General features: G+C 35.4%; 2 protein-coding genes and 1 pseudogene across 3 annotated transcripts; all 3 read right to left on the reverse strand.

Annotated features, from left to right (window-relative positions):
* Positions 1-4,844: 4,844 nt before the first annotated feature.
* On the reverse strand, positions 4,845-7,308 carry LOC122313556 (annotated as a pseudogene).
* A 13,696-nt stretch (positions 7,309-21,004) lies between these two features.
* LOC122312428 (caffeic acid 3-O-methyltransferase-like) lies at positions 21,005-24,505 on the reverse strand. Of its 2 annotated transcripts, none has more exons than XM_043127034.1 (3): positions 24,160-24,505; positions 23,120-23,184; positions 21,005-21,361 (listed from the first exon to the last, which is right to left on the reverse strand). In XM_043127034.1, exons 1-3 carry the CDS (start codon positions 24,410-24,412, stop codon positions 21,065-21,067), a joined length of 615 nt encoding a protein of 204 aa, XP_042982968.1. In that variant the 5' UTR covers positions 24,413-24,505; the 3' UTR covers positions 21,005-21,064. The 2 variants fall into 2 exon arrangements, with proteins under 2 accessions (XP_042982968.1, XP_042982977.1); XM_043127043.1 differs by having other exon boundaries at positions 23,120-23,169; positions 24,160-24,361.
* Positions 24,506-26,164: 1,659 nt separating this feature from the next.
* LOC122312420 (caffeic acid 3-O-methyltransferase-like) lies at positions 26,165-30,766 on the reverse strand. The gene is made up of 4 exons (XM_043127022.1): positions 30,290-30,766; positions 28,332-28,642; positions 27,073-27,137; positions 26,165-26,697 (listed from the first exon to the last, which is right to left on the reverse strand). Exons 1-4 carry the CDS (start codon positions 30,715-30,717, stop codon positions 26,398-26,400), a joined length of 1,104 nt encoding a protein of 367 aa, XP_042982956.1. The 5' UTR covers positions 30,718-30,766; the 3' UTR covers positions 26,165-26,397.
* Between the last annotated feature and the right edge of the window lie 33,880 nt (positions 30,767-64,646).

Consider the following 64,646-nt stretch of genomic DNA (forward strand, 5'->3'; position numbering starts at 1 on the left):
ACAAAGTTGATTATTTATTTTAAAGTATTTGATTCGTTTTATAATCTTGATAATTGAGATCTAACCTATTTGTTCAAGGAAATTGGTAGACAATTTCGTGGTCCACAGGGGTACGTTGGGAATTTCAAATAATAATGTGATTGTGATAATGATCTCCTAAAATGTTAAAAGGCAATTTGGACTATTCCGTCCATTTTTTGATCTATGTAATCTAAATCATTTTTAGAGTTATTTTCTATTTGGGATAATGGAATAATATTTTCTAACTACCATTCATTAGGGAGAGTAATTTGATTCCAATTTATTGGTTTAGGAATTTGTATAGTAGAATTTGGTGTGCTCGATTGTAATAATAATGTGTAGTATTTTAGACTAGTAATAAAAGCTTGTGGCTCTAATATTATTTTCATTAGTTTATAATGAAATCTATATACTTCAGTTAAAGGATATGATCCTTTCATTATATGATAACCATTTGTTTTAATGTTTAATGTTAGAGTATGTAAAATATTAGTATCAAATAATAAAAGTGAATAATTAAGATAACAATTAAAATAAATTAGGCCTTGAAAAAGGCTAGAATCTACCATTCCAAGTAATGAATCATGGAAATTATAATGTGTTTCATCTCTCAGACAAAGTAAAACTGAGGCATTTAATCCGCTTCTAGTGAGTGGTTTTATAGCTACTTGTACTAATCCATTATGTATAAAAGAATATTTTTGCTCTTTATGATGTTTAATAGCTTCTTTTGCTAATAATTGTAATGATTCATAATCATTATTTAGACTAATAGTTTTTTCTACTGTTTTAATGGTATAATTAGTAAGAAATAATAATTTAGAAGAGAAAGTAGACTGTTTGTATATTTGATTCTTAGGAATATTAAAAATAGTCCAGTTTTGTAAATTTCTTTTTATATTTATTATACTGTAGTCTTTTTGGTTAATATTATTAGGTTCAGATTCTATAGTTATATTAGTAGTAGATTCTTCTGACTTAAATAAAAAATTCATCGAGACAAAAACAAGGATTTCTTATATTTAAAGAGAAATAAGTAGATCAAGATCTTGAGGGAATACCACTGAAACCACCCTTAAAGCCTTCTTGGCACTAATAGGCTGACCAATGGATTTTCATGGCTTACCAATAATACAAAATTCCCAATATACTTCATTTTGGGTTATCGTTGTTAAAAAATATGTATTAGTGAATTTATTTTTTATTTTTTTTATTTTTTATATATAAAGCTAGAATACTTGGATGATATCTTATACTTTTAATTTCTTTTCTTAAGAAGTCGTAATAATCTTCTAATCTTTCTATAGCAGCTTGTTATAGTATTATGTAATATACTACATATATATATATATATATATTATATAACATATATATAGATTATATTTAATAGTGTATATATATATATATATTACATAACATATATATATTATATTATATAATATAATATAATATAATATATAATATGTATAGTATAATATATATAACATATAAATATATAATTTAATATTTGTATAACTATACTAGTATATATAAACATTTATAATATTTCATATAATAATTATTAAATTATGTATATTTTAACATATACTAGTATATAATAATTATAACATATAATATACATATTATATATATAATAATATATATCAATAAGATTTAAGTCTCTACACATGTTCACGTTTGCATGTCACAACTTTTACGTTCGCACGTATGGTGTAAATGTCTGCACGTCAATCAACATACGTTCGAACATTAACAACGGTTTTTTTTAACATTTGAACGTTACTGATTTCAACGTTCGAACTTTACGTGTATATAAATAATATCCTGACGGTACATTTTCGTTTCTCACTTTTTTCTCTCAAACACATGCACACACTCTACTACTCACATCGCCGTTGCCACCATCCAACGCCACCATAACTATCTCAAATGGTAAACATTCCTCTATATTTAATATCCATGTGTTTTTAAAAAAAAAAAAAAAATTAAAAGTTTAGGGAGACAATTCGAAACCCATTGTGGCCGAATTTTCTCTTTGATTTTCTGGCCACCATGGGTTTCCAATTAATAAGTAGCCATCGCAAAAACCTTTCTTGAAGTGTATACTTCATTTCTGCGGTGGCTTTTGGCCCCAAAACATGTAGAATGAGATTTTGAGAATGGCTGAGTCAACTCAACCATTCCTATCTCGTAACGTTCGAATGTTTGTCCTAGGTTTGAAATAGTGTAACCATTGAAAAATGTGCGAACGTTACAATGTAAACGTTCGAATGTATATTTAACGTTCAAACGTATTTCTTATATGTTTGAATAGTACGTTGGATAAAACGTTCAAACTTAAACATTTTGTCTTCTTTTATTTGACTAAACATTCAAACGTACCTACATTGCATGTTCGAACATAAAATTGTTTTATTATTATTAAAATATCATAGTTCGAACGTCGCTTACTTGATGTTCGAATGTATGTATTTAACATTTTTCATTACAATATAGGTTTGGTTTTACATTTTCCATTAGAATTTTTCCATTACAATAATATAATTTTTTAATATTATTATTGTTTTGAAATTTGAAAAAGTGAAATTGTTTATTACACTTGATGTTGACATTATGTAAATTTTTAATGCTGAGATGACATGAGATAAAAATTTTGTATCTCACCTCACCATCCAAACTTGTCGTAATATGCATATATCTGTAATTCTAATAATTTTTTAAAATTTTTTATTTTTCTTTTAGGATATGGCTCACTATATGACAACTAGGAAATGAGGGAGGGAACGAGCCAATCTAGACACTGCTCGGCTAGGGGCGCAAACAGTGATGGGTGAGTGAGAAATACTGATTAATGAGTTTGACAAGCTCAACTGGGAGCGGAAGACGTTGAGAGACATCTTCATCACGAGAGGCTGGGGCTCAATATGCACATTGAGGGGAAAGGTTTACCCCGCAATGGTTCACGAGTTTTACATGGAGATGGCCACCGTGTCTCATGATGCATTCTCCCCTGTCATCACTATACGTAGTGTACAGTTTGAGTTCTCGACGGATGTCATCGCCGACTTACTCCAAATCCCACGTCACATACCTAAGGCGATAACTGCTCAAGCTGGTGATACAGTAGCTGCATCAGCTCCAGGCACTTCTGCCTCATCTATGGGCCCTGTTGACTTTATGGCCAGTCATGATGTCGATTGGTTCGAGGCCGGTGATGACGAGTGGGATCTAGATTTATACATCCTCACTGACAAAGACTGCAGAAGCTAGAGAGGCCGAACTCCTTTAGCCAGATCAGCTACTGCCTTTCTTCCGCATGTTGCAACTTTTTGCTGCTACAAATGTAGACCCTGTGGCACATAAGGTCACATTCAGTTGGGCTCGCGCACAGTTTCTAATTCACTTGGCACATGGAGATCCCATTGACTTGCCACTCGTTATATTTGACAGGATCCATTACAAGGCAACCATCGTCTCAACGAATAACCTTCTGTATGGAGTAATCATCAATTGGTTATTACTAGCCCGGGGAGTGCCACTCCAGCCAGAGGAGATGATGATAGAGCAGATGAGCCCCATCGACATGACCACACATGGTCGAAGCATTGGACAAGGGAGGGGGTATGCTCAGCATCAATCTGGTCCTGTATCAGATCTTGTTCCTCCCATCGGGTTTGGGGTCGGTGTTGCTCCCCCATATGTGAGTAGTAGTTAGTAGCCGTCGCAGTAGCCGGCAGGTGCATCTGTGAGGGATGTGTGACCTGCTTGGGTTGATACAATGATGATAGATATGAAGCCGCATATGGACTGATAGATCGATTGACAGATTGCACATATAGATTAGGTTGTCGCACAGCTTGACTATCATGTAGATGTCCTAAACAATAAGGTTGAGATATTGACTGAGGAGTTTTGATCATTTGTAAACCAACAGTTCTAAGTGTTCTTTGCAAAAATTAATCATATTTGGTTTTTATTTTCAATATTAATGGACAATATTAATTAACGCGTGTGATGTTTTTTAATTTCTATTCTCAATTTTTCTTTAATGTTAGCTTATACAACTTTAATGTTAAAAAGCGGAGCCCCCGCCATGCATCTAGCCCCTCTAACGGGGACGAGAGCCCCGCTTATATATATAAACAAATAAATATTATAGACAATTTCAAAAATATAAATTAACATTTAATGTTCGAACTTTAAAGTGCTAACATTCGAACGTTGGTGCTAATTTTTTTTATGTTTGCATGTAAGTAGACCAAACGTTTGAACGTTCATGTGATGTTCGAACAAAAAATTTGACATGTTCGAACGTAAAGAAAATCCTAACTAGTTTTTAGTGATGGTTTCCACAAACCGTCACAGAAAATGCATTTTTGTGACGGTTTAGACAATGTCACAAATTCTAAACCATCACTAAAAAACATTTTTATATTAGTGGCCCATGCCTTCGACCACCCCCCTTATGATCCAACATTATTATTCCATAACGTGTAGTAATATCTAAGACTATATATATTTGACATGCCTTGTGAATGTTATGCGGTCTGAACTAAAAAGAAAGGTTGTATGGTTTCGTGTTATCAAGTTTTTGTGTGTATTGTATTAGAGACAATTAATAAACTAATCAATTAGAAGTTGATCTGTAGAAGCATTTATTGACTCATTGTATAGTGCACTTAAGTTTTGCACAGAGGGTAACTTCTCAGTAGGTGATTCCCCACCATGACTGCTTGTGTTCTGTTTAGAGGGTGATTCTTGACTATGCTTAATACTTCACGGTTCCCTTTTACATGAAATTATTCAGTACATCATCACGTACATTATCTCTCATTAGCAGTATTTTCATAATTGTTTAACCTATTTATGGTACTTGTGTTTATCGGAACCATAGACCTTATTGTAGAGATAGATCCAGGAGAGGTACCCAATGAAGAATGACCAATCTCGACTGAGTAATAGAATCCAAGGCATGTATCCGTGTATAGAAATTTTGTTGTCCTTTTGATTTGTACTTTGACCAACTATATTCGGTTTGCCGTATTTGGATTTAGGAAACAACCAATTGGGTTTGTACATTATTTTGGGAGATGAAGTGACATATGGATAATTAGAGTGTTTATCGAATGAATTAATTTACGATTTAAATTCTGGTACAAATAGCACTTAACCCTATATTTATTCCACTGCAGTTTAACAATACGCCTAATTTCGATCTAAAATTATTCGTTGATGCCGACCGGTTGACACCTTTGGCACCACGAATCCTCGTGAGTTCCTCTACCGAGGAACGAGGCCCTACACTATATTTCTTAGTTACCATCATGTGTATTGAGTTTGTTATGAATCTACGTGTTGATGTTCATAATTTATATAATCTATGCTTCCAGTATATGAAATTGCGATGATTGGATTGAATGGAATCAATCATCTGAATTAATATAACTATTTATATTTGAGAACTCAAAGTAGAATGAAAGATGCCAATTTCAGGTCAATCGATTTATTAAACGAGTTGATCTGTTGGTGACATTATTGATAGTTTAATTTGACAAGTCAATTAGTTGAAGGATTCGACATATCTAGTTAAATAGATTAGGTTAGTATTAAACCATATAACCTCATAAATATCCATATCTCAACGTGGCATGAGCTCAATCCATGAACTTGAATTGTTACCTCTAATAATTTCAATCAAATCTTAAGTTGGTAAAATAATAAGATGCGTAATCAACATTTGGAAAAGTGGAGATTTATGTTTAATCATACCTGGGTATGGTGGAGCATGTTGTATAAAATGAGGCAAGTCGAAATTAATACCCCTAATATGAGGATACTTGGAAGTAATTAAGTTAAGAGTGATTCCTTTACAGGGATAGCATCCCGTATTCACGCCTTGAATCTCTCCATCAATCCCTCCCGTATTCTCTCTCAATTGTATTTATGTTAGTTTACGTTAGTGTCGATTACAGGTGTATATTCCTTAGCTGTTCATTGTTTCATTAATTTTATATTGTAATCTGTAAAGTTTATATATATGGCAATACACAAGCCTAGCAATCAGTGGGCATTTTACAGATTTTACAATTCCTACACCACCACCAACATCGACCAGTTGCTTGAGTTGCTCGAAGCCCTTGTAGCACATAAGGATGGTCTTCGTAACCTTTGTTGTGAGGTTAAACATGGCTGTGTTAAAAACATGATTAAACTTGGGGTCCAAGCTGGAGTATTCAAAGGCACTTGTGCCATGTACCCTATCAAATGGAATTCCTCCCTCAAGAATTGCATCTTTTAGTTCAAACCTGCATTGAATGAATTATGGTTACATACCAAATTCTCTAAATATAATTGTATCAGAGGCTAAAAAAGCAATTCACCAATCATTAATAATAGTTCTTGGAGATCAAAGTAGTGGGTAATGCCTTGAGGTTGACAATCGGTATAAAACATATAGCATAGCATAAAAAGGTAAGTTATTGCTAAACTTTTGGTGCGGCTCTATTGATGTATGATAACCTCACAATTTAAATAATGGTAAAAGGTTTTCATTTGCTTGAATGGCCATAAATGATCAGCTTAATATATTCATATGGTTTATATCATATGGTTAATTTATATGATCTTTTTATCACGTTTTAGAATTAAAACTCCAATTCAATTAATAATTGAAAGGAATCTCTATCACTCTTTATCTTTTTTCATATTCCTGCCGATATGCCAACTCGATTTGACCCAAATAACATTTCATCAAATCCAAATCGTCTCACAATTTACGACATCCTTGACGGATTTGCAAGCAGGATGAAGAAAAAGCTAAATTATGAATAAATAAAAAGAAGTATAAGAAATTAATAGAATAGGAAGGGAAAATAGGTATAGATCACCGGCTATCTAAGAAAACCTTGTCTTGAAGCAAGGCCATCGTAGGGCGGAACGAGAGTACCCCATCTTGGTCAGGGAGAAAAGGTTTAGACATAGGTGAAAGAGCGTAGAGCCTCTGAAAAGACCCAGCATCATTAGCACCCGCAGAGTAACTCAGCACAGAATGGCTGGCTAGCATCTTGAGGATGCGTTCCAGCATCTTGGGTGCCTTAGGATTTGTGATGGCCATCTTTTTTGAAATCTGTGAGGGGGAGAACTTGGCTCCAGGACATGCTTTGGCGAGGATTTCAAAATCTTTGAGCTCAATGGCCAGCATTCCACTTGTAGGGCCATGGGCAGCACAAATGAGTTTGCCAGATGCCCGGCATAGACAAAGCTCTCATCTTCTATTTTGGTTACCATCAAGATTGCACAGGTGGCATGCCGACAGAGATGCCATTATAGAAACTTGAACTGAACTTTGTTTTGCTCCCAAACCGTAAGTTTATTAAATCATTGGTAGATTTATAAGCGCCAAATTATTGAAGTATGTAAACTGTGGCCACAAAAGTCGGCGGCAAGGACACATATATGTGCATCTAAAAGCGAAAGCTGAAGATGAGCTAAATTTGGAGTAAAAAAGGCCAGGGGAAATAGACAACGGCTAGCAGCAACTTCCCCCCAGGCCGGCACCCCGCGGCGCATGCAACGAAGCCTCATATTGTTTTATGTGTGCAACAATGTAAAATGTATAATTAAAACAAAAATTTGAGAGAAAAAACTCCAGGAAAAAGGAAATACAAACAGTTAGAGGTTTAATGAATATATATATTTTTAATCGAATTAATTGATCTTTGTTTTAATTTGAAAACAAACCAAACTTTCCATGTGGTTGTTTGAGAGAGTACAATAACAAGGACAAGTAGTTGGCATAACATTAAAGAAACTTAAATATAAAGGAGAATTTTAACTTGATAGGTTTGGCCATATAAGATTCTCATCTTAAACTTAAAATTCTTGTCTCTTTACTATAATTTTTCTAAATCCTTATACAAAATATAATAAATAATTCAACTTTTTCATAACTTTTTCAAATTCTAAAATAATAATAATTTTAATTTTAATATTTTATCTTAAAACTCAAAATTCTCAAGTGGCTAAATCGAACCTTAAAAAATCTTGAACTGCCACTATGAAGTTATTACTCTTGATGTGCATATCACCAGCAGGTTATCTTTTGGGTGCACCAAGAAGCTTTTTATGTAAGTTTAAGTTTATTTAATTTCATTGTCTAAATATATTTTTGTTACATATACTAATTTTAATGTTTTTCTTTTTCCAGGACAAGATGATATCTCTTAAAGACACTGTTGCGGATCCATCTGATGAATCATCTGTCAATGATGCTCAAATCTTTTCTCAAGTTCTTGGATCATGTTCTGGATATTTGAGGGGCTTAGGACGTTGCGTGAAGCCATCCTCAACATCTTCATCATCTTCTAAAGCCAGATCGAATGACGACAAGACTAAAAAATTAGAGGAAGCTGCACTTGAGATAGAACGATTGAGATCGAAAGAAAAAAAGTTGCTGACCCAATTAAATCAAGCAGCAGATTTAGAAGCAAGATTAGAAGAGAGGCTACAATTAAATAACCAAAAAATGTTTGAACAATTTCAATTAATGATGTCCCAAAACCCTATACCACCACTACCACCACAATCATAATTCATTTGGTTTTTTTTTAATTGCCTTTAATATTTATGATGTTTGTAAACATTTGAACAATTGATGTATATAGATTACAATTTGTATTAGTATCAATTTCATTTTGTTTGATCAATGCCGTTCGAATGGTAAATTACCATTTATGCATACATTCGAACAAAAACATATCCATTCGAACTAAAAAATTCTCATTCGAACAAAAATATACCCATTCGAACTTACCGGGAAATACAATCCATGCGTTCGTTCGAACAATTAAATACTCATTCCAATAAATTCATTTCAAAAAGTTCGTTCGAGCAGAAGATTTCTGTAAATAGATTATTTGTTCGAACAGTTAATATTTTTCTTCGAACTAAAGTCACTTACGAACTTGTTTGTTCGAACGGACTTGGTCAGATATGGTTATTGGTTCGAATTAACATTTCATGTTGTTCGAACAAAAATATTTTCGTTCGAACTTGATTCTGAGACGACATTTTTTAGTTTCAGAAAAAATTTTCCATTCGAACGGTTTCGACCGGTTCTGCCCAATTTCGTCCCTAAAAATACTTTTCAGAGACGAAAATCAATTTTTGAGACAAAAATTTCGTCTCCAAAAACTTTCTGAGACAGCCTTTTTGAGACAAAATAGAGACGAAATTTTTTCATCTCCCAAAACTTTTAGGGACGAAATTTCCATTTTTTGAGACAAAATTTTTTCTCTCAAAAAATCATATCTCTTGTAGTGAAGACTGGCTCTTTTATTTTTATTTTTTATTTTGGAAGGGCTAAATTATAGGACAGTGTTGCGGGGTCTGATCCCAAATCCTTACTTTCCATTTGTTTTATTTTTTGGGAAAATTAAATTCTTTGGGCCAGAAAATATTTTTTCTATTTTCATCGCTACAACTATATGCCATGCTAGAGCGCTGCTTCTTTGAATGGAGTTGCTTCTACTGTTGCCACTTGGTAGTTGGCTAGTTGCCAGTTGGAACTCTTTCCAATGTGTTCATGGCTTCAACGAGAGGGCCGGAAAACATAAAAGATTTGCACTGGTTCTACCTTCATGTTATTATTCTTTTGTGTCCATGCAATATTACCTCCTAATTATTTTGGTTTGTAAGAAATTTGCAAGAAGAATCTAATTTCTCAACCCAATAGAATCTAATTTCTCAACTCAACTTATCACATTTAATCATTACAACTTTTTCAAATTTTCAAAATTTTTTCAAATCTCAAAATAAAAATAATATTAAAAAATATATTCTAACAATATTTTATTCAATTTCCAACTTTTATCTTAACCCATCTCATCTCATCTCATTTTATCTACAAAAACAAACAAGGCCTAACATGGTGAAGACGATTATTACCATAGGTATCGCCAATATCAAGTATCAAAGAGTGTTACAGAGTCCAAATAAAATTGGATTATTAATATTTTATGAGGAGCCTTGAAGGATTGACGCCCACCTTTGATATTTTTATGTGGTAGAATGTAAATTCAACCGAGTTTCTGATCCTTGCTAATATAACTCAAGATGTGTTAGTTATTCTTATCTACACTGTTGATTTTGAGTCAGCATTTAGTGTTAGGGGTCGTATGTTAGATTCATTTCATAGCTCAATGGCCCCTGTGAAGGCAAAAATTGGCTAGGATTAGATAATTATATGATAAGGCTTATCTTATCATTATATTTGAATTTGTTGGATGAATGTAAAATAATTATTGATTTATCTCTAAACAATGTTGAGTCTATCTAGAAGTCTTAGGTATTGTTTAGATAAGTCATTGAGTTTAAAATCGAGTCCTAGTAGATCTGTATATATCCAGAAGAAAGCTGAACAGAGATTAGTCAATACAGAAGAATGTTATCATGAAATGTTAGCAGTCCGTCAGAACACGTCTTTGCAACTATTGCTAACCGTCAGTAGAATCCTACTGTGACTGGAACTCTTTCCAGACTTTCTATTTAAAAGGATTCGATTGTGTATCTCAGTAAGGACTTTGAGCCACGAATTCCAGAGAGGATATTCTGAGCATTTGTGAGAGAAAATTCACTCGAGAATTTTTATGGAGTTTTTCATCTCTTCTTGAGTGTGATTGTGCTTTGAGTGTGAAGTAACATCGATTGGATTTCAGCCTCTGGAGTTCTAGAAGAGAAGTCAACATTTGAAGATCACCAGAGGTTCTGGCTGCTACTGCGGTAGAAGACAAACGAGTCATTTTTCTAGGCAAGTAAAAGACTCGAATTGTAAAGGTTTTGTAATTGATGATTGCTTGTAATTGTTCTTCAAATAATATGATTGACTTTCCTAGGTTTGGCTGCCCCGTAGGGTTTTCCCTTTAAAGAGTTCTTTAAAGGGTTTCCCTTTGTAACCAATCGTTATGTCTTACAAAGTTGATTATTTATTTTAAAGTATTTGATTAATTTCATAATTTTGATAATTGAGATCTAACCTATTTGTTCAAGGAAATTGGTAGACAATTTCGTGGTTTACAGGGGTACGTTGGGAATTTCAATTAGCATCAGAGCGTGGTCCATTCATTCAAGTGTGATCTGTGCCCTTGTAGATCATGTCGACATCATTATACGTTCCACCATACTTCGATGGGGAAAACTATGCTTATTGGAAAGTTTGTATGAGAGCTTTTCTCAAGTCTTTGGATGAACGTGTATGGCATTCGGTTGGACAAAGATGGACTAAACCCAAGACATCTATAGATGCTTGGACAAAAGATGAAATCAGCAATTGCAATTTGAATAGCAAAGGACTTAATACTATTTTCATGGCGGTATCCCCGGAAGAATTTAAAAGAATCTCCATGTGTGAGATTTCTAAAGAAGCTTGGGATATTTTGGAGGTTACACATGAACGCACAAGAATAGTATAAAATTTGAAATTGCGGATGCTAACCTCAAAATTTGAAGAGATTAAAATGTTAGAAGACGAAAATTTTAATGATTTTGATGCTAAATTGAATGATATTGTGAGTTTCAAGTTTAATCTCGGTGAGAAGGTGGAGGATTCAAGGATCATGAGAAAGATTCTAAGGTCTTTACCTGAAAGATTTCAACCCAAAGTTACTGCTATTGAAGAAAGTAAAGATCATGATGCAATAAGGGTAGAAGAGCTGGTAGGTTCTTTACAAACGTATGAATCTTCGCTTCCTCAATCAAGAAAACGTAAGTTCATTGCCTTAAAAACTATAGAAGAAAATCATGAGGAGTTTTTTGATGAAGAAAGTCTAAATGATGAGGAGATTGCTCTAATTGTGAGAAAATTCAGAAAATTTATGTTTAATAAAAAGGTAAATGGTAAAAAAAACGAGGAAAAAATGTTTTTGTTAAGGAAAACGAATCTGAAAATTGGAAGAAAGAAAAAACTAAGAAGAAGGATAAGGTACAGTGTCATGAATGTTCTGGGTATGGTCATACAAGAATTGAGTGTCCAAATTTCAAGAAAAATAAAGGAAAAACATTGAATGTCACACTTAGCGATAGTTCAGATTCTGAAAGTTCAAACTCATCTTCTAATGGTGAAAAATCTTTTATGGCTTTCTCTACTATTGTGAATGCTTTTCCTGAAATTACACTAACAAAATCTTAAAGTAGTTGTGATTACAGTGATTTAGGTGTATCACTTGTTGATGCTGATCAAGAACTGAGTTTATAGGAAACTTACAATGATGTCTGTGAAGAAGTGATCAAATTAAAGAAACTCAATAAGAAGCTGTACAAGAAATTCACTGATATCGAGAGTGAGAAAAATAACCTGTCTGAGGCATTAAAAATTTCTGATATTGAACTAGCAAGATTAAGGGATCAAAAAATTGAACTAGAAAAGGAATTGGAAAAGGTTCAAGAAAAAATAGCAACACAAAAATTAGAAGAGATGTTGAGTGTTCAAAAGATAATTAGTGATAGAACTGGCCTAGGGCACACGACTTCAAAGGGGAAAGAAAAACTGGTCTCATCATCCACTGCCACAACTTCCAAAGGTATTATTTTTGTTAAAGGAAGTCAAGGTAAGAGTTTTCAAAATCATGCTGAACATAAGTCAGTTTTTTCAAAAAATCTGCATGGTAAATTTATTCCTACTTGTCATTATTGTGGTGTTGTTGGTCATATAAGGCCAAATTGTTTTAACTTGAATAAAGTGAAGAAAAATGGAGGTGAAAGAGATCTAAAAATGAAAAGAAAGAGTCTAGAGAATCAAGTTTGTGCTATGAGTCAACAAATCAACTTTTTAAGTCTCAAACTCGGTGAACTAGCAGATTTTTGCTTTCAAAATAAAGAAAATATCATACAAAGTGGTGTTGATGAGAAGAATAAGCCAAAATTTAAAGCAAAGTGGGTGGTCAAAGAAGATGCCATGTCACATTAATTAATAGAACTACTTACATGCTCTTGCATTCTTTATATTATTGCATTAGTCTAGGACATGCATTTTATTTTTCTGTTTTGCTTTTATGTTTCTATTTTTCAGTTTTAATAAGAAAAACATAATATAAAAAAAAATTCTGGTTTGGTTCAAAACTTTTCTTTAAGGAAAGTGCATGCATGATATGTCAAAGTTTGAGCACTTTATCACTTAATAAATTCTTGAACCTATGCATCTCTTTACTTTGTGCAATTCACTTTATGCATACTGACCCTATGGGTCATCTTGGTAAAGTTCATTGACAAAGCACTCTGAGGAACTTATATGTATGCATATTATAATTAAAGTTTACATTGTTTAATGAGATGCTCACCATAGAGGGAGTCCATGCCTTAAATTGGCTAATACTAGTTGAACCTAGTACATTAATGAAGAGTTCTTCCCTTACCAAACACAAAGAGTTGATCCATATAGAAAAAGTCGGTGTTAAGTCATTGTGAAAAAAGATTAACACCCTACACGGATCTATCTCTTTATGTCCTTATAGAAAAAATCGTTGCTCTAATCATTGTGGAAAAAGATAAGCAACAAAAATGGACATAAAAAAAGGGGTTGTGCAAACTAGTGTTTGGAGGATTTGCTCATGTATCTAGACCCTAGCATAAAGTTTGACTTTTGAGGTTAGTGACAATCTCTTGGGAGCATCTATAAGAAGAAAATACTCATGGATAATATTATAAAAATATATTGAAGAAAATAAAATAAAATAAAATAAAGAGTTGCTACCTTATATAAGTGTGCTCACTCACACACTCACATGAACTTTGACATTGATGATCTTATGAGGAGTGAACATCCATAGTAATTGTTGCAAATAAGAGGGTGTACTCTATTGAATTTATTTTGTGAGTTACACTATGTTTGAACAAAGATGCATCTAAGCATGTTACTTGCTTCATTGTTTATACAAAATAATAAAAAAAATATTTTTTTTGAGTGATAAAATATAAAAAATATATAATTTTTTTTGTTTTTATCAGTGTTGGGCACTTATGGTTCTGGAGTAAAAGTTTTGATGTTGGTTTAAATCTAGGATTTGGTTTATGATATATTGATATAAGTCTCAGTGGGACTCTGTGACTTAACAAGTGAAGTGGGTTAGTTCTAGTAGGGCCTTAAGCATGAGAAAGGGAGGCCCGTACCTAGCACGTTGGCCACTTAAGTGACTCAAGATGCCGTCATCCCCCGATAGCTGGCTCACGGTACTCTCCATATGCATGCCCTAGCACTCCTCTTCGCATCCTTATCTCATACGATCTACTTGGGAGAAATACTTGGTTCTAAGTTTCTTGAATATAGGCTCTCCATCACAGATTCATGGTGAGATTTTGAGTTTATTCCAATCACTCTCTCCTTCCAGTCCTAGATTTCAGCACCTTTATATCTGAAAGTTGGGATTTTGACTGTTGATTTGTAATGTTGAGGCTGTGATTTTGTTTGGGCAAAGTGTGCATTGACATATTTGTTCATATGAGATTATTTTATGCATGTATTGAAGACGATTTTTGAGTGGGTTCTTGGCCTTTGTCATTCGGTTTTCATGGTATGCCCACCAAGTGTTTGATTTTTTGTCTCAACTAAGTTGTCTTAATCATTTGCTCATTGTTTAACATACATTCATGCTCATACATCATGTGCATTTAATCCATAAAAAATTGAGACACATGGGAGTTGTTCATCATGTCTTTCTTAGTGTCTTCATCTTGACACACATAAGTGATATTTATTCTATTTTGTGTCTTGTCAGATTAGTGACAAAAAGGAGGAGTATTGGAAGAGCAAATTGGAATATTTTGATATTGTGAAATTTAGGGAAAGTTTGAGTTAGTGAGAGTTTAATGAATTTGCTGAAAATAAAAAAGGGGAGCAGTATAATATTGAGGGGGAGAACTATATACTTTAGGGGGAGTAGCAGAATATGGAGAGGGAGAACTAAGTACTGAACATGGTTATTGATGATGACTAGAACATTTTTTTTGTAGGTTTACATTACGTCTAACCTTTGATTATTATTGAGACTAATTTCAAAGAGTGTTCTATGTCATTTGTTCTTATTACTGTATTAAGATTTTCTTCACGAGATCTTGGCCTGCTGGTTGTTTTTGTCTTAGGTACACACTACATTCATCAAGTTAGTTTGGTGACCAATCCGCCAAAGGGGAAGATTGTAGATGCAAGACATTCATCAAGTTGATTTTGTCACCAATCCGCCAAAGGGAAAGATTGTAAATGTAAAAATTGGCTAGGATTAGATGACTATATGATAAGGCTTATCTTATCATTATATTTGAATTTGTTGGATGAATATAAAATAATTATTCATTTATCTCTAAACAATGTTGAGTCTATCTAGAAGTTTTAGGTATTGTTTAGATAAGTCATTGAGGTTAAAATCTAGTCCTGGGAGATCTGAATATATCCAGAAGAAAGCTGAACAGAGATTAGTCAATACAGAAGAATGTTATCGCGAAATGTTAACAGTTCGTCGGAACATGTCTTCGCAACTGTTGCTAACCTTCAGCAGAATCCTACTGTGACTGGAACTCTTTCCAAACTTTCTATTTAAAGGGAATCGATTGTGTATCTCAGTAAGGACTTTTAGCCACGAATTCCAGAGAGGATATAATGAGCATTTGTGAGAGAAAATTCACTTGAGAATTTTCTTGGGGTATCTCTTCTTGAGTGTGATCGTACTTTGAGTGTGAAGTAATATCGATTGGATTTCAACCTCTAGAGTTCCAGAAGGAAAGTCAACATTTGAAGATCGCCAGAGGTTCTGGCTGCTACTGCGGTAGAAGACAAAGGGGTCGTTTGTCTAGGAAAGTAAGAGACTCGAATTGCAAAGGTTTTGTAATTGATGATTGCTTGTAATTGTTTTTCAAATAATATGATTCACTTTCCTGGGTTTGGTTGTCCCGTAGGGTTTTACCTTTAAAGAGTTTTTTAAAGGATTTCCCTTCGTAACCAAACATTGTGTCTTACAAAGTTGATTATTTATTTTAAAGTATTTGATTCGTTTCATAATTTTGATAATTGAGATCTAACCTATTTGTTCAAGGAAATTGGTAGACAATTTCGTGGTTTACAGGGTTATGTTGGGAATTTCAGCCCCAAAAACAGTTAAAACTCTTATCTAGACACAAAATCGGTTGAATGCACCCTTCATTAATTATGACTCCCAAAATATAATGGAAAATGCTAAAACTTATAAACTACACACTAACCATGGTACAATATTCTTCAAACATGGTAAGCTTCATCTCTGAAGAATATTTTTATAAAGTCATTTCTAACAAAGTATATTTGTAACATAACCTTTTTTTCCCATGTAGAGATAACTTTGAAGGATCTTTTGAATGGTAGATGACTAAAGAATACTTGATTTTTCCCTTCCTAGATTTATGATGATTATGAAGTTTGCTATGGTATTTCACAAGTTCATTTACCTCTATTGGTTGGCTATTTTATTTAACATGGTTCTTTTTTTCAAAAACATATTGATTTCTCCACCTGGCTTGTTTAGAGAGTATTGTAACTTTTTGAGGTATTGTCACTTGAGAAAACACGTACTATGTTCCCAACTATAAACACTAACCTATTTCAAAGCTATAGTTTATGTAGAAGCCATAGAAGAACCCCGTCCAAATGTTAGTTGGAACCCCGTGTAGTAGTAGCTCAATTGTTTTTAAGCTTGCAACCTTGGGTGTGAGGGCAACATGTACCAAGCAAGCATGACACAAGGTGAGCAACTAAGCAAGGAATTGGACGACCAAGGACATAAGCGAACAAGCCCGAAGCAAGCAGTAACAAAGGTGAGCAAAGCAAGCTAAGAAAATAGTCATAACCTTTTCGTCGTACCCCTTGGTAAGGGCCTGAGAAAATAGTCATAACCTATTCGTCGTACCCCTTGTAAATGGCTTGTTCTCCTTGCCTTGCTCAGAGTTCGAGTGGGAGCCCAAAAACGCTTTCCCTACCGTACCTCTAGTTCAAGCTAGTGCTTGGAGCTCATCTCTCTGTATTAAATGCGAGTCCGAGCAAGTTCTCGAAACATACCTTTCGATCTATTGTCATCCTTAGAAATAACCCTAGCATTGATCATATTGATGGACATAGTTGGTTTGAAACCCATGTGCCATTCTCAGCTGAAACTCTTTCCCTTAAACTCTCTTTCATTTTCTACACAACCGACACCAAGTGTCCAACATCATGCCTCAATACTCATTTGGAAAAGATACTTAAACTATTGGCATGCACTCAGTTTCTCTTGAAGAACCAAGTGGTTTTTGTCCCAACTTTTGAAACCCCTTAGCTCTTGCACCTATTACACTCATTTGGTCCTTATCCTTAGGTTAATGATGGAGCATATTCAACTATGCACACAAATGACAATTTGAATACACAAAACAACACCACACCATGAGCATCATTGGATTTCTTCCAATCCACTTCAGCCAAACCATGCACCACTTAGCTCATTTTCACTTCTTTCCTCCTCACATGAACTTTATAAACACCACTCTCCTTCCTTCACTTCCTCCCATGCCACTCTCAAGCATTGCATTAGCTTTCTTGTGGGCAATACATCCATAGTTTTAAATAAGAGTAAAACCGAGAGGATTGAGTGAGTTCCTTAGAGAGAGTTGGTTCTTGAGAATTCCAAAAGCCACAATTTGGTGAGTAACCCTACCATATATTTTTATTGTAAATTAGATTAATATGTTAGGCTTTAATTTGTGGTTTGAAAATAAGTTTTTGATTGAATTATATGGGGTAATTCGTCAGAAGCTACTTTCGGTTCAAATTTGGAGTCCTTCATGAGCAACTTGTTTTGATGTAAATTTTTAGCCATGACATGTCTTGATATGATGTTATAAGCTTAGCTAATGTATTCTTTTTTTTTTTTTTATTGATTGAAGGTCTATATTTAAGAAAAATAGCATGTCGTGCTAGGTATATAAATCAATATCTTGGGTTGATCTTCTAGCATGTTTCAGTTTGCACTTGTTTGGAGGTAATCTCGTGATACCTTACTTGTCTCTCCAAGCATGTGTTATAAACATCTAGAAGCCTATTATCATCACATTAGAAATTATAATACATGTGTCTTTTAGAGCTATTATGGTTCATATGCTAATGCGAAGTTAGATACATCATGGTAGGTACTCAGTTTGGTGTTTGTATGATGTTTTGGTGTTTTTCATCACGAGTGTTGATATGATCCCATGAGACTTAAATCTAAGTAACTAGCATGTTAATAATATCAAATCCAATGTTTAGTCATGTGTGAAATTTCGGTTATATAAGCATCTATGGAGATTATAGGCCTAAAATTAGAGAGAGAGAGATATATATATATATATATGTATATAGTGAAAATTAGCAATATGGATGCCACGAGTTGATTGAATTTCTCATAGTGGATGTTCGATTCATGAAACTTTGAGATCATATATGGACTTAGGATATGGAATATATGGAATTTATGTAATTTGGTAAATTTAGGGACCGAAATGTAAATAATGAAAGTTTTGGGCCAAAATAGCAATTTTGGGAAAGTCAGGGGCATATTTGCAAATACTATTTTTGGTTTATTAAAGTCTGGAATTTCATGATTCCTAACTCTAGTATGTAGTTTGTTTCAGCCACAAAAATTTTTCAAAATTAGGAAGTTTGTAAGTTAGCTTCTAACTCACTCTTAGATAATTTATCCATGATTTTTGTATAAACACACATTTATGTTATAAATGTCGTTTGAGCATGAAATATTGCATAATACACTATTAAGCATTCGGTCAATTAAAAATATGAAATGTGTTGTTATTATGTTATAAAGCATGAAATCTCACTATTTAGCATGTTACATGAAAATGTCATTTTTGCATGAAGCGTACCACAAGATACGAAATGTACACGTCATGAAATAGATTTTGTCGTGAGCATAGTATGAAAAATATTTTTTCATGACCTAATGCTAAAATGGAGGAATATCCTAGTGGGTGCATATATTGTGATGAAATGTTTGAGATCAATGCAATGAATGATTTATCTAGGCAGCACTGAATATGTAGTCTCAACCTAAGTTGTGCTATGGTCACTAGCAAGTACTCACGATGCAAAATCGGAAATCATGATATTACCATATGTTTCTAATGATGGTTCTAATAACAAGAAATTATATGTTTGAAAAGATCAGTAAGAAATGTTCTCTATAAGAAAATATGCATCATAAGTTTCTTAAAGATGTTGAGGAATCTGGATGGACAACGAATACAGATTATCTGCATATCATGCATGCATCTCATGTTTATCATCTTTCATGCATAATTTATCTTTGTATATGTTGATTGTTAACTTACTGAGATTTCAAAGAATCTCATAATGGTAGTCCCAACTATCATTCCTTTCAGAATGGTAGAAGTTGTAGCAAGTCCAAACTTTAACGATCAAGATGGTGATGAACTCCATCCCTTAGCTACCGATGATTGAGAATGAGCTTGACCTCATCCACAACTTGGAGTTAATAGTGATGTTTTTAGAGATGGTCATAGTTACGATGGAGTGCATTAAAGAAATTATTTAAGTTGTCTTTTATGAAACCCCTGTGAAGTCTATCTATAATAAGGAGATGCTATCTCCAAACCATATTTGAACTTGTGCCTTACTATTTGGACCTTTGTCAAGCAAGGCTATATCTCTATTTAATCTTAAATCTTAAATCTTGGGATCTTTTGTTTATTTTGGTGCAAAAATTTTTAAAATTCACATTTTTTTGCTACCATTATTGAATATCGCTATATGCATACTAAGTTTAATTACATATTATTAATCACGAATGGGAAAATGTAACCTTATGTTACATGTTCCAGTGCTCCAAGTCTCCATTCTATCTCAAGCAGAGGTTGGAGACGTCACAAACCTTTAGTGTTTAGACATCATTTTACATAAGTGGTGCTAGTCCTAATGTTTGTCTCCTTGTGCTTTTCACATTAGTTGGATTTAACACTACTAAAGCTAGCGTAACAAAAAGTACAGTTCAAATGTAAAAGCATCAGTATTCAAACACACATAAAATGTGTCCACCCTTTTATGATAGCTTAACCAAACTCTCACAAAAAACTTACCTTTAGTATAGGTTTAAGGCATGGGATGAGATATGAAATTCTCATATCATCTCATCTCATCATTACAACTTTTCTAAATTCCAATACAAAATAGAACAAATAATTCAATATTTTCAAATCTCAATTCAACTTTTTCAAATCTTAAAACAATAATAAATTAAAAAATAATGTTTTAAACTTTCATTTAAAATAAAAAAATTCTCATCTCACTCTCCAAACCTATCTTGTGACACTTTGTTTCCTATCAGAAACTAAAACCATCGTAAAATATTTGTTTAAAAACTAATTGAATACAATTTCTAATCAAGCCTAATTGTATTGTGGACATTTTTCATTTCAGGGTCCATAGATACTGGAGGAGCAAATATTCTCTCTTGTGAAGTGGGCCAACCCCCACACCATAAAGGCTCATGAATCCAAAATCAGAAGCCTGCCTAGTAGAAAACCAAGGTTGTGAGCTCCAAATGCACTGATACAGAGTTCGGGCTTAACCATCATTAATAACAATTTAATGATGTATCAGCAAGGAATAGCATGAATAATCTCAAGTGTGATAATCACCCGAAATACTCACCCAAGATATCAATCCCGCACGGCGCAATAGCGGATAAAAGTACTAACAACCCGTGATCCAACCATGATTGTAGAGTATCAAGTTGTTAGGCAAGTCTTACCAATTAAACATTTAATCTATATACATGAGGGTCAAAGCACACACCAGATGGAACTTGTATAATCTAAGAATTGATGCACTCTATATGCTTTATTCTGACTTAGACATCAAAGGTGTCCTGTAACATACCAAGCCTCTCTTATTTACTTGATATCCGTCATCAGAGACTATGACCAAGAGTATGAAGCACGTTCACAACAGATACAATTATAAATTTTACAAGCAATCAATCTATTTAAAAAACTCCATGACTTGGAAACTATAAATAAGGCATTTATATCTGATGCCTTTAAATCCAGCTTTGGTTACCAAGGCCTCAAATTCTTGTCGTGTCCTTTCCTTTCCTCCTGGGTGTTGAGCCATCATAAGCACATCAAGTTGAGAGTTGCGCTTCATACAAGTGCTAACCTCGGGCATCATTGGAAGAAATATCTCCACAACGATTACCATCCCATCATTTGGAATAGCTGTATAGCAGTTTTTCAGAAGCTTCAAGCACTGTTCATCACTCCAATCATGAAGTATCCCCTACAAAATTATTCATAGATGGGATCTGATGGATTGCAAAATTTCATATTGCAGATTTTACAAGTTCGCTCGAGCGGAGGCTTTTGGCCGCTCGAGCGAATTCAGGCAGATTCAAACGCTCGACTGCCGCTCGACAGGGAGCTCGAGCAGGTTGCTGAAAAACGAAGATCGCTCGAGCGGAGACATTGGCCGCTCGAGCGAAATCAGGCAGAGTCGAACGCTCGATGTGCGCTCGATAGGACGCTCGAGCGAAATCAGGCAGAGTCGAACGCTCGACGCGCGCTCGACACCCAGCTCGAGCGAACATCGTATTTTGACAGATTTTAGGTTTTCCGCCGTGGGACCATATAAAAGGCCATTCTTCACTCTAGAGCCGCGGTTTTTGACTGGAGAACACTTCTTGGGAGAGAAAAACACAGTTAGAGGGATTCAATTCATCTGTTTTGGAGACGGAATTCCAATTTATTGCACAGACGTTGGATTCATACACGAGCACGGACGGGAGAAAGGCGTTGAATTGTTCCCTTGAGCTTTTGACGACCAGTTGAGGCTGCAAGGAGGATTTTTCAGTGTTTATTTTCTTCTTCCCATCTTCTCAGAACAATTATGGTGAATTCGTTTATGTTGAATTCCAATTCTAGCATGAGCTAAATTTTCTTCTTTCTAGGAAAACGATGTAACCTAATTCCGAACTATGCTTGTTTGTCCATGCTAATTTAATGCAATTCTCTATTTGTTTATCTGATTTATTCTGAGTTTAATGCTTCTAATTAACTGGCCATTGATTAGATGATTATTAATCTTGTGATTTGCTATCGAAAGAGGGAATCATAGGGTAGATCTTGGATATTTCAGCATAGGTAAGTATAGAGATCGGAAGACTTGTATGAACCTGTGTAGTAATTAAATCATTGGTCTTATTGCGTTCTTGATTATTTAATTTGCATACTCTTGTGTGAATTGATAAACTAGAATCACTTCCAATTGACTATCGAAAGAGGCTTTTGGATGAATTAGAGATTTGCTAATAGACAAAAGAGGTTTAAGTTAAATTAGCTGGATGAGAAAAGCATAGTGAAGAATTATGGTGAAATCGATTTCCTAGAAGGTTTCTTCCCCATTGAATTTGATCTTCAAACATCAGTTTTACTTTCTTTGCTTATTTCTCTTGAGTTGATCTAGTTTTATTTGCTACTACAAAAACCTTAGTGATTCCTCTAGATAAAATTGAGATTAGCATAATTTTGGTATTTGGCAAGAGTAAGGTACCAATCCCTGAGGACGATACTCTTCTTATTACTTTACTATAAAACTACGATACTGTGCACTTGCAGTTTTGCACCGATCAGGATCACATATATCTTAAACAATGAATGTTACTCTTCATCATGTATTTATCAATCTCAGTCATACTCACTGATTTGACTGTCTTTCAAGTTGTTTCATAGGCCAACCACTTCAAGTGAAGGGGGATGGCAAAATCTATGTTGAAGAATAGTATTTCTCACCTTGGACCCCGTCATGCATTTTTGTGAAATTTTTATGCTAAAAGACAATACAATCTCCAAAAATTTGAAAGAGACGTCTGCAGTGCCCTTAAGTTTTAAAAGAATGTTATATATAGTAACAAAATGAATAGTGTTTAGTACTAATGTGCCATTGCCAATAAATTTGCGATGTATTTGGATGACTATGTTAATTCTCTTTTAGGTAAATACATACAAGATAGAATCACAGCAAGTTAAATATTACACTCACCTTCATGAAGATTGCATCTCCTTTAGGAACGCTTTTGAACATATCTCCTCCTACATGTTCCACACCTGCAACTTGAGTTAATAAGCTTTTTATCTACATATATAGCTCTTATTTTCCCAAACCGTGCTGTTATCTAGCTTTTAAACTTATGATTCAGCATTCTTATTCCACAATCGGTATTGAGTAATATCTAATGCTACCGATATTTGATACGACCTTTGTGAACCATAGAAGTACAAACCAGTGTTACCAGGTTCAGGTCAAACGGGTTGGCTCAATTAAAATGCATAGCTGTTTAAATTAAAATTATATTGTTAAACAAATCCTAACCTTAAAACTTTAAAACCCTATTATTGCTACGAGTTTGTTTGTGTATTATACTGATTTCATGAATTTTAATTAGATTTTCCGTAACATTTTTGGATTATAGTCTTAATTATTCTTATTAATATTTATTTTTTTGTTATGAATATAGGTGTGTAAATGATCGTAATTGATACATACATATAAATATATATATTATATATATAATATGATTCCAAGTTAAAAACTTAGGCTAATCGAATCAAATAAGTATGTTCAATCAATTTAAACTATTTTATATTATAACACATCAAAATGCTTGAAAAATGTCATTTTCAATTCAATCCAACATAATATATTTATAAAAAGATTGTGCGGATGATGACACTACCCATTTATTTAACGGGGTTTGAGGAACCTCAAGACAGGAATCACCCGCTCGGCAATGCTACCTTGGGGAGGAGACAAAACACTTTAATATAACAATTGAAACTCATATTCAAAAGCTTTTTCGATATATGAACAATCTTACTATGGAAGAGTTGGTCAACCTATTAAATTAAATAGATGGATTAGAATTGAGCCAGATAGTTACCTACCCATATCTCAACGTGACGAAACCTTCATCCATATTGAACAAGATTTAATTGCCACTTAGCTCCTAATTGATTTAGTCAAATTTTAACTTGGTAAACAACATTGGAAATTAGGTGGAGATTTATGAATTGAAAGCATACCTGGATAAGATGGGGCTTGTTGTACGACATGAGGCAAGTCGAAATTAATGCCCTTGATGTGGGGATACTTAGAAGTAATTAAGTTAAGCGCACCACCTAGACCACCTCCAACATCGACCAACTGTTTGAGTGCCTCGAAGCCCTTGTAGCACTCAAGGATCTTCTTAAAAAGCATTGTAGTGTGATTGAGCATAGCTGTGTTAAAAGCCTTATTAAACCTAGGGTCCATGCCAAGATACTCGAAGGCACTCATGCCATGAACCCTATCAAATGGAATTCCTCCCTCAAGAATTGCATCTTTTAGCTGGGACCTATGAATAGATTAGGGTTAAATACCATGATCCATCAAAACATAATTGTATATCAAGGCCGTACATACGAAAAAACAAAAAGAAAGGATGCACAATCTTAGTAGCATGTGGCAGATGGCGAGAATAAGGTCTTGTTTAGATAATGAGATTAAATAAAAAAAATTGTGAATAGTAGTAAAATAATTTGTAAATAGTAGTGTTTTTATGAAATGTGTTTTTATTATGCTATAAAGCAGGAAATCTCACTGTTTAGCATGTTGCATGAAAATATCATTTTTGCATGAAACGTACCACAAGATACGAAATGTACACATGTCATGAATAGATTTTTGTCGTGAGCATAGTATGAAAAATATTTTGTCACAACCCAATACAAGAATGGGGGAACATCCTAGTGGAACTCTTTTGTCCACTACGGAGTAAGTTAAAATGGAGTAACAACCCTTGGGTGACAAAAAACAATCAATAGCTTTCAAATGATATCTTTTTAAAAGATTCCAAAGCGAAATCGTATATGATATCTAATGTAGGTGGGTGCATATGTTGTGATGAAATGTTTGAGATCAATGCAGTGAATGATTTATCTGGGCAGCACTGAAGATGCAGTGTCAACCTAAGTTGTGCTATGGTCACGGGTAAGTACCCACGATGCAAAATGAGAAATCGTGATGTTAACATATGTTTCTAATGATGGCTCTAATAACAAGAAATGATATGTTTGAAAAGATGAGTAAGAAATGTTCTCTATAAGAAAATATGCATCAAAATTTTCTTCAAGATGTTGAGGAATCTGGATGGACGACGAATATAGATTTTCTGCATATCATGCATACCTCTCATGTTTATCATCTTTCATGTGTTTATTATCTTTGTATATATTGGTTGTTAACTTACTAAGATTTCAATGAATCTCACTATGGCAGTCTAAACTATCATTTCCTTCAAAATGGTTGAAGTTGTAACAAGTCCAAACTTTAACAATCAAGATGGTGATGAACGCCATCCCTTAGTTACGGATGATTGAGAATGAGCCTGACCTCAACCGCAACTTGACCGCAACTTGGAGTTAATAGTGATGTTTTTAGATATGGTTGTAGTTACCATGGAGCGCATTAAAGAAATTATTTAAGTTGTCTTTGATGAAACCCATGTGGAGTCTATCTATAATAAGGAGATGCTATCTCCAAACCATGTTTGACCTTGTGCCTTATTATTTGCACATTTGTTAAGTAAGGGTATATCTATGTTTAATCTTAAATCTTAAATTTTGTGATGTTTAGTTCATTTTGATGCAAAAAGTTTTAAAAGTCACATTTTTTTGTTGCTATTATTGCATACTGCTATATGTATGATAGGTTTAATTGCATATTATTTGTCATGAATGGGGGTATATAATCTTATGTTGCATGTCCTAATGCTCCAAGTCTCCATTCCATCCCAAGCAGAGGTTGGAGACGTCACAAACCTTTAGTGTTTAGACATCATTTTATGTGAGTGGTGCTAGCCTTAATGTTTGTCTCCTTGTGTTTTTCACATTAGTTGGATTTAACACTACTAAAGCATCATAGAAAGTACAGTTCAAATGTAAAAGCATCAGCGTTCAAACACACATAAAATGTGTCCACCCTTTTATGCCAGCTTAGCCAACCAGTGATCCAACTATGGTTGTAGAGTATCAGGTCGTTAGACAAGTCTTACCAATTAAACATTTAATCTATATAAATGGGTTCAAAGCACAAACCAGATGGAACTTCTACAATCTGAGAATTGATACACTCTATATGCTTTATTCTGACTTAGACATCAAAGGTGTCCTATAACATACCAAGCCTCTCTTATTTACTTGATAATGATCATCAGAGACTGTTAACAAGAGTACGAAACACGTTCACAATAGATATAGTTATAAATTTTACAAGCAATCAATCTATTTGAAAAACTCCATGACCTCACAATTATAAGCTGTAAGGCATTCATATCTGAAGCCTTTAAATCCAGCTTTGGTTGCCAAGGCCTCAAATTCTTGCTTCGTCCTTTCCTTTCCTCCTAGGTGTTGAGCCATCATAAGCACATCAAGTTGAGAGTTGCGCTTCATACAAGTGCTGACCTCAGGCATCATTGAAAGAAATGCCTCCACAACAATTACCTTCCCATCATTTGGAATAGCTGTATAGCAGTTTTTCAGAAGCTTCAAGCATTGTTCATCACTCCAATCATGAAGTATCCCCTACAAAATTATCCATAGATGCGATCACATATATCTTGAACAAGCTGGAATGTTACTCTTCATCATGTATTTATCAATCTCAGTCATACTCACTGATTTGACAGTCTTTCAAGTTGTTTCATAGGCCAACCACTTCAAGTGAAGAAGAATGACAATCTATGTTGAAGAATAGTACTTCTCACTTTGAACTCCATTATGCATTTTTGTGAAATTTTTTATGCTAAAAGACAATACAATCTCCAGAAATTTGAAAGAGATGTCTGTATCACCTTTAATTTTTAAAATAATGCTATATATAGTAACAACATGCATATCAGTGTTTAGTGACCATATTCCTTGTAGTGAGAATCACTTCAAGTTAAATATTATACTCACCTTCATGAAGATTGCATCTCCTTTAGGAACGCTTTCGAACATATCTCCTCCTACATGTTCCACACCTGCAACTTGAGTTAATAAGCTTTTTATCTACATATATAGCTCTTATTTTCCCAAACCATGCTGTTATCTAGGAAAAATCTAGTTGCAAGCATAATTGTGCACTAATATGTGCACCAATCTATTGTGATTGATCAAAAAGTAGATTTTATTGAAAACAATGCTAATTTAAATTTTAAGTATGAAGAAATCAGTATTGGTATGCAGATTAGTACGCGACTTTGCTTGAATATAGCAAAACCCTGTTATCTAGCTTTAAACTTATGATCCAACATTATTATTCTACAATCGGTACAGAGTAATATCTAATGCTACCAATATTTGATACAACCTTTCTGGACCATAGAAGCATGAACCAATGTTACCAGGTTCAGGTCAAACGGGTTGGCTCAATTATACGTGATTAATAAAAAAGTTAATTGCAACCGGAACCATAAACTTGCAATTAAAATGCATAGTTGTTTAAATTAAATTTATATTGTAATACTAAAATCCTAACCTTAAAACTTTAAACCCCAAATATTATTGCTACGAGTTTGTTTGTGTATTATGCTGATTTCATGAATTTTAATTAGATTTTCAGTAACATTTTTGGATTATATTCTTAATTATTCTTATGAATATTTATTTGTTTTGTTACGAATATAGGTGTAAATGATCATATTTGATACACTCACATAGATATATATATATATATATATATGTTATAATAAGTAATGCTACTACATACAATCGTAAAATGCACAAGTGTCGTTCAGTCATTTTGAAAAAAAGTATGATCTACTGTTAAAAAATTAATTGTTTTCAATGTGAATCCCATATTTATTTACTTTTTTCAAAGTATTTGCACGGCACTTGCACACTTACGATTGCAACTATAATTTCTCTTATATAATATGATTCCAACTTATAAACTTCAGCTAATCGAATCAAATAAGTTATAAAATCATTGTGCGGATGATGACACTTATACCCATCATTTATTTAACGGGGTTTGAGGAACCTGACATATTAAATTAAATAGATGGGTTAGAATGGAGCCACATAGTTACCTACCCATATCTCTCAACGCGACAAAACCTTGATCCATATTGAACAAGATTTAATTGCCCCTTAGCTCCTAATTGATTTAATCAAATTTTAACTTGGTAAATAACATTGGAAATTAGGTGGAGATTTATGAATTGAAATCATACCTGGATAAGATGGGGCTTGTTGTACAACATGAGGCAAGTCGAAATTAATACCCTTGATGTGGGGATACTTGGAAGTAATTAAGTTAAGCGCGCCACCTAGGCCACCGCCAACATCGACCAATTGCTTGAGTGGCTCGAAGCCCTTGTAGCACTCAAGGATCTTCTTAACAAGCATTGTAGTGTGATTGAGCATGGCTGTGTTAAAAACCTTATTAAACCTAGGGTCCATGCCAAGATATTCGAAGGCATTCATGCCATGAACCCTATTGAATGGAATTCCTCCCTCAATAATTGCATCTTTTAGCTGGGACCTACGAATAGATTAGGGCTAAATACCATGATCCATCAAAACATAATTGTATATCAAGGACATACACACTCAAAAAAAAAAAAGGATGCACAATCTTAGTAGCACGTGGCAGATGGTGAGAATAAGGTCTCATTTGGATAATGATACAAGATAAAAAATTTGTGAATAGCAGTGAAATTATTTGTAAATTATAATGAAATGGTTTGAGTTAAGATGTTTTATAGGATTTTGAGAAGAAAAAAAATTAAATGAAAGAAATTATAAAATTGAATTTTTTTATTTATTTGGAAGTAATTTAGAAAATATGTAATGATTAGGTAATAATTAGATGCAAAAGTTAAAAAAAATGAAATAATGTAAAATTAAAAAATAAAGTGATAATTTGTATTAGTCGCTTAAACGACATTATATACATTTTAGGCTAGATTCTTATTTTTTATTTTTAATCCGAATTGATGCATGCGATCCAATGCATGGGAACTGGGCACGTGCCTTTTGGATTTTTGTAAATACTTGTGCTTTATATTTATTTCTATTAATTTTGTTGTAAGCTTGAAAAAACAAAGTAAATAGCAGGTCAAAGAAGGCCACATACATGGCGAAAGGAAATTTCGAAAAAGATAGTCTTTATCTACTTTTAATATAGTTTTAATGAAAAAGATATGAGTGAGTATAATAACAACCTAACTAGTTTTGGCATATCGCTAATATAGTCTTTATTAAAACCTTTTGGCATATCGCTAAAGAAACAAATATAAAACCTTAAAGATGATTTCGAAAAATATAGTCTTTATCTTGAAATTATGTAAATTTAAAATCTACTTTTAATATAGTTTGTATTAAAAACAAAGAAAGAAAATCATGATTCGATCTATTAGATCATGTGATCCACCACATCTCACTATCACCGGTGTGTGGACTCCAAGAGCCATCACTAGTGGGTGGGAAGAAACTCGAGTAGTGGCAATCTGGGTCAATCAATGCCAATCATCCTATTATGTTTCCGCATGCATTCCCTAACTAGATATTGAGGTTGGGGATATCAGTCTTTTCTGCAAACATCTAAGGCCAACAAACTAATTGCAGTGCATCACCAACAACCACCAACTTTAATGGTGGCAACATAGTTTGCACAATTATGCAATCCGTTAAAAAATCGTAATCTATAACAGCACCCTTTTAGCAAGGAATGAGTGGAAATCAAATATTAGATCCCAAATTTCGATATGTTTTTTACTTGTGCACTATATTTGTTGTAATAAAGTGTTGTAAAGATTATGATCATTGGCAATTCAGAAAAGCTCTTCGATATGGGTGATTCTAGATTTGGAAGCACGTGGCCCGCTACAATTCAGAAGGGGCGATTTTAATTATCTTGTTTGATATTCTTGCGAATTTCAAGTTCTACGGAAGAAAAGTTTATTTTCAGAGAAAGTGTTATTACAGTAAATAATTTTATAGAAATAAATTTATAAATTAATATAATTTATTATAATATGCAATAAAAATAATTTTACAGTTAATTTACAAATTATATTTTACGACATTTTTTGTAACCAAACCATTTCACTTATTTTTAAGTATACATTATGGATTAAATAGAAGTAGAAGAAATAAATAAAAATATGAAGGGAAAATAGGTACACACCAGCTAGCTAAGAAGACATTGTCTTGAACGAGGGCCATCAAAGGGCAGTAGGAGATTCCATCTTGATCAGGGACGAAGTGTTTAGACACAGGTGAAAGAGCATAAAGCCTCTGAAAAGATCCAGCATCATCAGCACCCTTAGAGCAACTCAACACAGAATGGCTGGCTAGCATCCTAAGGATGCGGTCCAGCATCTTGGGTGCCTCAGAATTTGTGGCGGGCATCTCTACTAAAATCTGGGAGGGGGAGAGCTTAGCTCCAGGACCTGCTTTGGCCAGGATTTCGAAAACCCCAAGCTCAATGACCGTTTGCAGGGCCATGGGTAGCACAAGTGAGTTTGCCAGTTGCCCGGCGTAGACGAAGCTCTCATCTTCTTCTATTTGGTCACCATCAAGATTGCTTGGGTGGAATGCCGTATGAGATGCCATTATAGAATCTGAAGTTAACTCTGTTTTGCTCACACATTGGAAATTATTAGATCATTGGTAGATTTATAAGCCCCAATAATTATAATAATTATTATTATTATTTACATGAGCGGGGTGGGATTTGGACCGGTTGTCGGTTGTCAGACTGTGGCCATAAAAGTAACCGTACATGTATGTCCACCAAAAAAGTAAAATTAAAGTGCGTTTAGAGAGTGATCTTTAAGGTGAATATTTTTAAATTTTATAAAATAAAATATAAAAATTTAAATAAAAAATATTATAAAATTAAAATATTATTATAATATAATTTTTGTAGTTTAAATAAAATTAAATTGTTTTATATTTTTTATTTAAAAGTTTAGAAAAATTATAATGATTAACTTGAAAAAATTATAATAATTAATTTAAAAATATTTATATTTAAATTATATTTAAAAAGTAAATTAGATAAGATAAGATAAAAATTTTAGAGTAAGATATATTTTCAAAAAAGCGCGTGAGAGCATTTTCGGAAAATAAAGGCTATTGTATGGTTTGGTAATCATACACCATGACTTGTTTAATATAAATAAATGGTATAAAATAGGGAAGGTAAAAATTTAAAAAAAAAAATTGTATAATTCGATAACGTGACCCAACATAAATGTGGCTACATGACCTCCAATGGGAACCCGACAGATTGATAGTTTTTAAATATGATAGTTATGATTATGATAGCATTGATTCTGACATAAAGGAAGATTGATAGTTTTTTTACCAAATTTGATTAGTTTTGACCAAACATATATAGTTCTATTTTTATAATCCCTTTTAATTACATTCATCTCTTTGATTAGAAAATAAAAATAAAAATGCGTTTATTTCTTCCTTCATTTTGTTGAGCAGTTTCTATGAAGAAGTTGGAATTTTTTTGGATCAATGTGGTGTGATTGATCAAAAAATAGATTTGATTGAAAACAGTGTTAATTTAAATTTTAAGTATGAATAAATCAGTATTGGTACACAGATTAGTGCACAACTGTGCTTGTATGTAACAAAACTCTTTTTTATTTACTCATTCTACACACTATATATTAGGCCTGCAACCTGGCCTTATCAAGCCGGTTTTGTACCCGACCCGACCCGCAAGACCTCATTTTAGGAAGCTAACCGGACGGACTCGCCCCGAACAAAACCAAACCGGGTCGAACCCGTATGACCCGACTTTAAAAACTAGGGTGTTTTCCATCTGTCAGAAACAAAAACTACCCATGGTCGGCTTCTAGAAACCACCACTCGACGAACCAACCAGTAAAGCCCAAAACCGTCACAGCGCCAAGCCCGTTTCTCATCGTTCGAACCGGTTCTAAACCCGTTCGTGATCATCTAGTCCTCGACATCAACCAGCCAAATTCCAAGAATATCAAACAATCTTTCCAGACAGACTCCGATGATCCACTCTCCCGATGCCAAGCAAGACCAAAAATCCTCAGATGCCTAAACTTTTCCAAACCCAAGTCCCGGTTTGAGGAGATCAACTACCCCCTCCCGCCACGAGCCATCCTTGAATCCGACGAACTCCAACCATTAAACACCCACGAAAACTCATCGTCAACTAACGACGACAACTACGAATGGTATGGAAACGAGGAAGAAAACGGCGAAGATGAAGCACAAGGCAAGGATTGAAAGAAAAAGAAAAGAAAGATTAACAAGAGGTGTAAGAACCCGGCCAAGGTGAATGATAACGACGAATGGCAAATGATAACGACGAACGGCAACGGTGAACGTCAACGGCGACGGCTAACGGGGAGGAGGAATGGAGTCGGTGGATAGGGTTTGAGAAGAACTAGAGAGGCTCTAATGGGGTGTTTTCGGTGGATCGGTTTCGACGGACAGTGTGGTCTTTAAACCCGTATTAGAGTTTGACCCGGTGAAACCGATTTTATACGGGTTGATCATGTCGGGTATTACGGACGGATCGGGCCCAAGGCCTTTTATGCACAGCCCTACTATACATTACATTTATTTTTATTTATTTATTTATTTTAGTTTTGTTGGGATGTGTTCCACCCGCCGTCACCAGGATGTTGAATATGCAACAACAATTGAGGTCAGCAAGATATGCCTAATGCACCTCCGATGCCTACGTTAGTAATCGATAAACTAAGTTGACACAAAAGTACTGGATGATAAAGTTACTTGAAATTATCATTTCCTATTCAATATATCGGCATGAAAGTTAGTGATAAGTACGGGATATCAATTCAATCTCCTAGTTTCCCTTTAATGGTTTAAGTGATTGACATTGATACCAATAGGGAGTTATCCAACAATATGACAAGCTTCCTGCTATTTCCCTGGGTCAATTATCCTATCTTATCGGGTTGGCAGTTACCGTGTCAATCCATATTGCAAACAGTCCTCTCTGATCTTAATATGATATTCTTTGGGCCTCCTCCTTAGGTTTGGGCTTATTAGGGCAATAAAAGTCCCTCCAATTACCCAACTAATCCTCATCGTGTGGACACGCCGAGAATTAAATAAGTGGAAGGACTAACGCTCACCTTGGGCGGGAATTTAATAAGTACCCCGCTTGAATATTCACATTCCTAAGGCTTTGGAGATTTTAATGACTACCCCACTTCACGGCATGTGTCCCCATGCTTTGGGTAAGACGTAATTGCTCCAATGCTCTCTTTCCATCACATCATCAGATCATGTAATGATCTTGTTATCAGCCTCTTCATTTTCCCATTTAAGTGAGTAACCGTCACACTATTTCCCCTTTATAATCATCTTTTTCCTCGTCTTTTCTTTTCTTTCTTCTTTCTTTTGCATTCTCACATTTTAGCTTTTTCCTATCTTTCCTCTGAAACCCTAGCTCTTGTTGCTTCCTGATTCCACAAATTAGTGAAGATGGTCCAACAGAGTTCCTCTCGACTTCTTGCTCACATCTTCTTTGGCTGGAGAATCCTCCATCCAAAGGGATGTTCCCTATTATGAGGGTGTTGAATGGTGCTACAACCTTACTCCTAAGGACCTTACTAAGTTGAGGAGCTCCTACGGGATTGCAGATTCTGTGATTCTTGAACTTCCCACTGTAGTGCCGTCGATGAATAAGGTTTTGACGAGAAGGTGGCCTTGCCAGCCAGTGCTTTTGTTCATGGTTTGAGGCTTCCTTTTTGTCGACTTTTGTGCGACGTTCTTGATTTCTTGAAGTTGGCACCCATCCAACTTCACTCTCATGCTTGGAGGATCCTCCTGTGGAGTTGTATCGTATGGAGAATGGTTATGGAACCTGCTCGGGAGGAATATCTAGATTGTCAAAGAATTCCTTGCTGTTTATTCGATTAAGGGTTCAGTGGGTAATATATGTAGCTTTTGTACACGTTCCCATCGAGTGACGCGGTTCAAGGGTCGACATTCCAATGCCAAACACATTCCAATGCCAAACAATGGCAACTAGAAATTATTTTTTATTTCTGGTCAGGGTTGCCAGTTCCCTAGCCCTGAAACCCTTAAGGGAGAGTTTCCGATTAATGCCAATTGGGGTAGGGTTCCTGAAGATAAGGTGATGACAATTACTTTGTCGGAGCGAGAACAAGCTCGTGTTAACATGGTTCTCGCCTTGGTCCAAGAAAATGAGGACGACATTTGGACTGAGGCCTTCTTGACCCTAGAAGATATTGATTGATTTTTGGTTATGCCCGACTATTCTCGTGTGAGTGGCCGTTTGTTTTTTACAAAGGCGGTAGTTTCTCCCAGGAAGAAAAGGTCTACCATTACTCCACTTAAGAAACCAAGTAAGCCTTCTCGTTCGACACATGTTGTTGGCCAAGAAGGAGAGGACGGTCAGTTTGCCACAGGAGTGGTGGGACACCCTTGGCCCAAAGTGACATCAGATCAGGCATACAAGGTTCTCGCCAAGTAAACAACTGTCCTTCGTCGGCCTTGCCTCCTGTGATTGGTTAGTCACCGACTTGCGAGACTTCCTTTGGCTCTGACGATCTTGACTACCTGATCAGCCAAGCGCTTACCGATATGGCCATAACCTTTTATTTTGACCTCCTTTCTCAAGATCTTAATACAGTCCACTCGACTTCCTTTGAGCTCTTGGCAATCCCTTTCGTCGACTTGAAGCAGGGCGGCGAAGAGGAGGGCGTGGATATTTACGCCGCCTTTTCTCTAGGCCTCTCTGACTCAACACCTCTAGAAGTTACCACACAAGGATCTAGGTTGGGAGAGCGAGCAGCTGGTCAGTGGTCACGCTTGGCTCCCAAAAGGAATTTGGGGAGAAGGAAGCCACTCCCAACTCTCTTCCAACTAGCATCTCTGGGAGACCCTGCCTGCCAATTTGGAAGTGAGTAGGGAGTGGGTTTCCATCCTTTCTCCCTTCGATCTTTCCATTGCAGGTGACGGAGGATCGTCCCCCCTTTTGTTCTCGAGGACAGTGTTTCTGCAAATGAAGGTGGGGGATGAGGAATCTGTTGCAATTGATTTTTTTGTGGTGAAACATGCTTGCCCCACTGAGTAATTTGATTGTGCCTCTAAGGTGGAATTTCTTCTACTTTCATCATTCCAGACCCTTATTCCCTTGGGTCTCACCTTGACTCAGTGCCAAGGGTCTTTGGGGAAGGGTGTCTAAGCCGCTCTTGCCCCTCTCAAAGCGATTCTGTCAATGACATGGTTGGTCGACTAAGTGGCTTTCTTTCTTCAGTATGATGCTTTCCTCATTTTTATTTTTAATTTGCCATCGTCTTTTTGGCTCATTAGTTTGCCTAATCTCTGTGCCTTAATGTTTGTTTGCTGTAGAGGTGGATGACCTAGCTGCTTGGATCTTCGCTGATCGGGCTGATTTGGGGGATGAGGTCTAAACACGGTATATGTTTGGTGTCTGGGTGTGGCAAGAGTTTGAAAAGCTGAAGTCAAGAAAATTGGGTACAGAAATTCTCCTTGAACATACGAACGGGTATATACACTCATTAGAGAGGAGGTGTCTGCCCTTCAGTCAAGTGAGAGAGGTCAATGCCCAAGATCATTTTGTGCTGACTTTGTTGAAGAGTGAGAGAGACTACTGGGGCACAATTAAGAGTTGTTTTAAGGCCTCCCGTTGGGGACATGTTCTACCCGCCGTTCAATCTACAACAACAATTGAGGGTGGCATGGTATGCCTAATGCACCTCCGATGCCTAAGTTAGTAATCGTAAACTGGGTTGACACGAAAGTATTGGATGATAGAGTTATCTGAGATTATCATCTCCTATCCTATATATAGGTGTGAACGTTAACGATAAGTATAGGATATCAATTCAATCTTCTGGTTTCCCTTATCGGTTTAAGTGATTGACATTGATACCAATAGAGAACTACACAAAGATATGGCAAGCTTCCTGTTGTTTCCGTAGGTTAGTTATCCTATCTTATTGGGTCGGCGGTAACCTTGTCATTCCATATTGGAAACAATCCTCTATGATCTTAATCTAATATTCTTTGGGCCTCATCCTTGGGCTTGGGCTCATTGGAGTGATAAAGGTCCCTCCAAGTTTTATTCTTGCTAAACTAATTGAGTTATTCTATTCATTATTCCTACACAGCATACTTATTAAGAGAAAAGAATAAAAAGATACAATAATTATGTATGTGTGGTATGTAATATAAAGATAATGAAAAGAATTTTTCAATTTTTTTTCATGGACGTTAATCAAAACTCGTGACTGATATTTACAACAATCCATAAGATTGTCACTGTATTTCACTAGAGAAAATATTTTTTCACTAATTCAAAGTATTAAAGTTTGGTTTTTTTTTTTTTTTATAATTTAGAAATTAAATACATATAAAACAAGGTGTTTTGACCAAGATTAAAATTAAAATATTTATTTTTCAGAAGCACTAGGGATGTAAAAAAAATAAAAAACTGGTTGAACCAGACTGGACTAGACAGAACCAGTGGGTTCAGTTTGGTTTGCACCGGTTCTTAAGAACCGAAATAGATCCTAAACTGGTGAGGTACCAATTTTCATATTTTGAAAACTGATTTAAACCGAACAAGACCGGTATATATTTATTATATATATTATATACTAAATTGTTAATTGATATAAGATAAAATTCTAATCTTATTACTCAAGTCTATTAATCTTAGAACATAAAATTAATATAACATTTGATGTAACTTGGACACTACTTATACTAGTATAATTAGACACTAATTATAATGCTTTAATCTTATTATTCAAGTTTATTAATCTCACTAATAAGTTAGATGTTACAATACATCAGCTAATCTCTTGATTTGCCTACCCAAGATTATTCTCTCTTCCTCTCTGAGGTTTGGAGGTGAAGTTTTCTCTCATTTTACTTCTGTAAGGGTGGGGTTTTTTTCTCTTAGTCTGTTATTGACAAATTGAGAGTGTAGGAATGGATTTCATAGAAGATAAGTGGAAGAAATTGCAATTAACAAGAGAGGAGGACGTTGCAATTCAGGTTGATGAGTCATGCATACTAGAAGAAACAAAGAAAGGTGCATGCAGTATAGTTGGTAAAGTTTGTATGGATCGTGTCATCAGCAAAGAAGTGTTACATTCAACCATGGCAAAAGTATGGAAGTTACGTCGATCATTCTCCTCTCAAGAGATTAGTGTCAATCACATTATGGTTTCCTTTGAAGAGCATGCAGACATAAAGAGAGTTATGCATGGGAGGCTATGGTTACTTGATACCAGTTTATTTGTTCTTAGACCATTTGATGGATTAACGCCACCAAATAAGATGCAATTCTTGTCGAAGGATTTTTGGATTTATCTTTACGACTTACCTTTTGGTGTGAACCACAATCGACTCGCTTTGAGACCCAACAACAATATTGGAAATTCACCCAAGAAAGCTAAAATCAAGTCAATGGATGGAAAATCTAGACCCGTTGAGAAACTCATTTAAAGAACTTAGATTATATTAAAATCTAGATCTGTTGAAGAACCAATTTCAAGAACTTAGATTATAAAGAGGAACACCACAAAGGTTGTGATTTATCTTTGATAAGTTCAAAAGTTCATTCAAAAAGAAGAGGAGATAAACTCAACTCACAATGAATAATATTCATCAAATTTCATAAACTGTGTAAAATGTGGCTACAATAGGCTTAAATATGTATTCCCAAAACAAAACCCTAGCAAAACAAAATGAGAGTCTTCCAAAAATACCCTAAGTGAATAGTGACGCACTAGAGTATCTTGGATAGTGCCGCGCTACAATACCCTTCCCCAAAACAAAACCCTAGGTAGAAAATATATTCCCCAAAATACCCTTGGGCAAAATACAAGGCCTTCCCAAAACAACCTCTAGCTGAAAATTAAAACAATCCCTTAACTACCCTTAAAAACTTCTCTTGAAACCCTAGTTCATAAAACATAAAATATATGTGGGCCAAATATCCTCAAGCCCCATTATTCTAGACTAATTTCTATAACTAATAAAAAGCATTTTTAATGAGTTTAAACAAGTTCAAAGCCTTCAAGTGTCCAAAGCCTTTAAGTCGTGTTGCCCTCTTTATATAGCTTGTATCAAATGAATCAAAACTGGTTCTTCTTCTGTCAAGCCCATCTTAAATATTGGGCTCTTGCTAGACTTATCCCAAGTGGATTGCACTAATCCTTGTATAGTTTCTTTGATCTTCTTAGCTCTTGACCTTGTGATTGGCCCATCTAGAACTCGCAAAGGATCTTTAAGAATCGGTCCATCTTGGGGCCATCATTCCCCTTCTCCTCAAAAAGATTTGACCTCAAATCTTCACCTACATCAAAAGGAGAACGATAAAATATATTGAAAGTAGCAAAAATATTATACTCACTTGAAAACTCCACTTTTAACTCCGCCTTCTTTTGTCCATCCAAGCTACTCCTATCATTAACAAGTAAAGGCATTAAGTGTAAAGGAATAAGTAGATTAGAGCCATAATCAATTTCACAAGGTGAGAAATTAGTAATTGAATGAACACTCCAATTATATGCAACCTCAATGAATGAGAAATAATATTCTCACAAACGTTCATGCAACACGTCAATGAATGGCAAATGATACTGTTACAAACGTTCATATAACACGTCAATGAATGGTAAATGATACTCCCATAAATGTTCATGCAACATGTCTAAAGTCTACCTTACACCAAAATGATCACTCCAATTATATGCAAACTCAATGAATGGCAAACAATACTCCCACCAATGGTCTTGCAACACGTCTGAAGTCCTCTTTACTCCAAAATGACCCATCAAACCACATCCATGCACAAGTAACTCATGCATAAGACTAGTAGGCTCAAAAAGTCTATTCTTTTTAAACAACTACCAATTTAGTCTATAGAACTTATCAAATGATGCTTTCTCACATACTCCATACACACTAGCCAAGTCATTATCATTAACATACAATTTCTTATCATATTTAAGTCTCAATAACTTTGCATCTAAAATGATGACAAGGACATACTTTCTTGCTAAAGCATCAACCACAAAATTTTCCTTACCTCGTGTGTACTTGATTACATGGGGAAATGTCTCAATGAATTGCACCCATTTGGCATGCATTCTATTCAACTTACCTTGTCCCTTCAAGTGCATCAGTGACTCATGTTTTTCAAAGAAAAGTCGGGTAGGGATTGTTGCACCTGGTACAAAATCAATGTAATGCTCTATCTTTCTAATATGTGGCAATCCACTAAACACACTACTAGAAATTATGACCTCATATCCCTGCAACAAAAAAACAACAATACTAGTTAAAGAGTCGTTAAATTCGTTAGTATAAAAGCTTGCCTTAGCATAAAAACTCGCTTTTGTTTTTCCTTTTCTCTCTGCAATCTCTCTTTCTTTTTCCTCTCCTGGCACCACTCTTTTTTCTTGACTCTCAGTCACCTCTCTATTTTCTTTTTCACTCTCTTTCTCTTGATGTTTCGGCCTCATTCTCTTTTTTCCTCTCACTTACTTTTTCCTTTTCACTCTCTTTTTTCTTTCACTTTCCTCCTTTTTTGAACTTTTGGCCTCATAATTATTTCCAACTCATTCTATCTTTTTCTTGAGGTTTCAGCCTCACCTTCATCTTTTTTCCTTCTCATCTCTCTCTCTCTCTCTCTCTCTCTCTCTCTCTCTCTCTCTCTCTCTCTCTCTCTCTCTCTCTCTCTCATTTTCGGTCTAACTATTTTTTTTTTTGCCTCAATCTCACTCCCCTTATTTCCTTTTCCCTTAACCTCACTTTTACTCCCTCTTTTTTTAACAATCTCACTTTTCAGCTCCAGTTGGTCTTCATGGACTTGTGTTGGAGTTAAAGGAGCAAGTTTTTGAACCCATCATGGATCACTTTTCTATCATACTACCACACCCTCCCCAGCCAAATATGGCCAGCATGCATAGGCACTACATCCCAAAGCACCACATCTTGATATTTTTCAATTGAAAAAGAAACTAGCATTTGCTTATTTACCTTAAACTCCTCACAATCACTCAACCGCTGCAACTTGAATGGTCTAGGGTGTTTCAAGATAGGTAAATTTAATTTCTTAACTAAAGTAGTGCTAGCCAAATTAGTACAACTCCACCCATCAATGATCATACTACATACCTTCTTGTTGATGTGGCATCTAGTATGAAAAATGTTCTCTCTCTGTTGCTTTGTATCATCCATCATAATTTGTGTATTGAGAGTATGTCTGGCAATAAGAGACTCACTATACTCTTCATTCTTATACTCATGTTCAATACTAGGCTTACGCCTCCTCTTATCTCTTTCACCTTGCAGATTTCTACTCACTGTATCTCGATGATCTATCATATTCCTCACTTCCCTCAACACCAAATCCAACTGCTCAAACTATTGTTGCAAGGCCTGCAACACAATGAATGAGTTATCTAGCACCCCTTTCAGTGATGAGTCACTCTTATAAGACATCGTAATGCGCTACACAAAAAAAATGTTAGTGGTAAAAACCTCACACACTCCCTTATGTATTTACAATCAAATAGTGGCACTCCACTTGTGTTTCACTCTTAATTGGATTTTTCCCGATAATAATCTCACTCTCACTTGCTTTTTCCCTCAAGAGTTTTCCCGTTCAAGTTCTTTAAGAACTAGTTGAACTCAATCAAGACAATGCAACCCCGTTTTATTCCAACTAATAATTAGGTCCAAAAAACAAGAACAAGATACAAGGAAAGAATAAAATGACCCAAGACTCAAGGAATTTATACGAGGGAAAGAGTAATTACAAAATAAGATAATAACTAGAATGATGTAACAAGAGCAATTCGGCCAATTTGAAGACAAGGCCCAATTTAGAATGGATGATATAGAGCAGCGGGGTTCTTTTGTTGTCACTATAATAAAGAGCAATTCGGCCAAGTTCTTTTGTTGTAACTAAGCAGCAACCTTTGAATATGTTACCTTTTCTTTTCTTTCTCTCTTTTTTTTAATTTAATTTAATTTAATTTAATTTAATTTTCTCACTAATTTAATCACAAATAGCAATATTCAATTCTGAAAATCAAACAATTGAATTTAAACACACAAAAATTAATAAGGAAGTAGAAGAGAATCAATGAAATGACACTCCAAGCAATTGACAAACTTAGATATGCAAGAAACCTTAGGATTTTGAAACCCTAGATGATGAACACGGCAGCCATAATAAGATGAAATTTCGGCAGCACCTTGTTTGTTTATTTATTATTTTTTTTACCTGATTAGAAACTGAGTTCTGAATACCAAAAGATGTGAACCCCAATCGACTCACTTTGAGACCCAACAACAATATTAGAAACTCACCCAGAAAGCCAAAATCAACCAATGGATGGAAAATCTAGACCCATTGAGGAACTCGTTTCAAGAGTTTAGATTATATTAAAATCTAGACCCATTGAAGAACCTGTCTCAAGAACCCAGATTATAAGAAAGAACGCCACAAAGGTTGTAATTTACCTTTGACAAGTTCAAAAGCTCATTCAAGAACAAGAGGAGATAAACTCAACTCATAATTAATAATATTCATTAAATTTCATAAACTGTGTAAAATGTGGCTACAATAGGCTTAAATATGCATTCCCAAAACAAAACCCTAGCAAAACAAAAATGAGAGTTTTCCAAAAATACCCTATCTAAATAGTGCTGCGCTACAGTACCCTTCCCCTAAACAAAACCCTAGGTTGAAAATATATTCTCCAAAATACCCTTGGACGAAATACAGGGCCTTCCTAAAACAAACTCTAGCTTGAAATTAAAACAATCCCTAAACTACCCTTAAAAACTTCTCTTGTAACTCTAGTTCAGAAAACATAAAACTTATATGGGCCAAACATCCTCAAGCCCCATTATTCTAGTCTAATTTCTATAAATAATAAAAAGCCATTTTAATGAGTTTAAATGAGTTCAAAGCCTTCAAGTGTCCAAAGCCTTTAAGTCATGTTGCCCTTTTTTATAGTTTGTATCAAATGAATCAAAACTGATTCTTCTTCCTTGAAGCACATCTTGAATGTTGGGCTCTTGCTAGACTTGTCCCAAGTGGATTGTATCAATCCTTGCATAGCTTCTTTGATCTTCTTACCTCTTGACCTTGTTGTTGGCTCGTCTGGAACTCACAAAGGATCTTTAAGACTCAGTCAACCTTGGGGCCCATCACCTTTGGCTTGTATGAATGAAGGTATCGGTCAATAGATTGGACAAACAATTGGACTAGTGAAGGAAATTGATGTTCCTATAGATGGTTCAGGTTGGGGGCATTTTCTTAGATTGAAGTTTGAAATCGAGATTAACAAGCCTATTTCAAGAGGAATGTCAATTAATTTGATGGGAGATAAAGTTTGGATTCCACTAAAATATGAGAAGCTCCCCAAACTGTGTTTTAAGTGTGGAAGAATTATCCATGGTGATCAAGGTTGTATTGAGGTAGGTACTTCAAAGGCTACTAGAATGGATCAGTTTGGTTCCTGGCTTAGGGTTGATCATAGTTCAAGATGTCGATCAATTACTAGTTCACAGGGTGTAAAAGGAGCTCAATTTTCAAGTCCAGTAACCAACAAAGGGAATCAAGGTGACTAGACTCCGGTGACAGAGGAAGAAGACAATCTTAATGGTCATTATGATACCATTAAATTTTCATATGTTACAAAAGGGATTGATAATAGTTTAAAGGTTGCAGAATTAGGGGATGACAATGAATGTGGTGGAGGGAATCCTGGAAAATGGTAGGTGCAGGTAATTATGGAGGAGGATTCTTTAAATGGGTAGTGTAGTTTGGTGCAAAAATATTCAACTCCTAACGGCTATGAGGCTTCACATGGGCTATTGGGTCATAAGGGCCAAGTATCAGTTTCTCAGCCCAAAGCTTCTAATGCAGTCAAGAAAGGCAGTATAGCAGCTTTGAATGAGGAGGGAGAAGGGAAGAGGGTGCTGAGAAGTTGGAAGAGGCAATCTTGAAATCCATGTACATTGTCATCTACTTCTTTGGCTAATAAAAAAAGGAATTTTTCTGAAGATAATATAGTTGAAGTAGAACAAGGGGAGGGAAAGAAAGGTAGAGTTGAAAAAACACTTTTTTTTATTTCAATCGAAACTAAATTAGCAGTGGCTAGGAACCAGCCTTGTCAAACATTATGAAACACTCAGCCGGAACTGCCAAGGATTGGGAACCCCCGAATAGTTCAAGACCTCTGTCTAATTGTTAGAGAAAAGTGTCCTGAAATGGAGGTAGTAAAGAATAGGCTTGGTTTTTTAGAGCATTTTTACAGTTGATTCAATTGGAAGGAGGGGTGGTTTAGCCTTGCTATGGAAGCATGAGGATGTAGTTAGTGTTGTCAATTATTCCACTCATCATATTCATGCAACTGTGAAGTTGATTCGTTGTGATTTTTCATGGTTTCTTATTGGTTTTTATGGGGTTCCAGAAACTAGTAAGAGGTGGTATTCATGGAGGTTATTGGAACTTACTAAACCTTACCCAAATCAGTGTTGGTGTGTCTTGGTTTATTTTAATGAGATTCTATCTCATGATGAAAAGCATGGGGGGAAGCCTAGATTTGAGCAGCAAATGAAGGGTTTTAGATTGGCTTTGGAAAATAATGGCTTGCATGATCTTGGCTAGAAGGGACAAAAATATACTTGGAGCAATAGGCATGAAGATGCCTTTTTTAGTAAGGAAAGATTGGATAGAGTGTTAGCTAGCCAAAGCTGGCTACAAAAATTCAGAATGAGTGAAAATGAAGTATTAGCTGCTAGAAGATTTGATCATCATCCACTTTTGTTGTTTTTAAAAGATGGTTTGGGGAATAACAAGAATAAAAGAAAGGTTTTTAGATTTGAGGCTAAATGGATGTTAGAAGCTGATGGGGAGAAGATAGCTAAAGGAGCTTGGAATAAGGCAACTATTTTCAATAATAAGTAGCAAAAGCTCACACAGAAATTATAGCTATGCAAGGGTGATTTGTTGAGGTGGGGTTCAAAAAAGAGAAGTGATACATAGAAGGAAATTGAAGAGAACACAGAACTGTTGAACCACATGCAGCAAGAAGATGGTCCTCACAATGTAGTAGCTATAAAAAACATTCAAAATGAACTGAGTTTGTTGTTGGATCAAGAAGATGTGAAATGGAAGCAAAGGGCAAAAAGACATTGGTATATCTCAGGAGATAAGAATACAAAGTTCTTAAATACATGTGCTACTCATCAAAAACAGAAGAATTGGATCAAATCTGTGAAAGACTTACAAGGAACTATGGTTACAGAAATTGAGGAAGTGGATAGGATTTTCCAACAGTATTACAGTAATTTATTTTCCTCTATAAAATCTACACAAGTGGATAGTGTGTTGGATATGTCAAGGCTCAAGTTACACAAGCAATGAATGAGGAGCTGTTGCAACCCTTTACAGAGGAAGAAGTTAAAGAATCATTATTTCAGATGGGGCCTTTAAAGTCTCTAGGTCCAGATGGTTTCAGTGCTACCTTCTATCAGAAACATTGGCATATAGTTGGGGAGGAGGTATGTGATGCTATTTTGAGCTTCTTGAATGGTGGGAATTTTGAAACTGCAGTAAACTTCACTTATATTGCTTTAGTCCCTAAACTGAAAAATCCAACTTTTGCAGCTGAGTATAAACCTATGAGTTTATGCAATGTAATTTAGAAGATTGGGTCTAAAGTATTAGCAAATAGGCTAAAAGTGTGCCTTCCTCATATTATCTCACCAAATCAAAGTGTTTTTATACCTAGTTGATTGATTTTAGATAATGTCATAGTTGCTTTCGAAGCTGTTCACTCTATGAGGACTAAGCAGAAAGGGAAGATGAGATCAATGGCTATCAAGCTTGATATGTCAAAAGCCTATGATAGATTGGAGTGGAGTTTTTGGAAAGGATGTTGGTCAAGTTGGGTTTCTGTTAGAGGTGGATTCAATTGATAATGCAATGTGTCACTATAGTTAGCTATGCTATCCTTGTTAATGGCAGACTAGGACCTGATTTTCAACCTACAAGAGGTATTAGGCAGGAAAATCCTCTATCTCCCTACTTTTTTTATCATTTGTGCTGAAGCATTGAGTGCCATGCTAATTGAGGCAGAGTTGGAAGGTCATATTAGAGGTGTTAAGGTGGCTAGAGGATACCCATCAATTAATCATCTATTTTTTGCTGATGACAACATTTTATTCTGTAAAGCATTTTTCTCTGAATAGGAGCATGTTAATGACATCTTGAGAAAGTATGAGCAATCATCTAGACAATTTTTAAATCATCAGAAAATTGTAGTTTTATTTAGCACCAACACTAGTGTTAGTACCAGACAGCAACTACAAAGGGTTATTGGAGTTTCTAGTTGTGATAACTATGAGAAATTTTTAGGTTTGCCTTCTTTTGTAGGCAAGTCTAAATATAATTCTTTTAGAGGAATCAAGGAGAGGATTTAGTTCAAAACAAATTCTTGGTAAACTAATTTTCTATCACAAGCAGGGAAGGGAGTTCTCTTGAAGGCAATTGTGCAAGCCATACCAACTTATTCCCAACTTATTCGATGGAGGTCTTTCAATTACAAAGGAAACTATGCAAGGAGATGGCTTCTATTATGTCAAGGTTTTGGCAGAGCCGCAAGCAACATGATGAAAGATTCAATGGGGGAAATGGTCCAGAATGGGTGATAAAAAAGCTAGGGATGGTTGGGGTTTAGAGACATTCAAGAATTTAATAAAACTTTGCTGGTGAAGCAGATGTGGAGACTTTTACAAGAACCTCATTCTTTTGTTGCTAAAATTCTAAAGGAAAAATATTTCAGGTATGTGAATGTGATGAAAGCACAAGTTGGCCCTAGACAATCTTTTATTTGGAGAAGTTTGGTCTCATCTTTGGATCTATTAAAAGAAGGTGTAGCTTGAAGAGTGGGTGCTGGTTCCAAAATCAAAATATGGAAAGATAAATGGATTCCTTTACCTATGTTAAACTTGGTCCAATCTCGAATTTCTATTTTAAATGAAGAAGAAATAGTGGAGCAGTTATTGGATGGGGAGATTGGTTCATGGAACAGATGTTTGGTATATCAGATCTTTAATGCTTAGGAGGCAGAAGTCATTAGCAGTATACCTGTTAGTTAATGTGGAGCAGAGGATACCGTGGTCTAGAAGGAGTCTAAAGATGGCAAATTTAGTGTCAAATCAGCTTATCATCTGGCAATGCAAAGGAACTACCATCTGATGGGGGAGTCTTCAAGGATGAAGTTTGAGGAGTAGGCTTGGAAATACATATGGAAGCTCAAGGTTCCTGGTTATATACAACACTTTCTTTGGAGAGCATGTCATGACTCATTACCTACAAAGTCTAATCTGTTTATGAGAAAGGTGGTTGAAGATCCATTGTGCGCTATATATGAGAGAGAGCATGAATAAACTATTCATGCAATGTGGTCCTATCCAGCTGCTACTGTTGTATGGGGGGAAAATCGAATTCCATTAAGGAAGTGGCCTACTCAAATGGATAGCTTTTGGCAATTATGGCAGCATGTGACATGCAAGTTACAGAGTGATGAGATTGAATGTGTAGCAGTTATACTGAGCATTTGGGCCAGAAGAAATGCTTTAATTTTTTAGGGTAGGTTTGATAAACCAGATCATGTATTTCATAAAGCATTGAAGACAGTTGAGGATTATAAAGCTGCTGAAATTACACCACACCAGTTGCAAGTTTCTGCAATTTCAAGAGAGTTCATTACATGGAGAAGGCTTGACATGAATCAATTGAAAGTTAATTGGGATGGAGTAGTGTACTCAAAGATGAGTAAATCTGGACTGGGAGTCATTATTAGGGATGACAGTGTTGAAGTTCAAGTAACTCTATGTGCAAACATAGAGGCAAATTTAGAACCCTTAGTAGATGAAGCAATGGCTTTGAGGAGGGCTATATTGCTTTGTACAGATTTGGGTTTCTTGAGTGTGCTATTTGAAGATGATTGCAAGGAGCTAGTTACTGCTATGTCAGCATCTACAACAAACCTTTCAGAGGCAGTTGTTGTGATCCATTACATTAAGCAGTTGATGCATAACAAGTGTGGTTGGCAGGTTTGCTTCAATTATAGATAAACCAACAAAATAGCTCACATGTTGGCTAAATATGCACTAACTGTAGAGGGAGAACATGTTTGGATAGAGGAATGCCTCATTCATGTATTGAATGTTGTGATACATGATCATTGTAATTGAAGTTTATTAAAGAAAAAGTTAGACATTACTTGTATTATACTAGTGTAATTGAACATTAATGAATTAATAATTGTTAATAATAAATATTAAATTCGAACAATTAGGTTTAGTATTGAAAAAAATATAATACTTAACTTATATAATACCACATGTGTAAACGGTAAATCGAAAAATCGGATCGGACCAAAACCTACAAAAGCAAAAGTTCTGATTTTAATGATGAATCGGTTTGTATCTATTCTTAAATTTCTAAAATCGGTGTATATAATTTCGCTTCTTAAATTTGTCCAAAACCAAACACAACGAGACAGAGTATACTCCTAAAAGCACATACTAAGAGCATTAACATTGGCTTCATCAAAGTTATCTTCAAAATTTAGCTAAAAGTACATGTTTTCCATAAATTTAAAATCATTTAACCTATAACCCACATTGGATCAGTCAAAATAATGATGCAATATTATTTTTTTAATAATAATATTTATAAATATTTTTCATATTTTGCAACTACACTAACTATATGTTAAATAATAATTTAAAATATGGTTAGCCAGTACATATGAGATGGTACCGTATAGTAGTTTTTTCTATCCAAATATACTATATTTCATCTCTAAATTTTAAAAACATCAATTTAAATAAATAGTAATGAACAATGAAAACTGATTATGAACAGTGCATGAACTAATATGAACAGTAGGTGAATAGTGCATAAACAACAAAAACTAACATGAACAGTGCACAATTCGGCTCTCTAATCAACAATGGGGCCCACACATTTTTCAAATCTCAAAAATTAAAAATTATCTCATCTCATTTCACTATCCAAACATATATTTTCTTTTACAAACTATTTCATCTCATCTTAACTAAAAACTTTTACTACTATTCAAAATATCTCATATGAACTATGTAACGAAACGAGACCTTAAATTATTGTTTACCATAATTTAATAATTAATAATTTAATTTTTACTTAATGTTTTTCGTATTTTTATTTTTCATTTTTTATATTTTGCAACTACACAAACCATATATTTTCTATTAACTTTTTTCATACTTAAATTATGTATAATATTTTTACTATATTATACAAGACAAGTATAATATACAAGACCAAGTATAATATAGAAGTAGATCTTAATATATAGATGCATATCTTAATATATTGAAGCAGTTATGAGTAGTTGGATCTGATATTTTAGAATAAAATATCACTTTTAAGTATGAACAGTACATCTTTAAATATGAAGAAACACCTAAAAATATTGTAACTTATATTTGAAGTCACTAGTATTTGACTACTCTAATATAAATTATTTCATTTCTATTTCTTCAAATTTTGAAAATTAACTGGCATTTGTCTAAGCCATGGGGCGCACCTCGGTTTTATAAAATTATGCTTTGTCTATCCTAGCTCTCCCCTACCTACCATCATTCTCGGTTAGATGGACGACAAGCTCTCTTATATTTTATGTAAAAATTTAATAAAATTATAATAGTAAAGTGTGATAAAATATCTATTTATTCATTATCTCGTTCTTTCTCTCAAAAGGGAAAAACTACTTTCCTCCTAAGTTGTACAGTTCAAGTGTATTGTTCGGCAAAAGTTTTTTTTTATTTAATAATTAAAGAAGTAATTTTAAATATATTAAAGTATTTTTTTTATTTTTTAAAATATTTAAATATATTAAAAAAATATAAAAATATTAAAAAATAACTAACGGTCGTTAAAAACAGTGCTACTCAAGTAGTAGAGTAGACCGCTTGTGACGCCCCCAAATCCCCACGTCCGAATACGGGGAAATCGAGACGTCTGGATGGTGACAACCCGGATCACCATCCTATCGACGGGTGCCAAGTGTGTGCAAAGGCAACATATGTGCACAAAAAAACACGCAGCGGATAACGAAAGACATAACTAAGTACCAGAATTTTTTTCTTAACGTAATACAAACTGTTTAAAACATACATAAATAAAATATTACAAAAACACAAATACAGTTTTAAACCAAATATAAAGCATAGCATCAGCAACCTGGCGGAGCCGCATCCTCGGGCTCAGCCTCCTCCTCTTCATCCTCAAACTCTGCACCAAAAGCTACGGAACCAAAAATGGTACCGCAGGTAAGTAAAACCCAAACACTACCAGATAAAAACACATAGAACTCAAACAATATGCATGAAACATGCCCAATGCACAAAGCCCATAAAATATAATTTTTCCACACACGCCAAAAAACCCATTTGGCCCAAAAACACATACTTTCCAAAAAACACGCCAAAAGTCACATTTATCCGACTCAAACCAGAATCCATTTTATCCGTATGCACCATGACCTCCCCTAGGGGGTCATCGGCACACCGTGGCTCCAGTGCCACACCGCAGAGTACCACTACGCATGTGACACCTAACGAGCGATGCCCAGTTCCATGCCCCGCGTGTTCGTAGCCAAGCATCCTCTAGCCCTCACCAGCGAAGGGCCACAGAGTCGATGCGTAGGGCAATGCCTGGTTCCGCGCCCGGCGCGTTCGTAGACAAGCAACCCCTAACCCCCGCTCCCGTCGTCTAGCGACAACCCAGGGGACATCACTCAGTTTATTCCGCTCTCGAGTGACCAGAGGAGCTCCACCGGGATAATACCCCATCCCGACTTGGGGTCGTGATACACAAGCACCCGTAAGACCACTTACGCCAATACACAGGCTTTTCACACTATTTCACAAACACACGTGCATGCACCATGCAATGCCATAACAATGCATAAAAATAATCCAACAACATAAATCAAATAAACAGGCAACTCCGACTTCATCCATCCGACCCCCGAACTCCTCGGACTCAGTCCGGAATCAACCAACCAGCAGATAAAATAAATTGAATGAGCAATATATATTTAAATCTGAAAATAGGGTTTGGAAAATACTTACAGCGCTATATGGCAATTTTAGAAAACACGCGGCGTTGCAAACAGCGGAGAAAAAGCCACGTCACAGTGAAAATTCACTGTGGCCGTGGGTTGTGAAAAACTCACTTTTGAACGGGGACAAACTAGGGCTTGGGATTGATAGAGAATGGTCTAGGGATGATTGTGAAGCTATTGGAAGTGGTGGTTGGCCGTGGGTGGCGGCAGAAACGGCGGTGGGAGGCCGGATTTTTCAAAAAGGAAAGCTAGCTCGTAGGAGCTGCTCCGGTGGTCGTTGGAGGCCGAAAATAGGTGGGTTAGGACGGCAAGGGACCGATGATGAAGTGGTGAAGAAATGGTGGCCGGAGGTGGAGCGGCGGTGGCGGATCGGAGCAAAAGTTGTGCGGGCTTTAAATGGGTTTTCTGGCCAAACGACCAGCCGGATAGGGGTGAGTTTTGGTGGGAAGGTGCGCCGGAGGGAGACGAGTCGACCGGTGCCGGCGGTGAGCCGCACGGTGGCCGGATGGCGGCAGATCGAAAGGTTGAGGCTTTCCGGCGTGAGAGAGGGAGGAGAGAGAAAGAGAGACGGGTCGAGCGGGAAAGGGAAGAAAAAAAAGAAAAAAAAAGAAAAAAGAGAAAAAGAAGGAAAAAGAAAGAAGAAAAAGAGAAAAAAGAAAAAGAAAAGGAAAAAGGAAAAGAGGTGTAGGGAAAAAAAATGAGGTCTAATCCTCATTCTGGAAAATAAAATTAAACTGCCGAAACGAGATTAAAAACTACAAAACAATTAAAAGAAATAAAACACAACATCAATTAAATTAAAAAAAATAATTTTAAAATAAATAAATTAAAATAATAAACTAATATATTAATTAAAATAAAAATAACTATTTCAACGAAAATACACTCAAAAGTGAATCACTACGCCGCTCCTCTCTCAAAAGTGAAATCCCTTCATCGTTGCTCTCTACTGTTTAAATTTCACGTTGAAATCTAATGAACTGTGCTTTATGTCACATCTCACGTGAATTGTATCCTTTCCCTACCTTCCAATCACGGCAATGTTTGCTACCTCCTTCTTGACACATTTTTTTATCTCTCTTATGGATAATTTACCTCTCAATTTGTATCACTATAATTTATTGTTAGATAAATTTTTTTTAATTAGTAATTAAAGAAATAATTTTAAGTATATTGATATATTTTTTTATTTTTTAAAAATATTTAAACATATCAAAAAAATGTGAAAAAAGTAAAAAATAAAATAAAAAATGGCCTAAGCGACGCACCTAACAGTAACAGCTGGGCTGCATAATAGCCCTCTCTTATTGGACTTCTTTTCTCCTTCCATCTGACAAGTAGACTTTTAATGCAAAGTGCCCTCTACGGGAATTGAAAGAGTGCATCGGTAGTGTGCCCGCATTTTGTTTTTTATTTTTTTATTTTTAATATTTAGAAAAATACACACATAAAATAGATAGTAGTCCACATTCTTGGTGCACCCTTTCGATGGACTTAGCATTTCCCTTAAAACAACATGGGTCCTTAATTAAATGTCCTTGCATATTTTATATCCAACACTATCTACCTTTCCAAAGATAAGTATATTATATATATTCAGTTGTGGAGCTAAAAGTTTTATTTAGTGGGTGCAAATTCAATCTAAACTTAATAAATAAAATATTAAGTTTTCAAGAAAACTCATTAGGCTAAGATTTTCATTCTCTAAAAGTTTTGCACAAGTTCTCAGTCACTAATGCAATTAAAAATAACTTGTTATAAATATTGGTGGATGACTATACATTCACGGATGTAACCTGCAGAGAGGTTTGCTAGAGAATTGGCGTAGGAAAAAAGTGAAGACAGAGAAAAGAAATTAGGGGGAGAGAGAGGAAGAAAGAAAATGAGAGAAAATGAGAGAGCTGAAGGTTCCTATAGGGACTCTTCACAAATATGTGTATGTGTACTACGAAAAAAAATCAAATATTAATAGTGAATAATATTGAATTCATGAAGAGTCGATTTTATCTTGAATATTCTTGTTATATTTCATTAGTTTCACAACATGTTATCAGCATGAGGTTCTGTCGATTCTAAAGCTAGTAGTTTTCTACTTCAAATAAGTTTTTCAATATATTATTTTTAATTTTTAAGATAAATATGAAAGATCATATTACTTATTATTAATTGATAAAATTATTCGTTTATTCTCATTTTAGTTATATATGTAGTAAATTAATATTCCCATAATTTATATTTACATAGTTTATATTTCAGTTATATGGATTAATATTCTCATAGTTTTCATTGAAGTTTTGTTTATATTTATATTTTATACTAGTTATGGATTAGTGATGATATATAATATTCATCTTGATGAATGAATCTTGGAAAAGAAATAAGGCATCTATGAAAGATTACCATAAAAGTGATAATTTTATCAAAAGTACCTCACAATAAAATCTGTTGATTTTATGAGATTATTTAAAAGAGATACGAGTACTAAAAAATTTTAATCTCTTAAAAGTTTATTATGATTGAGGTTGAACAATTAAAATTATGAAAAGACTGATGCACTTGAAGTTGAGCAATTAAAATTGTGAGGAGATTGATCGATCTAAAATTGGACAGTTAAAATTATGTAGAGAAAAAATCACTAAAAGGAGTACTGCATGCCCTTTGAATGGCTGGAGAAACTAATTACCGCTTCCTAATAAAGCAAATTGCAGTAACCCATGCAAGGCACCAATGCCACCAATAATGGCTTACAGCTTTTGAACTGTAACAAACGTAAACCTCTTGATCTGATATTCTTTGTCTTGTTTTTTTTTTTTTTTTTTTCCCAATATTTTGGTTTTTTTATTCTCAATTATTGGAAGCAATGATGTCTGGAACGCAGTTTGGATGACAAGTTAGGGCCGGTTGTTGATGGAACTGCACGTAATTGATTTTTTGTATGCTAGCTAGCTAGTGTTGATGGGAAACCACTCTTAATTAAACAAACAATATTAATAAGATTCAACAACTTTTGCATATTATATTATTAGGTTTTTAACTTTTTCCGATCATGGCCTGCACAACAACTTTTACATATTATATATTATATTATAATATAATATAATTTCTAGGAGACCCCATTGTTCTCTAGCAATTTCTAACAGGAAAGGAAAAAAACGAGGCGAAGGTTTCAGACCCGCCGGGGAGGTAAAGGAAAGAAATTTTTGTTCTCTGTATATTGCATTGAATTGAATGTCTGTACATATATAGGAATCATGGACTACCACTACCTTAAAAGTAACTAACTGTACAGCTCATTAATAAGGACAAAATAACAAAAAAGAAAAATGCAGAAAAGAATAAAAAAATGATGTTGTATAATGTTCTTGTTATTTCAGCCTTTCTCTGGAATATCAACTGAATCGAGTGAACGACTTGCAGCTTTTGCTGCAGGGTGTAGACTACTTGTAGTTGATATCTTAGGGAGTAAATGGCTTGTGGCATCAGCTGGCTGTAATACCTTCTCATAAGATGGAGAATGAAGTATGACAATTCCCATCTTGAATAAATGAGATTGAAGAAGGGATGATGATAGAACTTTAGTAAGAAAATCAACTCGTCCAAAGTGGATAGAAACATGAGCTCCTGAAGGATCGATTTTATCTTGAATATTCTTATTAAGAAAATACTTGTGTGCCCTCTCCTTGTATACCCTCAAAATGATCGCTAGTCACAATTTTTTTTTTTTAAATTTTTTTATTTAGTAATTAAGAAAGTGATTTTAAGTGTACTGGTATTTTTTTTAAATGTTTAAATATATTAAAAAAATCTGTACATTAATATAATATAATTGATTAAAAAATAAATTTTATTAAAAATAATATTAATTTAAATTTTTAATAAAAATAAATCAATATTAATATATAAATTAATATGTAATTATATTTATATATAATAAAATTCCTTTTTTAATATTTTTGATTTTTTAATTCTCAATTATTGGAAGCAATGAGGTTTGGAACGCAGTTAGGATACTCAGAGTGAGTGCACGCAATTGATTAGCTAGCGTTGATGGGAAATATATTATACTTTTTCCGATCATGGCCTGCACAACAACTTTTGCATATTAAATTATATTATAATAGAATATAATTTCTTGGAGACCCTCTTAATTAGGTTTTGAACCTTTTCCGATCATGGCCTGCACAACAACTTTTACATATTATATATTATATTATAATATAATATAATATAATTTCTTGGAGACCCCATTGTGTATATTGCATTCAATCGAATGTCTGTACGTAAATGGTTTGTGGCATCAGCTGGTTGTAATACCCCCTTAGAGCATCACCATCCGGTTTTATTTTTTCATTCTTATAATTTAATTCAAATATTCATTTTTTTAAATTTATCCCTAAAATTTATTTATCTTCTAAAAACCTCCTACATCTCATTCTCCATCCCTATCTCTATTCTTTTAAATAATATTTCTCTATTATTTTTTTATTACTTTTTTCTCTCTCTTGCATTTACAATCTTAACTACTATCTATTTTGTCTTATTATCTTTTTTTTAAAATATCACTTTCTACTAAATATTTATTGGAGATTAAGACTATCCAATACAGTATTTTTTTTTTAAATTGAAATTCGTAGGAATAAAATAAAATGTTTTTATTAATTAGTACATTTTCTAACGTGATAACAAATTTAATTAGATCCGGACTCAATATCTCTAATGAAAAATCGAAAGTCACGTATTGATGATAAAATTTTTTAATTGGATACAACGGTAATATTTCAGTAACTTTTCTTCAACGGTAATATTTTTTGTCTTAACTACGAACAGTAATATTTTTTGTTTTTTTTCCAACGGTAATATTTTTTGTTTTTTCTCCAACGGTAAATTTTTTAATCTTTTCTCCAATGGTAACTTTTTTTGTCTTCTCTCAAACGGTAACATTTTTACTCCTATGTCAAACGATAGCAGTAATTCCTCTATAAATATGCAAACTCAAGCCTTATTTCCTCTATACAAACCAAACTTCTATTGCATCCTTTCATCTCCTACTCCTTTCATCATATGGCTCGTACTTTCTTTCGCAAATTATTGACATACGTATCATTTGCAGATGATAGCGATGTTCAAAACATGGAGGCAGATGGTCAGTCATCAAGGCGACGTGGCAATAGCCAACGTCGTAAGTTTATTCGACGTGATCATGTTCAGGGACACGAGCGTCTATTTCGTGATTACTTTGCTGAAAATCCAGTATATCCCTCGAATATATTTCGAAGGAGATTCCGGATGAGTCGTCCCCTATTTCTTCGTATTCTAAATGAAGTAGAGTCTTACGACCCGTACTTCGTCCAGATAAGAGATAATGTCAGCCGACTCGGTTTATCTTGTATGCAAAAAATCACCGCAGCACTTAGAATGCTGGCGTATGGGGTTACTGGAGATTTTATGGATGAATACATACGTATTGGTGAAAGCACCGCAATGGAGAGCCTAAAAAACTTTTCTGAGACAGTAGTAACTGTTTTCTCAGAAGAATATCTAAGGTCTCCAACTGCTAATGATATAGCCCGATTGCTTGCATTTGGTGAACAACGAGGATTCCCATGAATGCTGGGAAGCATTGATTGCATGCATTGGAAGTGGAAAAATTATCCCGCAGCTTGGAAAGGTATGTACTCTGGCCACATCCGTGAACCAACTATTATTTTAGAAGCAGTTGCTTCATATGATCTCTGGATATGGCATGCCTTTTTTGGTATGCTCGGTTCACATAACGATATTAATGTGCTAGAGAGATCTTTTATTTTTACGGAACTTGCCCAAGGGCGTGCTCCTCCAGTCAATTACACTATCAATGGCAACGACTATACTATGGGCTATTACCTTGCGGACGGTATTTATCCCAAGTGGCGAACTTTTGTGAAGACGATTCCATCACCACGTGGAAATAAGAAGAAAAATTTTGTGAAAGCACAAGAATCCGCAAGGAAAGATGTCGAGCATGCATTCGGGGTACTTCAACAACGATTTGCTATCATTCGTGGACCTTCCCAAATGTTTAAAGTGAAGGAACTAACGAATATAATGAAAACATGTGTTATTCTACATAATATGATAATTGAAGACGAGCGTGATGATAGTGAGTGTCTGAACATTGAATATGATCAACTTGATGATAATCTCCCCGAATTGTCGCACAATCATACAACTGAGCTTACAGACTTCATCCAGCGTCATCATGATATTAGAGATAGCTCGGCACATCATCAGCTTCAAGAAGATCTAATTGAACATCAATGGCTTTTACATTCACAACATTAGTCAGGGTTGCTTTACCTTTTATTATTTCCTTAATGTAATTGGGCTCCTATGTTTAAGTTAATCGGATTTGCATTTGTATTTCGTTATTGTTATCAATTTCCCGAATATATTAATGGTAATCGAGTTTGTTTCTGAAAATGTCGTTGAGTCATTAATTGCACAACCATCATCATACTTCCCATATTATCAAATACAAAAAAGATTAATTACATGTATTTTTACACATATATAATTGTGTCAAACATAAAATAAGAAATCAAATACAAAATAATCAATCCAAATCGTCGGACCGACTGCGTCTCGCCATGACCTCCCTCTGGAGTTGCTGGAAAAACTGCCGCTGCAATTCTGGCATGACACTCACATCCATCATCATAATGCGCTGATCTGATTCCTTCTTCACGAGCTCCACTTTCTCAGCCTCCAACCGCAGTCGTTCGTCCTCTTGACGTAATTTTCTAGCCTCCGTCTCCTTGTGATACACCATCTTCTCGGCTTTAAGACGAAAAAACTCTTTCTCTTGAGCGCGTGACTCCTCCAACAGAGTATACTTCATCTTCTTAAGTTGGAAGTTCTCCTCTGCATGCTGGCCTTGGGCCTTTCGTTTTCCTTTCTCAGCTTTCCTTCCCATTGGTCGGTCGGGCTCGATAACTTCATTCTCCATCACATGATCCGCCTCGAGATCAAAAACTGAATCAACTGTAGCGCCAGAACATCAAGTTGGCGTCGGGGATGGGGACATCGTTTTCCTTCGCTTTGGATCCTCCTTCGTGGCACACCAAATTCACTTAGGTTGGTCCTTCAACAGGTGCCAACAATGCTCGAACTGGAAGGAGCATTTTTCTAGCGATTGGTACATAACCTTGGCCTTGTCAAACTTGCATGGCAAAAAAATACAATGTTAAACCAATGTAGTGGACAAGAAATTTTAATAATAAAACAAGTAAAGGATTTGGAAATTCTACCTTGTCTTGCTCGGTCATGCCACTTTGATTTAACCCTTCAACTTAGGCTAGTTTCGCACAAAATTTGTTTGTGGCCTTTTGGATAACCGACCATCGATGAATTAAAGACTTTATTGTCCGCTCATTTGTGGTTTCTTTAAATTGGTGGAAGTACTCATAAATTTTTTCCCAAAGTTAGGAGTGTTTTTGATCTGTTCCCTAGACAGCATCAAGGCTACAATTTAGCTATGCAGAGACAAGTAACTTGTCTTCTTCGGGGGTGAAGTTCGCACCCCTGACTGATTTCTTAACCCCTATAGGCTCCTTAGGGGGTAGGGGTGGAGAGTCATCAAGGGTCACCAAATAGGTTCCACTTTGCCCACCGTAAGTGGGGTCGAGTTGAGGATCTTGACTAAAGAGATTGGTGAAGTACATATGTCCAGAGTCTTGTGAATCCATTTCTAAAAAAAAATGACATGTTAGAACAAGAAACGACTAAATTTGGGTTTTAGTCGGGGTCGCCGGCTCAGGAACCGAATGGTGATTCATTGGAAATTTGGCCACCCACTAATGGCTGCAACAACCGGTTGCCAATACTTGTTGGCCGTCTGAGTTACCTAGCCATTGAGAAAATGAGCATAAATTTCCTGTATGTCCACCAGGGTTTGTCATCATCACAGCCAACTTCTATTAGTTTTCACATTACTTCTATATCACAACATAATACAAAACAACAACCAAACAACAATGAGCAAATCATAATACTGCTAAATAAGAGCATCCCCATCCGGTCACATTATATCGAATATATTAATAATTGTGGCTTAGAATGGTGTAAATATTGACAGCATGCGTAAGATGTGACTTACATCAAATGGCTGCAAAACCCCACCCGAACCCCAATTGCCTTTTGTGGAAAGTATCACAAACTGCAATATGGCCATTTGGGTGAGGATTACCCCGCCATATCGATGGGGCCCATTAACACTTATGAATTAATCCGTACAATAACACCATCATCATAGCCTAATAATAGCCCCTCCCCCAAGAGATACGAAACACTGCATATGTCCAAGGGTCATAGATCAAATTACCCTCTGGAAAGAGGAATGAAAATGCACATAGCTAATAACAAAATTTGGGAAAAAAAAAAATGCAACCATACCAACCATAATAATTATTTTTAATGAAAGTGACACAATAAATATTTTTAATTATAGATATAAATATGATCTTAGAGTGTGGCATCATTACTCAATCTGAAAATAACATTTTTGAGACTTTCAACTTGATCAATATTTCACAGAACAATAAGATCTAGTAATTTTTTCATTACTACTCGCAATCAATATTTCAGTGTGAAAGATAAAGAAGGTAGTTGCATCTAGTACTAGTATGTGCTGAGAGAGGTCTAAGAAACCAAGGCTACAATGCAGCAGGTGCCTACTTCATCAACATTTTAATTTAGAGGTCCCATAATTGTAGAACTAAAGAAAAGACCAATCAACATCCAGCCAAGGTATGACAAATTGCAATCCTGCAGTATCTATAAATGTGACGCCCCCAAATACCCATGCACGGATACGGGAAAATCGAGATGTCCGGATGATGACCTCACGGGTCATCACCCTATCGACGTGTGCCAAGTGTGTGTATAAGCGATGAATGTGCATGAGAAATACGCAACGAAAAGCAAGTCAATAACTAAGTACCAGAATTTTTCTTAATTTTAATACAAAGTTATTCAAAACATACATGAATAAATATTACAAGACACGAATATAATTTAATATCAACTACAAAACATAACATCAGCATCCCGGCGGAGCCGCATCCTCGGGCTCAGCCTCCTCTTCCTCATCCTCGATCTCTGCACCAAAATCTACGGTATCAAAAATGGTACCGCAGGTAAGTAAACTCCAAACACCATTAGATAAAAACATATAAAACTCAAACAACATGGATGCAAGAAAAGCCAATGCACATGTCCCGCAAAACCACATTTTTACCACGCACGCCAAAAACCCCTTTGGCCCATAAAAAGATATCCTTAAAACCAAGCCTCGCCATTATCCCAGATAATGGCCCAAACCACCATTTTCCCAGAAAATGGATCAATGCCTCGAAAACCAACATCGCCATTTTCTCAGAAAATGGCCCACATCTGAAAACCATAAAAACAATCCGGTTATGCATGCACCACGATCTCCCCTAGGGATCACTCGCACACCCTGGCTCTGTGCCACACTGCAGGTAACGACTACGCATGTGACACCTAAACGAGCGATGCCCAGACTCGCGCCGAGCGCGTACCTGGCCAGGCCATCCTCTAGCCCTTGCCAGCGAAGGGCCACGGAGTCGGTGAATAGAGCGACGCCCAGACTCGCGCCCAGCGCGCACCTGGCCGGGCCATCCTCTAGCCCCACTCCCGTCGTAGCCCAGCGACAACTCAGGGGACGTCACTCAGTATTATCCACTCCCGAGTGACCAGAGGAGCTCCACCGAGATAATAACCCATCCCGGCTTGGGCTCGTGGGACACACGCACCCGAAAATCCATTCACGCCAGCAAAACAGGATTTCTCAAATAAAATAAAATGCACGTGCATGCATCATGTAAATGCAATTTCAATGCACAAAACAATCAACCAACCAGCAGCAATAATTTATTGTAAGAGTAAAATATATTTAAATCTAAAAGTAGGGCTTGGAAAATACTTACAGCGCTATACGGTATTTTTAGAAAGCTTGCGGCGTTGCAAACGGCGGAGGAAAAACAACGTAACAGTGTAATTTACACTGTGGCCGTGGGTTGTAAAATATCCACTTTTGAACGAGGACAAACCAAGGCTCGGGATTGATAGGGAATAGCCTTGAGATATTTATGAAGCTAAGGAGAATGAGTTTTGGACGTGGGTGGTGGTGGAAATGGCGGTCGAAGGCCAAAAAGGGGCTGAACGGAGTTGAGCTCGTGGGAGCTGCTCCGGCAATGGATCGAGGCCGGAAATGGGTGGTTTAGGTCGGCAAGGGGTAGGGGAAGAAGCTGTGAAAAGATGGTGGCCGGAGGTGGTGCGACGGCGCCAGAAACGGTGAAAAACCGTATGGCTTGGAGGAGCTCGTGGCGGCTAACGGTGGCTCGGATGGACGTGAAACTTGGTGGGGATGTTCACCGATGAGAGGGGAAGAAAACTGGGTGGGTGGTGTAGGCCACGCCACCGGCGAGCGGCGGTTCTGGGTTGCGAAAGCAACCGGCGACAGGGGCAAAAACAGAGCAGGTGCAGCGACTTCCGGCGGCTCTCGAAGGCTAACGGCTGGTCCGATGGCTCTGAAAATTGGTGGGGATGATCTCTGGTGGAAGGGGAAGAGAATGGTGGTGGCAGTGCACTAAAAGGTGGCCGGAAGGCGGAGAACTGGCCGGTCAAAGTGGAGGTGACGGGAAGGAGAAAAGAGAGGAGCTGCGCATGGGGAGAGGGGGAAACGGGAAGAAAAAGAAGAAGAAAAAAAGAAGAAAAGAAAGAAAAGAAGAAAAGAAAAGGAAAAAGGGAAAAAGAAAAAGAAAAGAAAATAAATGAGGTCCAATCCTCACCTCTGGAGTCCAACAACTGATTCAACGAAAATAAGTTTGAAAGCAATAAAACTAAGAAAATATTTTAAACACAACGTAAAGCTAAAATATAATAATTAACTAGTAAAAACAAACTATTTAATTTTAAATCCAAAGACAAGCTAAAATAAATTAAACAGCAATTTAAATTCAACAGTAATTAAAATCCAATTAAAATCCGATAATTTAAAATAAAAGAAATATTATATTAATTAAATTAAAATATTCCTTCAGTGAAAATACACATTAAAACGGGATGTCACAATAAATCTTTTTTTTTGATCAGTTAGAACTAAACAAAATAATCACGGGAAAATTATTTCCACAGTATACAATCTGCGATAAGTAGTTTTATAACAAGGAGGGCGTAACTACCATAGCAATTTGCAATGATTTTCTTAACACAATGGTTACTTAAACCCAAAGCAGAGATTGATGCATCAAGATGTGAGGTCATAGGTTTAACTAATATGTCCATATTTAGAAACAATGGTTTGGTTCAAAACTCACACAAAATAGGAGAAAATATCTGTAAAATATTAAATAATGTTGCTACCAAGAAAGTAAAAGCTTAGGATTATATATTAAAAAAAAATTAAGAAGATGTGTATGGATTTAAAATAAGGATTAATCACCAATTAGACTGTCAGTTCTAGGCAAGTAACAAAATTCTCACGTGGTTTCATAATTATTATAGATGGTACTCAAGTTTCACACATTTTTCAACAATTATCCTACCATTCATCTGCCTTCCAAAAACCTAAAGAAACACCATGTTAGACTTATTAAAAGGTCAACATGTGTCCTCAACCATGTCAGCTCAGACCCAAGAATACAAGACAACTCAGAAAATAAAAACATAACAAAGACTCATCCATTACTGCATGCAAGTTGACAAAATATCATAATTTATGCACTCTTGACTTCATGGAGTTAATACAATGTGCAATGTTTAATTCATGCACAGATTACAATTGAGCTAATGCAAAATCAAACATTCCATAAAACACATGCAAGAAAAGTCCTCTAACATGGAAATCACCATCTGAGTGGTTTTATGAATTTGCAATATAGTCATTCACTATAGAGATTATTTAAGAAACAATTTAATATCCTAACCAAAATTTGGAATAGTGCTAAAGCTTTGCATCTGAGTAAGGCACATCTTGATTCAATTAGAAATATTATTCACAGGGAAACATTCTTAAGTGCTAAAATGAATAAATATGTCAATTCAAGTACCTTAACAGAAGCAAAAAGCATGGAAGAAACAAGTGATTATATGTTTCGGACTATGTCAAAAAGTTGTGGTCAAACAATTATTGATTGCCTTTTATCTTTTATCTTTTGCGGAGGCAGGTTCCACTTTGTCATGTGCTTTTCCTTCTATTTGCAACAAAGGAAGAAACCCAAAATTACCCAAAAGAAATAACCACTGCAATCAGTACTTGGAAACTGAAAATCTCTGCACTGAGATGTTGCTGTGACAAAATCCATGAGATAACATCCTATAGCTACACATATAATCCTTCACTACAGGATAAGAGGTTAAACAACGAAAGGAGCTTCATATCCAAGCCAAAAAATAAAGATCCTGGTACAATAAACACAATAAAAAAAAAAAATTGAACCCAAAATCATACCAACAATAATTACCTCTCAACCGATCCAATATGTAGTAGAAAAAACCTCATGCAAACCATAAAATATACAATTATAGAAAATAGAAAGAAACCCATGTGAGAAATAGACTAGGATAGTAAATCGCGGCCACAATCTTTCTCCAGAAAACCCATGCCCATCAATGGGAAATCCACCAAAAATTACTCCCCCAAATCAAGCAAAACACATACAGTTATTTTTACACTAACCAGATAATTATTTCTCTCACAAAGATTGATCATGGCATCGGGAGGAAGACGATGGGCAGCCAAAAACAGAGAAGGGGAGAGAGAGAGAGAGAGGAAAAGAAAAATAAAAGAAAATGAGGGTTTTTGGTACATACGATCTTCAAAGAGAAAATATTTTGAACTTACAAAAATTTGGCAATGGAGATCTGCAATCGATGGTGCTGAAGTGCAAGGGAGGGCCAACCGTTTCAGAGAGAGAAGACGCGGGATGAAGGGGAGATCGATGGAGCCAAGGACCGATGCGGATGTACAGTATTTCAACAAATATAGGGATTTCCTGTACAGACCGGAAATGAAGTCCGTAAAATGGGGATTGGGATGGAGATGGGTTTTTGATAAAAACCCTAAATTATTCCGTAAATTATAGGGAAGAAAACCATATGCAGAACCGAATGGGGATGCTCTTATAAGATGGAGAATGGAGATTGACAATTCTCATCTTGAATAAATGAGATTGAAGAGAGGAAGATGGTAGAGCTTTAGCAAGCAAATCAGCTCATTGGAAGTGGGTTGGAACATGAGCTGTGGAAATGGAGCCTTCAAGAAATTTATTCCTAATAACATGGTAGTCCAATTCAATGTGTTTGGTGCGTTAGTGGACGACTAGGTTTGATGCAATATCAAGAGCATATTGGTTGTCATAATAGATTGTGGCTGCTTGAGGTTGTGACACCTGCATATTAGCAATAACAAATCAAATCCAAGTGAGTTTAGAAGATGTAGTAGCCCTTGCTCTATTGAAGCTTCAGTTGAGGAATGGGACACAACAATTTGTTTTTTAGACTTCTAAGAAATTAGAGAGTGACCCAAAAATACACAAGATCTAGTAACTGACTTGTGGTTGTCAAGGCAGGATGTGCAAATTGAATCACAATATACAACCTATTGTAATTCAGAGGAGTTTCAATATGCAATGGCTTCCACTGTCAAGATGCTTGCTTCAAACCATATAAGCTTTTGAGGAGTTTGCAAACCTGTTGTGACCCTCCCTTTGTGTGGCCTAGTGGTTTGTGCATGTGTATATCTCTTCTAAGTCACCATCGAGAAATGCATTATTTACATCAGATTGATGTAAATGCCAACCTCGGATAGCAGCAATGGAAAGGAGACATCTCATAGTAACCATCTTGGCTACTGGTGAGAATGTGTCATGATAATCAAATCCCACTTGTTACTGTACCTCTTTGCAACTAGTCTGGCTTTCAATCTTTCTATACTTCCATCTGAGTATAGAGAAAATCAAGATGAGATGTGAATGAAGATGAAATGAATACTCATTTTATAGAAAAAAAATCAAGAAATCAAGACAAAATTACATATGTTGATACAGGATACGTTAAACATAGATAGCTTGCAGTTATTCACAAGGCTGGCAAAATTAAATGCGGCTTGCCCATACTCTCTAAGAAGTTGGATTTCTTCAAATATCCACGACAAAACTAAATACAAACTGTACTTACTCTCTAAGACGTTAGACTTCTTCAGATATTTGTCACTGCTGATCTTGTATTTGAGCCCCT

The sequence above is a fragment of the Carya illinoinensis genome, chromosome 1, assembly GCF_018687715.1.
Source record: "Carya illinoinensis cultivar Pawnee chromosome 1, C.illinoinensisPawnee_v1, whole genome shotgun sequence".
Lineage (NCBI taxonomy): Eukaryota > Viridiplantae > Streptophyta > Magnoliopsida > Fagales > Juglandaceae > Carya > Carya illinoinensis.

Bases quoted from the DNA above. Each gene is read 5' to 3' on its own strand.
- LOC122312428 (XM_043127034.1), bottom strand. From the start codon at position 24,412: ATGAGTGCCTTCGAGTATCTTGGCATGGACCCTAGGTTTAATAAGGCT. The intron at 23,185-24,159 runs GTATGCTTTCAA...CTCAAGTTGCAG, and splicing joins ACAAGCCCCATCTTATCCAG to GTGTGGAACATGTAGGAGGA. The intron at 21,362-23,119 runs GTGAGTGTAATA...ATAATTTTGTAG, and splicing joins GAGATGCAATCTTCATGAAG to GGGATACTTCATGATTGGAG.
- LOC122312420 (XM_043127022.1), bottom strand. From the start codon at position 30,717: ATGGCATCTCATACGGCATTCCACCCAAGCAATCTTGATGGTGACCAA. The intron at 28,643-30,289 runs GTGTGTACCTAT...ATCTATTCGTAG, and splicing joins AATGTCTTCTTAGCTAGCTG to GTCCCAGCTAAAAGATGCAA. The intron at 26,698-27,072 runs GTGAGTATAATA...ATAATTTTGTAG, and splicing joins GAGATGCAATCTTCATGAAG to GGGATACTTCATGATTGGAG.